The sequence below is a fragment of the Vitis vinifera genome, chromosome 19 (genome assembly GCF_030704535.1).
Source record: "Vitis vinifera cultivar Pinot Noir 40024 chromosome 19, ASM3070453v1".
Taxonomy (NCBI): domain Eukaryota; kingdom Viridiplantae; phylum Streptophyta; class Magnoliopsida; order Vitales; family Vitaceae; genus Vitis; species Vitis vinifera.
In genome coordinates this window covers 2144780-2203505 of record NC_081823.1, presented here as the reverse complement: position 1 = coordinate 2203505, position 58726 = coordinate 2144780, and the positions used below count along the sequence as shown (strand labels likewise).

At 36.7% G+C, this 58726-nt stretch overlaps 6 protein-coding genes and 2 pseudogenes across 6 annotated transcripts; 5 read left to right on the top strand and 3 right to left on the bottom strand.

Annotated features, from left to right (window-relative positions):
* Positions 1-15616: 15616 nt before the first annotated feature.
* Positions 15617-17033, top strand: LOC100267414 (UDP-glycosyltransferase 79B9). The gene has a single exon (XM_002285186.5). It carries the CDS (start codon positions 15660-15662, stop codon positions 17031-17033), a length of 1374 nt encoding a protein of 457 aa, XP_002285222.1. The 5' UTR covers positions 15617-15659.
* A 1631-nt stretch (positions 17034-18664) lies between these two features.
* On the bottom strand, positions 18665-19165 carry LOC104877554 (UDP-glycosyltransferase 79B3-like). Its single transcript, XM_010646067.1, has 2 exons — positions 19054-19165; positions 18665-18948 (listed from the first exon to the last, which is right to left on the bottom strand). Exons 1-2 carry the CDS (start codon positions 19163-19165, stop codon positions 18665-18667), a joined length of 396 nt encoding a protein of 131 aa, XP_010644369.1.
* A 2604-nt stretch (positions 19166-21769) lies between these two features.
* On the top strand, positions 21770-22510 carry LOC109121757 (UDP-glycosyltransferase 79B9-like; annotated as a pseudogene).
* Positions 22511-37571: 15061 nt separating this feature from the next.
* Positions 37572-39022, top strand: LOC100262255 (UDP-glycosyltransferase 79B9). Its single transcript, XM_002285192.5, has one exon. The coding sequence runs from the start codon at positions 37572-37574 to the stop codon at positions 38946-38948; it is 1377 nt and encodes a 458-aa protein (XP_002285228.1). The 3' UTR covers positions 38949-39022.
* Positions 39023-40466: 1444 nt separating this feature from the next.
* On the bottom strand, positions 40467-41914 carry LOC100250250 (UDP-glycosyltransferase 79B6-like; annotated as a pseudogene).
* Positions 41915-42788: 874 nt separating this feature from the next.
* Positions 42789-44412, bottom strand: LOC100245127 (UDP-glycosyltransferase 79B6). Its single transcript, XM_002282789.5, has one exon. It carries the CDS (start codon positions 44355-44357, stop codon positions 42966-42968), a length of 1392 nt encoding a protein of 463 aa, XP_002282825.3. The 5' UTR covers positions 44358-44412; the 3' UTR covers positions 42789-42965.
* Positions 44413-46975: 2563 nt separating this feature from the next.
* On the top strand, positions 46976-48930 carry LOC100257151 (uncharacterized). Its single transcript, XM_002285200.4, has 2 exons — positions 46976-48043; positions 48196-48930. Exons 1-2 carry the CDS (start codon positions 47273-47275, stop codon positions 48622-48624), a joined length of 1200 nt encoding a protein of 399 aa, XP_002285236.1. The 5' UTR covers positions 46976-47272; the 3' UTR covers positions 48625-48930.
* A 4833-nt stretch (positions 48931-53763) lies between these two features.
* LOC100267434 (uncharacterized) lies at positions 53764-58402 on the top strand. Its single transcript, XM_002282798.5, has 4 exons — positions 53764-54349; positions 56001-56216; positions 57773-57798; positions 57885-58402. The coding sequence occupies exons 1-4, from the start codon at positions 53999-54001 to the stop codon at positions 58123-58125; spliced, it is 834 nt and encodes a 277-aa protein (XP_002282834.1). The 5' UTR covers positions 53764-53998; the 3' UTR covers positions 58126-58402.
* The last annotated feature ends 324 nt before the right edge of the window (positions 58403-58726 follow it).

The window sequence follows — 58726 nt, the reverse complement described above, 5'->3', positions numbered from 1 at the left end:
ATTATAGCATATTTTATTAAGTTGAGATAAAATTGTTCTCATGATGTTAATTTTTTTTTATCTCTACTAAATCTAAAATTCAAAATGCCACCCACTTCTCTCATCGGGCATCAAGAAGCCCTTTTCTAAGTTGCCCTCCAGCCGAGAGAATCCGTAAAAGGCCCTATTTTCCTCTGCCACTCTCAATCCTCACAGGTACTAATCTAATCATGTTATTATTATTATTATTTTTTTTGCAACCCCCGTTTGATTCCCAAGAAAATCCATCCCCCATTCGATTTCCGGGAAAATTCATCCTCGTTTGATTTCCGAGAAAATCCAAGCAAAAACCCTGCAACCCCTGTTTGATTCCCAAGAAAATCCATCCCCCATTCGATTTCCGGGAAAATTCATCCTCGTTTGATTTCGGAGAAAATCCAAGCAAAAACCCTGCAACCCCCGTTTGATTCCCAAGAAAACCCATCCCCCATTCGATTTCCGAGAAAATTCATCCTCGTTTGATTTCCGAGAAAATCCAAGCAAAAACCCCAAGGAAAACAAAAAAAATGGATTTTCTTTTGCTCCCTGTGTTTTTTGGATCCGTTTTAGGGGTCTCTTTGCTATTGTGCGATTGGATTTAAATTTCACGAACCTTGAATCAAAACTGAGAAACGGGAAAAATCAAGAAGAGGCGAGCCACTGTGCTGGAGAAGAGATAAAAACGGGAAGAAAAAAAAAAACACGGAAACAGATTGTTTTTTTTTGTTTAATTTTGTTCTGTGAACAGTAAAAAAACGGGGAAAACAAGATTTTGTTGTTCTCTAAACAGTGTCATTTTGAGAACACGGGAAACAACAAAAACAAAAATCACTCTCTCAACCAAACGAGTTTTTGGTGTTTTTTGTTTTCAAGAACAGAGAACAGTTCTTGAAAACACTAAACAAACAGGCCCTTACATTCCCATTCCAATAATAACATTTCTAGATATATCTTCACATTTATTTATATGAAAAATCTCTTTCGTATAAGGACTTCTTGCATCCTACTCTTGTTATCATCTTATTTGCCTTTCCTTTGCTACTTCATTTTCTTGAATCAAAGGGCATTCTCCCCTACAACACCCCTAAAGCCATGTGTTTTGTCCTTATCACTTTGAGTTTTAAGTTGTTAATTTGTATCTTGTATGCTGATATAGTGCTAGTTTTGTTTTAAAAATCACTTATTCAAAAATATTTAGGGTCTATTTGGCAACTGTTTTTAAAAACAGTTTTTAAAAACTATTCTATAAAATAAAAATCTGTTTGAAAATATGAAATGTTTTTAACAAATTTTTAATATTTTAAAATATGTTTAGAAATAATTTTTATGTCTAGTATTTTATTTTTAATCATTCTATATGTTTATATACTTATTTTGTAAAACAATATTCGAAAAATAAGTAAAAATAATTAAAAGATGTTTTCTAAAAATGTTTTATTTTATTTTCTATTCTTAAAAACAAAAAATAGTAAACAATTCTTAGTTGTTAAACACGTTTTCCTTATTTTTTATTTTGAAGAATAGAAAATTGTTCTAAAAAATAGTTGTCAAATAAGTCAATAATTTCTAATAAGAGTTACAAATCTCGAAGATTAAGTTGAAGACTCGAGTAGGTATATTTTATATATGATTATATGATTATAAGCTTGAATTTGGGCCAAAGTAATGGTTTGAAAGTGAATTTTAGTTGCATAAAAGTTGAAAAGGTGAATAGAAGATGCTTAAAAGTAATCATGGGTGATTTAGTCAACTCCCAGTGCAAAACAAAGGAAACCTAATCGGACAGTCTAATATCCAACATGGAATGCTAAAAGCCCCCGTATGAATTTTTTTTCCTCTCAAAAAAATTATAAGACCCTAATTAAAATTTGTAATTTTCTAATAATAGGGTTTTCATACACATGACTAAAGTGTTTGCATACAAAAACAAAAGAAAAATATTTAGAAAAATGCTAAGGTACCATAGTGATACCTATCGATTAAAAGATTTGGGCTATTAAATATATATAATATCATCTAAACCATTGAAAAAAGGTATAAATGAATGTAACCAAGATATTAGGGTACAAATAAATAGAATTAGGGTACAAAAAATGAAATCTATAAATGTTTATATGACATCACTTGATTGGTGATATATTTTTTATAGCTATAAGAAAATTACACTTCTATATTAGCCAAATCCAAATACTTTTGATAGTAAATTCTAAAAAATAATGATAAACTCTTAATATGAAAGTTCTTATAAACCTTTCAAAAAGGCTCTTAAAAAGTCTTTTTAATTAATTAGAAAGGTAAGGATTAGTAATTTAATCAAATAAGTTTCAATATGGTTTTGAGATGATTCATTAAGAAGAATAAGTGAGTGTTGTATCAAAGACAACTATCCCTAAGATGTCAATTTTTGTTTTATATGTATTAAAAATGGGGAAAATGAAAATAAAATTAATTATCTTATTTTTATTTAATTATATATTATGGGATAGAGTAGAATGGGATGAGGTAAGATTCAAAATCATTCCAAACCCAATATGGGTTAAAAAATTCTCAAATATACTTCTTCAAAATTTGTCCTAGGGGTTATAAAATGGGGTGATGGGACGCGTGGGTATCTAAAAATACCATTATCATCCTAATTGTGAATGAAGAACACATAGTCTCATATTATATATTAACATATTGAAAATATTGTCATATTTTATTACAAACATATGTCATCTTTGTAGACAAAATATTGAAATCATATTTTTAATTATTGCCTTTTTGTTCAAGGAATTTAGAATCGCATTAAGCATAATTGTTTTATACCTCTCTTTTATAAATGTGAGTTCTTATCTTGGTTTGAAATGGTATATGAAAACTATAAAATTAACTGCAAAATTTTCAAGCATTCTATGGAAAAATTTTCCATTATCTTGTAGAATGTATGGATTTATAGAAATCAGGTATTTTTTAGGAAGATTCAATCCAACTCCTTTCTCGTCATTGAGAAAGTTACCTCAAACTTTCAAAATCTCTATAATTATATGAATTATATGTCTGTTTATCCCCAGAATCTTATAGGACAACAAGAACGTTGCATGAAGTAATTATGATATATCATATCCAATAGACGAAAAAGTTTTTAGTATTATATATATATATATATATATATATATATATAAGTTTCTCTTAACTATGTGCATATATATCTTTTAAAATCATGAGAACCCCTTAGATTCAAAGCCGGTCATTACCCTTCCCCAAACTAAGAAGAAGATTTTCATTTTAAATCCAAAGTTAGATAAAACACTATTTTGAAATAAATAGTATAACTCTTTTCATGCATGTATATTATAATATTGATTATGAGATTAGATTAATTTTCACTGCATGAAGAATTGATCTGAGCAAGTTGATGAAAGTCATTTAAGGATATGGAAAATGAGTAGGTGTAGAAAAAGATATAAATCAATAAAATAAATTTAATCCAGCCAAAATCAATCAAATTTGTAGGGACCCCTCCCTCTGGGAAACACGTGGCATGCACCTCACAGTGACACGTGGCACACATCATCATCCAAACCACCACCATCCGGATTCCCCTAAAGATATGTGTGAGGCAGTTCTCCCATCCGGACCGCCTCAAGGAAAGGCAAATGACGTTTCAACTTCTCCTATCCAAGGAAGAGCAAACGTCGCTGGCAAAACACAGACATCCGGACAACCTTCATGATGCATCCGCTCCACAATGCATCCGGGCAATTAGTACGTGCCACCCGGACATAATCGTCCGGATCATCAATTAAAGTAAAGCGAGTCTTACACGCTATCACGATAATCAGCGCCATGGCCCACGTCCCATCATCTGCAGAGTGAAAGGACGGGTCGAAGTGACAACTAGTCACTTCCCACGATCATTCTACATGCTCACTTCCTACGATATCTAGACAGCAGCATCACCTACCACGGTTTCTGACAGCCGCCAGTAGGGTGGTGATGGCCATACTGCCTCCGAATGTCATCATGACAAACATAAAATATCTCCTCACCATTAATGAGAGGAACAGTACCCCTGAAGCTGTATATATATATGCCTTCACACGAAGAAAAGAGGCCCCTGGTAACTTCTTGATACCTGAAAAAAGGCAAACTGATTTATACCTCTCTCGGTCCATGGCTAACAAAACCATCGGAGGGTGTGTCCGGACACCCTGTCCGGATGCCTTCTTGCAGGTATAACGACTGGATCAAGAACCTGTATAAGTTGAAATCACGCGTCCATCCATCTGGCGACTACGTGGATCCTCAAAGACGCGAGGTAGCAACATTGGCGCCGTCTGTGGGAAGTTTTCTTTACTTTGATTCAGTCACTAAGAAAGATGGCCACACCTTCCCAAAGTCGGTCATCTGGTAGGGGAGAGAATGATAATTTTGAATGGCGCCTAGCCATCGAAAGGAGACAGTTAGCAAGCGAAAGGCAGCTAAAAGCTCTCCTCCAGGAGACAGAGAGATTGAGAGAAGAAAACGTTGTGTTACGCATCCAGGCTTCAACATCAGGGCCTCCTCGACGTCAATATTCGAGAGGCCAAGTAGCAAACTCAAGGCCTCAGCAAGAACCAGAGTCAATATACCCTGGGACAACAGGAGCAATCCCAGGGGCATGCAACGTGAGGCCTCATGAGCCACGCACGCCTATGCCTCGAGCTCCCTATGAGGAAAGCTCAGACTCTACTCACTTTTCAGCAAAAAGGCAACGTGATAAAAAGTCACAGTTGTCAAATTCGATGCGCGCAAGACTAGGCCCGCAAGAGCCTAGAAGATCAAGGCCACCTATGGTCACAACCTGGGCACCACGCCCTGACCCCATGACAACCCCCATGGCGCAGAACGTTCACCCGCATCGTGACCCCATAGTCACTCTCGTGATGCGGAACGTTCATTTGCACCCAGCGGAACAGCCAACTGGGAGAAGCATCCCAAACGGGCCACCCACTGGCTCCATCAGCAAAAGGCTGGATGACATGCTCTCCACGCCTTTCTGCTCTCATATCATTAACTACGAGCCCCCAAGGGGATTCCTCGTACCAAAATTTTCCACATACGATGGAACCAACGATCCCTTCGATCACATCATGCATTATCGACAGCTCATGACGCTCGATATTGGCAACGATGCGCTGCTATGCAAAGTATTTCCCGCCAGCCTACAGGGACAGGCCCTCTCATGGTTTCATCGCCTACCTCCCAACTCTGTTGGCAATTTCAGGGACCTATCCGAAGCTTTCGTGGGACAATACTTATGCTCCGCCCGACACAAGCAAAATATCAGCACCTTGTAGAACATAAAGATGCAAGATAACGAATCCTTAAGGGAATTTGTGAAGCGGTTTGGCCAAGCCGTACTTCAAGTGGAAGCTTGCAGTATGGATGCTGTTCTACAGATCTTCAAACGAAGCATCTGTCCAGGCACTCCATTTTTCGAATCACTGGCCAAAAAACCTCCTACAACAATGGACGACTTATTCAGACGAGCCAACAAATACTCAATACTGGAAGATGACGTACGTGCAGCCACCCAACAAGTTTTGGTTGCCGGACGACCATCCGGAAGTAATACAGAGAGAAATACCAAACCTCCGGATCGGCCAAAGTCGTCTGACCGAAGGCAGGAAGGGCCAAGTCGCCCGGAAATGCCGCCTCTCACACCTCTTTCTATATCATATGAGAAACTTCTCCCAATGATCCAAGGCTTGACCGACTTCAAGTGGCCTAGACCCATTGCAATGGACCCATCTACAAGGGATCGTAGCAGGAAATGTGCCTTCCACAAAGATCATGGCCATACAACAGAGACGTGCCGATCTTTCCAGTATTTGGTCGAAAGACTCATAAAAGCTGGGCATTTGAAGCAATACCTCCGCACGGATACTGGAGGAAGGGACGTTTCCAAGCACAACAACCCTGGAGTCCCTAGGGTCCCAGTTGCCTCCAAGGCCATTATCAACTATATTACCGGAGGACCATCTGACGAGGAGTATGACTCCAGGCGGAAAAGGCAGAAATTGTTGCGAGCTGCATCAATACGCGAACGCATTAATTCCATCCGGCCGGGTCTAACTGGGGAGGGCCCTCGCCCCATAGATGGAACAATAATTTTTCCACCAGTGAATCCCACCCGGACACTACAACCACATCGCGACGCCCTCATCTTGTCCCTAGAAATTGGGGACTTCGATGTGCGGCGTATCTTGGTTGACCCAGGCAGTTCGGCCGACCTGGTGCAAGCATCAGTCGTTGGCCGCATGGGACATAGTCTCGCGGGCCTTGAAAACCCCGGACGAATCTTATCCGGATTCAACGGATCATCAACCACATCCTTAGGAGATATCATACTATCAGTCCAAGCTGGCCCAGTCACTCTCAACGTTCAGTTTTCAGTAGTACAGGAGTTATCACCCTTCAATGTCATTTTGGGGCGTACATGGCTCCACTACATGAAGGCTATCCCCTCTACATATCATCAAATGGTGAGTTTTCTCACCAACGAGGGCCAAATCGACCTATATGGCAGCCAATTAGCCGCTCGCCAATGCTATCAAATAGCACGTGAAGCAGGGGCTAACCAGGAGGATGCATCTCCCCCTGAACCCAGCATTGCGCGTGACCAATAGCAATTATTGGGTCCGGCGGACAAAGATCCCCCGGCAGTAGATCCCTTACAAACAATCCAAATTTCGGAGGAAAGCGATCACCTCACGAACATCAGTTCCCTCATGACACAAGAAGAAACTCAGGACATGCAAAATATCCTCAGACAGAACCACGACATCTTTGCGTGGGCACATTCTTCCCTCCATTGCATCTCACAGGCTTAACGTCTTTTCAACTGCCAGACCCGTCCGGCAGAGGATTAGGCGCTTTCACCTGGAGAGACAAAAAATCATCCGGAATGAGATTGACAAATTGCTCGAAGCCGGATTCATTAGAGAAGTTTCTTATCCAGATTGGTTGGCAAACGTAGTCGTGGTACCCAAAAAAGAAGGAAAATGGCGAGTTTGTGTAGATTACACCAATCTCAACAATGTGTGTCCAAAAGACAGTTTTCCCTTGCCGCGAATAGATCAGATTGTGGATTCCACTTCCGGGCAGGGGATGCTCTCTTTCTTGGATGCCTTCTCCGGATATCATCAAATCCCCATGTCCCCGGATGACGAGGAAAAAACAGCATTCATAACGCCACACGGCCTATATTGCTATAAAGTCATGCCATTCGGACTCAAAAATGTTGGCGCCACTTATCAAAGATTGATGACTAAAATCTTCAAACCTCTGATAGGCCACTCAATAGAGGTATATATTGACGATATCGTGGTTAAAAGCAAAACTCGAGAACAGCATATCCTTCATTTGCAAGAAGTTTTTCACCTCTTACGAAGGTATGGCATGAAGCTAAATCCTTCTAAATGCGCTTTTGGCGTAAGTGCCGGAAAATTTCTAGGATTTATGGTCAGCCAAAGGGGCATAGAAGTCAGCCCGGATCAAGTCAAGGCAGTTATGGAAACAACTCTTCCCAGGAACAAAAAGGAGATACAACGCCTCACAGGCAAGCTCGTTGCGTTAGGACGTTTCATAGCCCGCTTTACTGATGAGTTGCGACCCTTCTTCTTGGCAATACGAAAGGCTGGAGCGCATGGGTGGACGGACAGTTGTCAAAGCGCTTTGGAAAGGATTAAGCATTGTCTTATGCAACCACCCATTTTAAGCAGCCTCATCCCAAAGGAGAAATTATACATGTATCTGGCAGTGTCAGAATGGGCAATCAGTGCCGTTCTATTCCGCTGCCCATCACCTAAGGAGCAGAAGCCCATCTATTATGTCAGCAGGGCATTGGCAGACGTAGAAACCAGATATTCAAAAATGGAGCTAACAGCCTTAGCCCTTCGAAACACTGCCCAAAAGCTCCGGCCCTATTTTCAAGCCCACCCAGTGATCGTGTTGACTGATCAACCCCTTCGCAATATTCTGCACAAGCCAGATTTAACCGGGAGAATGCTACAATGGGCCATCGAATTAAGCGAGTTTGGAATTGAATTCCAACCAAGGTTGTCCATGAAAGGCCAGGTAATGGCTGACTTCGTGCTAGAATATTCCCGAAAACCTGGCCAGCATGAAGAATCAAGTAAAAAAGAGTGGTGGACTCTACGAGTTGACGGAGCCTCACGTTCATCAGGCTCTGGAGTCGGGCTCTTATTGCAATCCCCAACTGGGGAATATTTGGAACAAGCCATCCAGCTGGGATTCTCTGCCTCTAACAATGAGGCAGAATATGAGGTTATCTTGTCCGGATTGGACCTCGCTCTTGCCCTATCCGTCTCCAAACTCCGGATCTTCAGCGACTCACAACTCGTGGTAAAACATGTCCAGGAGGAATATGAGGCTAAGGACGCACGCATGGCACGATACTTAGCTAAAGTAAGAAACACTTTGCAGCAATTCACTGAATGGACAATCGAAAAAATCAAGCGAGCTGACAACAGGCGCGCTGACGCTTTGGCCGGCATAGCTGCCTCCCTCCCTATCAAGGAAGCCATTCTTCTGCCCATACATGTGCAAACCAACCCCTCCGTCTCGGAAGTTTCAATCTACAATACCATTGAGGCACCCCAAGCGGACGGGCAAGAATGGATGAATGACATCACAGAATATATCCGGACAGAAATTCTACCCGGAAATCCCAAACAGGCACACAAAGCACGGGTGCAGGCTGCCCGTTTTACCTTAATTGGGGGACACCTGTACAAGCGATCTTTCACGGGACCATACCTTCGGTGCCTAGGACACCTAGAGGCCCAATATGTGTTGGCCGAGTTACATGAGGGAGTATGCGGAAATCATTCGGGATGACGATCTCTGGCACATAGAGCCCATTCACAAGGATACTATTGGCCAACAATGAAGAAAGACGCGGCAGCATATGTCAAAAGATGTGATAAATGTCAAAGGCACGCTCCCATTCCACATATGCCATCAACAACGTTAAAATCAATCTCAGGTCCATGGCCCTTCGCACAGTGGGGCATGGACATAGTGGGACCTCTCCTAGCTGCACCTGCCCAAAAGAAATTTTGCTTGTCGCCACAGATTATTTCAGTAAGTGGGTAGAAGCTGAAGCATATGCTAGCATCAAAGACAAGGATGTCACCAAGTTTGTATGGAAAAATATTATCTGCCGTTTTGGAATCCCCCAAACCATCATAGCCGACAATGGTCTACAATTTGATAGCATTGCATTCAGAAATTTCTGTTCGGAGCTGAATATCCGGAACTCATACTCCACACCACGGTATCCTCAAAGCAACGGGCAAGCAGAAGCCACAAACAAAACCCTAATCAATGCCCTAAAGAAAAGGCTTGAGCAAGCTAAAGGGAAGTGGGTGGAAGAGCTACCCGGTGTCCTATGGGCCTACAGAACCACACCCGGACGGCCAACAGGAAATACTCCTTTCGCTCTTGCATATGGAATGGATGCAGTCATTCCTACCGAAATAGGTCTCCCTACTATCCGAACCGACGCAGCAAAACAAAGTGATGCTAACATAGAATTCAGAAGAAATTTGGATTGGACGGATGAAGTGCGGGAAAGCGCGGCCATCCGAATGGCAGATTACCAACAAAGGGCATCAGCACATTACAATCGCAAAGTGAGACCAAGAAGCTTCAAAAATGGTACGCTAGTCCTTAGAAAAGTTTTTGAGAATACTACTGAAGTGGGTGCAGGGAAGTTCCAAGCCAACTGGGAAGGACCTTATATAGTGTCTAAAGCAAATGGCAATGGAGCCTATCATTTACAAAAGTTGGACGGAACTCCGTTACTTAGACCGTGGAATGTGTCGAATTTAAAGCAGTATTATCAATAAGAAAGCCAAGACAAGTTCAGATGAAAAAAGAAATATTTTTATTGATATAGCTAAAAATATGTACAAGGAGGTCTACGGACCACAAAAAAAATACAGAAGGAAGATTACAGAAAAAGTTACAAAAAGAGATAAACTATCAGGGAGCAGGCTTGTCATAAAGTTTCTTTTCTTCACCCGGAGGAATTGAAGGCACGTCCCGCTTGATACCGTTCTTCTTCATGCAGCACCGATACTCAAAGATGAACGTATCATCCACTTGTTTTTGATATTCTGCTTCAATTTCCTCCCTCTCTGCAGCAAACTCCTGTTCTAGCTCCTCTTTTTGTGCAACCAAGCGTAGCTGCAAATCTTCCCTCTGTTTCTTTTCGATAGAAACTTCTGTCCGAAGTTGCCTCACCTCCCCCCTCAGACCAGCCATCTCATCTGCTGCCTCAAGCAGACGGGCATCCATTGATTCCTCCCGGACCTTTGCGTCAGCCAAATCTGCCCGGAGGGACTCATTCTCCCTCCGGGCGGCGGATACGCTGGCTTCAGCCTCCGCCAGTCTCAGGCGCAACTGATCTTCAGCATCTTTGCGCCGAGCGGCGAAGACCCTCATATAATCAGTGGTCCGCAGCAGGTCAGTGAAAAGATCATATTGATTGGCCATGCCACGGAGACCACTCACCAGCTGCAAACAAATAGCCAAGCAAGAAAAGCAAAGTTAGAAATCACACATCAGAATGACAATCAAAAAGCACAAAAACAGTTTTACCGTTTCCACCATCTCGAACATCTGGGCTGAAGACTTGACAAGGGGCAATCCGGGTGGAATCTGTTTTAGCTTCTCTTCCAACTCCGCATAGCTAAAAGGGCTAGCAGAGGTGCAAGATGCGTCATTAACAGGATTCCCCTCCGATGAGGCACGAGAAGATGACTCTTGTTCTGGATTTGGAACCTCAACATTTACGTCCGGATCGTCCTCCCCGGGTGTAACCTCAGTCGGGATCACCTCCGGGACAGCTGCAATCTCAGTTTGCATCCCCACTTCACCCCCCTCCGGATGAGCATCGTGGGCGGTTGAGCAACTGACTTCAATCTCTTGCTTGCGCACCGAGCGAGGCTTCTTTGAGAATGGCCCCGTCACCAGAACAAGAGCCAGCCGGTCATGATCGTCAGAGGGCTGACTCTGACTTTCTGCTCCCGCTTCCTCCATAGGGGTTGCATAAACGGCCTCAGCTGCATCAGCATCCGGGTTGCGGGAGTCCGGATGGTTAACAGACGCAGCTTCCTCTGCCAAATTCGCTAGATGCGCAACCGCTGCCAAGGAGGTGCTTGAGTGGTTCAGCCCCACAAGGTGTCCGGATCCGCTGGAGATGGAATGAGGGGCAGGGTTCACTGGCTCCTCTATCATTACCTCCGCCTCATGAATGATGGGCGGAGGAGCAAATTCCTTGGGAGGAGTGGGCTCCTTCACATCCTTCCCATGCTTCTTCACCAGCTTCCTCCTTTTCGCTGGAGTTTTATTTGAAGGAGAATCTACGTCGCGTTTCTGTCCGAGAGCCTTCCGAAGGGTCCCTTCGTTCTTCTTCTTCTCCCGATCCTCTAGGAGAAGTCGGCGTTTTTCAGCATCAGCCTCTTTTGACGCCTCGTAAATTGGGAGGTCCTTCACAATATAATGCTCCCCAGGCACTACCTCCTTCGGCATCTTCCTGGGGAGAATATTGATGATGTACTCTTGGGGCTCCCGGACGATCGCCGTTAGGTTCTGCGCAATTAGCAGCGTCTTACATCGCCTCTTCTTGGCGTCTACCTCAAAAAGTTTGCTGAGACGGTCAAAAGATGCCTTTTCCACCCAATCCACAAGGTGGCCCCTCAATTCCGGACCTATATTAACAGCAACAAAAAGATGAGAATATCATTCGAAAGAGTCAACAAAAAATCAACAAAGTAAAATCCGGACAATAGTCACAAAGCAAACCTACCTGGAACCACCAAGGAGTAGTTGGGAGAGAAAGGCCTCGCCGGATGCTCCAAAAGCCCCGCCCATGCACCCCGGACCACCACGTGTCCCGTCGCCCCTCCCTTTGTCGAATCTGGCAACTCCGTCACCATTTGGAGGGAGGGCAGGTGTGCGGACATGCTGAAGATGTCATTTTTTACCTTCTTCAAAGAATACACAAAAAACACCTCCAGCAGCGTGAGATCGAGGTTGTACAGCATGTTTATGATGCTGCATCCCATCAGCACCCGGACAATGTTGGGGTGAATGAAGACGGGCGGAATCTTGGTGAAGTGGAGGAACTCCTTGAACAACGCTGGCAAAGGGAACCGAAGCCCCGCATTGAATTGTTCCTTCGAGAAGATGATAGTTTTTTCTTCTGCTTTCTCGGAGGGCACAAGCACCCTCCCATTCAGCAGTTCGATAGCCACGTTATCCGGGATACAGAACCGTTCCCGGAATTCCTGCGCATCCAGCTTATCTATCGCCTTTCCACAAACTTCGCTAGCCCGGGAAGATGAAACAGCCTTTTTTGTAGCCATTTCTTACCACAAACCCAAACCTACACACAAGAAATGCAATGGGTAAAACACAAGTAACCCAGAAAATACACAAACCCTAACCCAAACAAATCAGAAACCAAAACCAAAGAACCAACAAAACGCAACAAAAGGAACAGCAATAGCAAAAGTACACGTACCAAATGAAGCTCTGAAGAAGAAAGATCGTTGTTTCGATATAAGAACACCAGCAGCAAACGAGTATCGCGACACAAAATCACCGGTACAAAAGTGTTTTCGAGTTTCTTTACTCAGAAAAAGCAAAGGACGCAGCAAAAGCAAGAAGAAGAAAGGCTCTCAGGAAAATGCAGTAGAAAAAATGAAAAAGAAGGTACAGTACGCTATTTATAGGGGGACAGGCCCTCGGAAAGCCAAACGTCCAAACAAGTTATCATTGAAACGACATGCTGCCTGGGAATACCCAGAGTCGGCGGCTCGTCATAAAGACCTTTTTTGGCCTCCGCACCCCCACTCGCCACGTGGCCCAGTCAGACGAAGAGACCTCTTCAAATTTCAAAAAGACAGTTATTTTTTTAACCCGCCCATTTTTTGGTAAAATAGGCAAGTTAAAAAGGGGGGCAATGTAGGGACCCCTCCCTCTGGGAAACACGTGGCACGCACCTCACAGTGACACGTGGCACACATCATCATCCAAACCACCACCATCCGGATTCCCCTAAAGATATGTGTGAGGCAATTCTCCCATCCGGACCGCCTCAAGGAAAGGCAAATGACGTTTCAACTTCTCCTATCCAAGGAAGAGCAAACGTCGCTGGCAAAACACAGACATCCGGACAACCTTCATGATGCATCCGCTCCACAATGCATCCGGGCAATTAGTACGTGCCACCCGGACATAATCGTCCGGATCATCAATTAAAGTAAAGCGAGTCTTACACGCTATCACGACAATCAGCCATGGCCCACGTCCCATCATCTGCAGAGTGAAAGGACGGGTCGAAGTGACAACTGGTCACTTCCCACGATCATTCTACATGCTCACTTCCTATGATATCTAGACAGCAGCATCACCTACCACGGTTTCTGACAGCCGCCAGTAGGGTGGTGATGGCCATACTGCCTCCGAATGTCATCATGACAAACATAAAATATCTCCTCGCCATTAATGAGAGGAACAGTACCCCTGAAGCTGTATATATATATGCCTTCACACGAAGAAAAGAGGCCCCTGGTAACTTCTTGATACCTGAAAAAAGGCAAACTGATTTATACCTCTCTCGGTCCATGGCTAACAAAACCATCGGAGGGTGTGTCCGGACACCCTGTCCGGATGCCTTCTTGCAGGTATAACGACTGGATCAAGAACCTGTATAAGTTGAAATCACGCGTCCATCCATCTGGCGACTACGTGGATCCTCAAAGACTCAGGTAGCAACAAAATTGATTTGGTTTTCAACAACAGAACAAATTTGGTTTGACTTTGAGAATTTTAAATTTTGATTTTATCACTTGTTGATTTACTGGTCTCTAATTGATAAAAACTAAATCAAATTAATATTTTAACACTCCCATTTTTTTGCGATTTATAATTCTTCAATGTTTGTTAATTTTTTTTATACTATACAAATGGAGATGAAGATACTTTTGAACAAACTAATTTTCATTGCATGAAGAAATGATTTGGGCAAGTTGATGAAAGTGATTTAGAGATATGGAAAATGAGGAAAGGAAAAGATTTCTATCAAATTATATTAACTTTATGTTATGTTTGATTATCAGGAAGTACAAATGAAAGAAAATAATATTAAAGAAAATGATTTTTTTTTTCATGTTTGATTGTATCATGAAAAATATCAAAGAAAATAAAATATAAATTAAAATTAGTTATAAATTTATTTATTTTTAAATTATTTAATCCTTATTTTAAATAAATAAAATAAGTTAAATGAATTTGAAGTAGTTAATACTTTAAATTTATTTTTTAGTTTCTTTCACTTTTTCTTTTCTTCTTTTCTTTCTCTCATATTTTCCTTCAAATTTTCCAACAATTAAACATAACCTTAAAAGTAATGGAGAGTATCTTTGTACTAATCACTTGATATCTTATCACTTCTCATACGACCACCTATTTGATATATATTTCATAAATCATGCAAATATAAAGCAACCAGCCCATTGACTTGAGCAAGGGTGCAAGTAAAAGAAAAAATAATAATAATCTAATCCAACCAAAATCAATCAAATTAACTTGAGTTTCAACAACTATACAAAGTGTGGATTAGGTTTAAGAATTTTAAAAATTGATTTTATCGATTTGGTTTTTGATTTCCTTATCTCTAATGAAGAGAAAAGCTAAATGAGACCAATATTTAAAGACTTCTACCTTTTGTAATTTATAATTGTTCAATAATTAATAAGTTTATATATATATATATATATATTTATGGCCATATACATTTTTTATATATTTTATTAAAGTCAATCGTTATAATTACATTACGTTTAAATTATTTTTTAAATGTATTTTATTATATTTTGAGTTAAAATATTAAATATATTTTAAATTTTAAATCCACGTTGATTTTGATTACTTTTAAAAATAGAATAAACCAAACGATTAAATTGACTGGCATCCAACCTAGATTAATTTATTTGTTTATACCTATGCTTGCATCATACACTTGTATCCTTGTATTATAACTTCAAATCCGGATTATTCAAGATTTATGCCATCAAATGAGAGTAGAAACAAGTGGATGGAAGTACAATCATACAAATAAATAGCACTATGATAATTAAATATATATATATATATATAGGACTTAAAAAATATATAAGCATCTCGCACCACTTCAAGCACTTCAATAATGGGGGGTGTTCTTTTCAATGCCTACCCAAAATAAAAACATTTTCTTCGCTGTTTGTTTAAACCCCAACCACTTCAAGCACCACATGGAAACACAAAACAAGAAGATGGAAATGCGTTATTTGTTTGATTTTTGGCCCTTTCTCTCACATGACATGGAATGACAGCATCATTCACTATTTTCAATAATGGAAGTGCAGCTACGGTGTCTACCAGTAGATGACTTAACAAATGAGAACTAATTATCTTTCATGCTAAGAGAAGAGATCATTCTTTCCCGTGAACCAAACAACACAATTCTTTCAACCCCATGATGCCATATATATAAGTTGCAACCGAAATCTTCAACCATAAACCAACCAAGAAGAAGGAAAATGGCCATGGCCAGGAGCACAAAATTGCATATAGCCATGTACCCATGGTTTGCTTTTGGTCATCTGACTCCTTACCTCCATCTCTCCAACGAGCTTGCTGAGAGGGGCCACAAGATCACCTTCATTTTGCCCAAAAAAGCTCAATCCCAGCTGCAGCATCTGAATCTTCATCCTACTCTCATCACTTTTCATCCCCTCACCATCCCACATGTTGATGGCCTCCCTCCCGGTGCTGAAACTGCTTCCGATGTGCCCTTCTTCATGCATCACCTTCTCGTCACCGCCATGGACCGCACCGCTGACCAAGTTGAGGCAGCCCTACGCGCCTTGAAGCCAGACTTTTTGCTCTTTGATTTTCCTTACTGGGCTCCCACTTTGGCTTCCAAACTAGGCATCAAGTCCATATACTACAGTGCAGTTTGTGCAGCAGCCCTTGCCCGCCACCCTGTCCCGGGTGGACAAGTTGGCAAAGACAGGCCAATTACAGCTGGGCCACCCCCTGGTTACCCCTCCTCAACTGTGGTGCTCCGCCCCCATGAAGCTTGGATGGTGAAATTCCTGTATGCACCATTTGGGGAAGGAGTCAACTTGTATCAACGCCTCACCACCGGCATGAAATGCTGTGATGCCATCTCTATAAGAACATGTCATGAAATCGAAGGGGCCTTCTGTGACTACCTTGCAAGCCAGTATGGAAAACCAGTGCTCCTAACAGGCCCCGTATTGCCCAAACCTTTACCCACGCCATCAGAGGACCGGTGGGCGCAGTGGCTGAGTGGGTTTAAGCCTGGTTCAGTAATATTCTGTGCATTTGGAAGCCAAAATTTCCCGGAAAAGGACCAGTTCCAAGAACTACTCCTGGGGTTAGAGCTAACAGGCCTGCCATTCCTAGTAGCTCTAAAACCACCGACAGGAGCTGCCACCATTGAAGAGGCCTTACCGGAGGGGTTCCAAGAGAGGGTCGGAGGGAGAGGAGTGGTTCATGGAGGGTGGGTGCCGCAGCCCTCAATACTGAGCCACCCATCAGTGGGGTGTTTTGTGAGCCACTGTGGCTTTGGATCAATGTGGGAGTCCCTGACCAGTGACCCCCAAATAGTGCTGGTACCGGAACTCCCTGACCAAATATTGAACACTAGGCAATTGGCGGAAGTGCTAAAAGTTGCAGTGGAGATTGAGAAGGAAGAAAATGGGTGGTTTTCAAAGAAGAGCTTGTGCAGAGCCGTCAGATCAGTGATGGACGAAGAGAGTGAGGTGGGTGGTTTAGTGAGGAAGAATCATGCTAAGTGGAAGGAGACCTTGACCAGCCAAGGCTTTATGAGCAATTACATTGAGAATTTTGTCCAGCAACTGCAACAACTTTTGGATAAAAAATGATCAATTGCAGGAGATCTTTCTTGATTAAAAAGAAATATTGTTGCAGAAAAGTATGTTTCTGAAGTAGAAATGTAGCAATGGAGACTCTCTAGTATTGTTCAGAAAATATTTCTCCTTCAATTTTCTCACTCCCCAACTAATAAGGAGAGTAGTTTCATGTTTTGAAAATATTCAATTTAGTATTACCTTTTTTGCTTCCATCCTCTTTTTCTTTTTCTTTTTCTTTTTTTAAATCTTATTTGGATAATAGATTTGAGATACTGTAATTAAATATGGTTGAAAAATGCATCAAATTCATTATTTTATTCAAAATCTAATTTTAGAATAATATTTTTGATAGAAAATATGGCATGATAGATTTTCTATATTGTTATTTTTTGAAATTAAATTATAAAATAAAATATTTAAAATATCTTTATAAATATTTTTAGTTATAAAAGGTAAAACAAAGGTGTAAAATGAAAATCCTTCATATATCCCTCATTTATAAGGAATAATTAAAAGACACCTTATGCAACAAAAAACAAAAATTATTTTGAGGTTTGTGATACATCAACGTGTAGACATTAGTAAGAAAGAAATTTGTGATTGAACAAAGATACGACCATCTCATCATCTCTCCCTTATTTTATATCAAAAAAATATTTAAACATTAACAATAACTCTTTCTTTCTAAATAATCAATTATTAAAATTTAAAAAAATATATGTCAAACTTGTTAATTTAAAATTGTGTTATATCATATTAAATAAAAGACAATAGAGAGTATCTTTTTATTGATTACAAGATAGGAAAATAAGCAAGTAGGTGAGGAAAAGATTTCTTTCAAGTGATATTAACTTTAAATAATCTAATGAAACCTGAAGTGATTGCAAAAGACAATAGAGAGTATCTTTTTATTGATTACAAGATAGGTAATATGATATAAAATATCACGTCACTTCTCCCAATACCTATTTGATATATTTTTTATAAATCATGTGACAATAAATATATATATATAACAAAATATAAAGTAACCAGCTCAACGATAGGTGCAAGAAAAAATAAAAAATAAACAAATAAATCACATCCATCCAAAATCAATTAAATAGATTAGGTTTTAAAAATATTATAAACTTGCTTTCTGATCTACTAGTCTCCAAATGATAAAAGCTAAATCAAATATTTTAAGACTCCTATCTTTAATGATTTATAATTGTTCAATGTTTGATATGTTTTTTAATATTTATGATCATATACATTTTCATATATTTTATTGAAGCAATTTATTATTGTTATACTATGATTAAATTATTTTTTAAATGCATTTTTTTATATTTTGAGTTAGAAATTTTAGATTTTAAACTCAAGTTGATTTTAATTACTTTTAAAAATAATGTCATCAGTCATTTGAACTAAATTAAACTAAATTAATCGTAAACAAACCTGATTTGATTTGGTTTTTCTTCATTATTGAAATATGTCAATTCAATTTTAATTCAAGAAATAAACTTAATATATCAGTTCCATTATTTTTTTTCTCTAAAAATTGATTGAATTGAATCACATCTTTTTTATACTAAGAAATTTGAAAACAATTTTACTTTATTTAATATAAATATAAATTGAATAGAAATAGTGAATAAATTTCATAAAGTCATAGCATTCAAATATTGTAAAATGTAGGGCACAATATTCTCAACCACCACTGCAACCTTAAGCTCTTCAGCCAATAGCCTAGCTCTGAACATTTGGTCAGAAAGCTCTGGTACCAGCACTATCTGGGGGTCACTCATCAAGGACTCCCAGTGGCTCAGGATTGAGGGCTGCGGCACCCACCCTCCTTGAACCACTCCTCTCCCTCCAACCCTCCCTTGGAACCCCTCCGGCAAGGCCTCTTCAATGGTTGCAGCTCCTAATGGTGGTTTTAGGGCTGCTAGGAAGGACAGGCTTGTTAGCTCAAACCCCAGGAGTAGTTCTTGGAACTAGTCCTTTTCGGGGAAATTATGGCTTCCAAGTGCACAGGATATTACTGAACCAGGCTTGAATCCGCCTAGCCACTGCGCCCACCGGTCCTCCAACTCCATCGGTGAAAGTTCAGGCAAAACGGGGCCCGTTAGGAGCACTGGTTTTCCTAACTGTCTTTCCATGTAGTCACAAAAGGGTACTGCGATTTCTTGACATGTTCTTACAGAGATTATCTCATCTCTTGATCACTTGACAGGTAATGTAATTTAAAATATCTGATCACTTCTCCAACGACCACCTATTTGATATATATTTCGTGAATCATGCAAATATAAAGCAACCAGCCCATTGACTTGAGCAAGGATACAAGTAAAAAATAATAATAATAATAATAATAATAAAATAAAATCAATAAAATTAATCCAATCCAACCAAAATCAATCAAATTGACTAAAGCTTCAACAACCATACAAAGTGGATTAGGTTTGAGAATTTTAAATTTTGATTTTTGGTTTTTGGTTTACTTATCTCTAATGGATAAAAGCTAAATCAAATCAATATTTAAAGAATTCTATCTTTTGTAATTTATAATGTTTTAATGATTAATAAGTTTTTTTATATTTATGGTCATATACATTTTTATATATTTTATTAAAGTCATTAATTATGTTCAAATTATTTTTTAAATGCATTTATTATATTTTGAGTTAGAAATATTAAATATAATTTAAATTTTAAATCTAGGTTGATTTTGATTACTTTTAAAATAATTTGATTAAATTATTTTAAATTAACCCAATTGATCATTTGATAAATAAGTTATTTTTAAGAACAAATTTGAGATATTTTCCATTGTTTTTGGTAGGGTGTTCTAATTAATTGAAAATATATAAAATATTTTGAAAACTTTTATATTATACATAAATGTACAACACATTTGTAGAGAATAAGCATAAGAAACTACTCATCATATTTGAGTTCTTAAATAAAGTTTCGTTCTTGAAAACAATTGATAACTCTTCTTAAGAACCATTTTCAAATAATTATATCTTTAAAATATTTTTCAAAAACATTTTCAAATGTATCAATGATCTTCTAATTTTCCACAAAATATAATCAAAGAGTTTGTTTTTTCAAAATCTTATTCAAATTTTCCAAATATCTCTCTTACCTTTTGACTCAATTTCATTATTATAATGACTTTTTACATTAAGGGTTCTTATCCCATCAATACCTCTTATAACATATTATGTATATAATTTGGTTTCGTTACTTTATACCCTACTTACATCTCATAATTCATTTATTTATACTTTGATATTATATGTTTGTATCCTTATATAATAACCTATAATTTGTTTGTCTATACTCTCATATCATATACTTGTATCCTTGTATAATAACTTTAGATCGGGATTATTGAATAATATGATAAGATTTATGCCATCAAATGAGAGTACAATTTGATGGCCTAAATTTGTCTAGCCCATTAGTCTATGTATTAGACTATTTTATATTTGGGTGTTCCTTAAGCCCAAATGTAAATAGCCTTAGGACTTTGGTATAAGGGGAGGAGGGGTGATTTAGGAAATGAAAGAAAATTAAGGTCGTTTTGTGGGGGGATATTGTTGGACTAAGTTTGTCTGGCCCATGAGCCCATGTTTTAGACTATTTTGTATTTGGGTATTCTTTAAACCCAAATGTAAATAGCATTAGGGCTTTTATATGAAGGGAGAATGGGTAATTGAGAAAAAGAAAAAAAATTAGGGTTGTTTTTGAAGCACTATTTTAGAGCTCAAGGGTGAAGTTACAAGTTCTTTCATCAATCTTTTGGGAAAGTCTCTGTGATATGACTTCTTCCTAATATCTTTCTGTTCATTGTTTTTGGGGGCAATGAATTCTCACCTCAAGTATAGAAATATATTTATATAAGTTTTCGAAGTAGAGAAACTAGTGAAGACTTGATTATTTGTATCCCTATTTTATTGAAATATTGGAAGATTTTGTCGATGATATTTTACCTCAATTTGGAAGGTTTTTCCACGTTATATTTGATGCCTCTTTTCGGTTGAATGTTCTTGAATTATTATTGTTCATTTTTTAAAATTGTTATTATTATTAAGAGGTTTTTATCATCATGGAAGAATCTTTTAAACTTAGTACTCTAAAACTCCCCCATTAACTTCTCAACACAAACAACTAATGAAAGTACAATCATACAAATAAAGTACTATGATAATAATAAAAAAATTAATACACTTCAAGCACCATAGGGAAACACACGTCCATTTTTCTCACATGACATGGAATCACAACATCATTCAGTGTTTTCAATAATGGAAGCGCAACTACCAGTCTACTACTAGATGAATTCACAAATGAGAACTACCATTCTTTTATTTCTGTAGCACTGTAGGGCATAAAATTAAGCATCTATTATGCGCATTAAAAGCTTAAAATAACAAAAAGATATTCTCAATTAATTATCTTAATTACCTACTAAGATAAGAGATCTTTCTTTCCCATGAACCAAACAACAACACAATTCTTTCAACCCCATGACTGCATATATATAATACGTACATATATGAATATTGCACACCCTGAATGAAGCAATGCTTTTAGAACTCCCATAAAACACCCCATGTGATTCATGTGCTTCATGTGCTCCCCATTATTGGATGTCATCTACTTATCTCTACCCTCTTGATCAGGAAGGGGAAATGAGTACCTCTTTATAAGTTGCAACCAAAATCTTTAAACATAAACAACCAAGAAGAAGGAAAATGGCCATGGTCAAAAACACAAAATTTCATATAGCCATGTACCCATGGTTTGCTTTTCGTCATCTGACTCTTTACCTCCATCTCTCCAACAAGCTTGCTGAGAGGGGCCACAAGATCACCTTCATTTTGCCCGAAAAGACCCAATCCCAGCTACAGTACCTGAATCTTCATCCTACTCTCATCACTTTCCATCCTCTCACCATCCCCCATGTTGATGGTCTTCATCCTGGAGCTGAAACTGCTTCTGACATGCCTTTTTCTCTTATCACCTTCTCGCCACTGCCATGGACCACACCACTGACCAAGTTGAAGCAGTCCTACGTGCCTTGAAGCCAGACTTTTTGTTCTTTGATTTTCCTTATTAGGCTTCGACTTTTGCTTTCAAGCTAGGCATCAAGTCCATATACTACATCACAATTTGTGCATCGATCGCTGCCCACCACTCTCCCCCAGGTCAACAAGTTAGCAAAGATAGTACTCTTGACTACAGATGAGTCATCGCTTGATTACCCCTCCTCAACGGTGGTGCTCTGCTCCCATGAGACTTGGATGGTGTAATTCCTGTTTGCACCATTTGGGAAAGGCATCAACTTGTACCAACGCCTCACTACCGGCCTGAAAGACTGTGATGCCATCTCTATAAGAACATGTTAAGAAATCGAAGGGCCCTTCTGTGACTACATTGTAAGCCAGTATGGAAAACTAGTACTCTTAATAGGCGTCATATTGCCTAAACTGTGAGGCGCTTCCCTCCATGTGGCCTTTCCAAACTCAAGACCCTTTGGCTATCCAAGGCAAGTAGATAACCCATCTAGGATCAATCCGTTTGGACCAAGATAAACTCCGTCTAGCATAAGAAGTTAGAAATTTCCTTCTTCCGCAATGTCAGATGAAACAGACATACCAAGCCAGTTAGGACTTTCAGACAAGCAAACCAACCCAACCGAAGTTCTCAGACATTGAACAGATGATTAATCATACTTGATGTCTGAGCGACCGACTAAACAACATTTACACCCAAAAATCAGTGTCAATTAGTCGTTACACACAATTAGCAACGTTGACGAACGTAACTGCACATTCAACTATATGGTATGAGATTCTTGCACGACAACCAACAAATGACACCAATCAGCAACCCTTGCTTAGTAGATTACCATATCCATACTAAAATGATGGCATTGAATGTCTTAATAAGGCAAGAATGGCATGAATGCACAATGGTGCCATTTGCTCTATAAAACCCCCTTAAAAAACATGAAAAAGGTACGCACGTACATAGCCATTAAAAAAACTATTGGATTCATCCTTATTGATTTATGACTTAAGCTTTGGAGAAGCGTGCCCGAACCACCTATCCGAACACCCTTTTGTGCAAGAAAGAAGTCCATCCAACTCCGGTGAAGCTAAACAGACCTATATCTAGTTTGTACAATACCAACAATGCCCTTCTTGTGGTGATGTTTGTCATCAGGGAGGATAATAAGCCTTATTGAGACAGTCAACGCCATCATTTCAATACGGGTCGGGCAATCATATCAAGCAAGGATTGCTTATTGGTGTCATTTGTTGGTTGTCATGCAAGAATCTCGGACCATATAGTTGACTATGCATTTACGTTTGTTAAGGTCACTAATTGTGTGTAATAACTAATTGACATTGATTTTTGTGTGTAAATGTTGTCTAGTTCATCGCTCAGACATCAAGTATGATTAATCATCTGTTCAATACCTAAGAACTTTGGTTGGGTTGGTTTGCATGTTTGAAAGCCCCAATCGGCTTGGTCTGTCCATTTCATCTGGCATCGCCAAAAAAAAAATCTTTCACTTCTTGCACCAGACGGAGTTTATCTTGGTCTAGATGGATTGATCCCAGATAGGTTATCTGCTTGACTTGGACAGCCAAAGGGTCTTAAGTTTGGGAATGCCACGTGGAGGGAAGCTCATCATAATGCCCCATAATCCTTTTGTCTTTGTTCAATAAGGTAGCTTACGGGTTAAGGCAGGACAAATTATCTATTTTTTCAAGTTTTTGGGCTCCAAAGGACGTGTGTCATTTGGGGCTTTAATGATGGGTCATATCAATCGAGGTTGGCTATTAGGTAACGTGTCTCTTTATTTGGCCTTGAAAAGCATTTCCAAGCGGAGTGTCCCTTGGGATGCCTAGGTTTTTTATCCTTATAAATAGCGAGGCTCTACACTTTTGGGTCACCTTTTGGTTTTCTCCCGCTTAGAGTTATCTTGCCCGCATTTCTCTTTCGTCGTCACTACGTTTTCCATCGATTGCTCCTTTTTTCTTTCACCGTCATTGATTACTACTCAAAAAGTACATATTTTATATAATAATTCTCATGAGTTTCATACCTTTTGAGTAGTAATTATGCCTAATATGCTCAAGTAATACATTGCTACCCTTACAAGAGATACTAATGGTTTTTGTGAAGTTTTGGAGATATTTCAAGGTGATTTTTGAAGTATTGAGCGACAAAAGCAAAATGGAATCGATAAAGGTAAACAATGTGGATGATGAGGAAAAAGCAATGCACTTGGACCAAGTTTTGGAGTTGAATTGAAGGTGGTTGAGGTGGATTCAAAAGAAAGAAATGGGAGAAATGGCAAAAAGGAGTTGAAAAACTATGTTTTTCCATTTCGCATGAACATGCGGAAAATTCGCACAGTCGTGCGAAATGGACCAGAAATGAATTTGGCTACAACTTAAAGGGAAAAATGAAAATTGATTTCGCATGGCCATGCGAAAATTTTGCACAGTCTTACGAAATGCTCCAGGAAGGCGAAATTGGTTCTGATGCATTTTCCACTGTGCGAAGTTGTTAGAGCTCATGCGAAATTGTATTTTTCCATATTTTTTTGGTGAAAAAGCCTCCGGAAGACCTCTTAGATGATGCCAAGTGTCCACTTGACCTTGGCCTATAAATAGAAACTTGATTTACTCATTTTGGGAGAGATACATACACTTTCTAATTGTAGAATTTTCCAGATTTCCTCTCTCCATAGAATATTCTACTTTCCTTCATTTTCTCGCTAGTCAAACATGTCTTGTGAGACCGAATCTCCAAGCATGAGTGGCTAAATCTCGTTTTTCTTGGAGAATGGAGGATCTAGAGGCAAGATTTATAGTGAATTAGAGAAATGAGCTTGAATTGCAAAGGTAATTTGATCCAATTGATTGATTAATTGAAATTTGGGGATTTTTCTCTTCAAATTGTCTTGGATGATTACTACCATGCAAGCTAGGGAGATTCATCAAATTCTTAATGCTAGATTTGATGAGATTGAATAGTTGCATTGTGTGAATCATTGGAAGATAATTTAAGATGAATTGAATATATGATTTGAATTAATCTTTTGGATTAGATGACCTAATTTGAAGATAAATTAGATCTAGACCTAAAGCTAAATCAAAAATTGGTTTAAATGAAAATTTAGGTTTTCAATATAACTTGATGAAAATTATATCTCAACTTCTATTCACCATGGAAATTGTTTTCTAGAAAATCCTAACTCTGAGAATTTCATTTTCTATTAATTTTCTTCTATTTTACATTTCATTTTCCTCTCAATTTGAAATTATTGTTATTTTGAACTTTAATCATGAATTGTCAAATCATTTTCATTTGATCTCAATCATTTATTCTCCTCTCATTCAAGCCTTGATTACCAAGAATAATCCATCCTTGTGGACGATACCAAAAAATCATTATACTATAGTAGTTTGTACTAAAACCACTTTTTGATCGGGTACAAACTGCTATAGAATAGTGAATTAGGTTATAAATTTTGTTTTGATCCAATATACAATAAAAATCCAAGCGATCAGTCACTGATGACCAGTTTGCCATCAAAGGATCTTTTCTTCGCTAGGGAGCGTTTCAGCCTTGGCTTCAGTAAGTTTTCTATCTCCCGTTCATTTTTCCGTTATGCTTGTCATTGCTTCATAGATTACGTAGTTCTTGTTTGTTTGGAGCGAAAATGGACATACCAATGTCCAGATTCTAGATTTTTTATTTCCTTGACCGTTCCTATTGCTTGTTTGGGGGAGAAAATGGGTGTATTGATGTCCAGATCTAGGGTTTTTCTGTCTCCCTACTTGCTTTTGTGTCGTCATTGTGTTTATGTTGTTGATTCACATTTTTTATTGTCACCGCAATGGGGCGATGGACGTTACTTTTCCCCTATTATCGATCAAAAAGTTTGTTATGCAAGTTTCTATAGCCAAATCCATCTAGGCTTGGATTATAGTCCATCTAAGTTCTACCATTTTTTTATATTGTTAAGGCAATGCTGAACGACGGATAGGTCGAGTGATTGGTTCTGATAATTGCGTTGATCCGTGCAGGTTTCCACATGGACCAAATCCACTTAGTCTAATGGAAAGAGAAAGAGTTACTTTTACCAGCGAAATACCTCAACGAAGTGGACGAAAAAATACTAGAGTCAGGTGCCTCAGATCGGAGCATCCAATTGGTGTTTTGTCCAAGTGGGAATTTCGGGCTCGTTTTCGTATTTCCGACATCATCCCAATTCAACTAACAGACGACGAGGTTCTATCATCCGCTGATCTTTCCATTCTTTCCCTCTTTAAACAATATCTTCATTTCACTCAAATCCCTCTGGCCTTTCTTCATCTGAACATCGTCTGGATACCTATGGGATGCAGTGTGTTAGACATGCTTTTCCAACTAGATCTTTCCCTGTTGGAATTCTTGTTCATTTATACTATCAAGATGAATCAAAAGGAGAGGTTCAGCTTGTTCGCTCATATACCTTCCCTCCAATTGGTGACTAGTCTTCCGGATTTGTGCAAAGGTTGGGTCAAGGGGCATGTTTTAGTGTCCAGTCCTTGGAATGGTTCATCTAAGGGTCCAAACGGAGTTTTTTCTCCGCAATGTTCGCTAGAGATTCTGAGTAGGTTGTATTTCTTTTACTTTTTTTCTGTCTTGTTGTTATTTCCTCCTTGTTGCGAATCCACTCACAATCTTTATGTTCGTCTAATACAGGTAAGAAAAGGCTAGGACGCCTTATAGAGTGGGTGGAAAAGACTTCATTCGCCTGACTCAACAAGTTGTTCGAAATAGACGTTGCTAACCAAGTTTACAATGTTCTCCTATCAAATAAGAACCTGTTGGCGCTGATTGAAAATCCCAAGCTGTTTATCATCCCTGTGTTTTCCCGGTTAGCTCATTCGTCTCTGGTACTTGATGAACACTTTATGTTGAAGGATTTGTCTTCCTGCAAGGTTTTTTGTTTGGCAAATTTTGAGGCACACCAAGCTTGTCTAGAAGAACGGGAAAAAAACCGCCAGGAGGGGACATTGAGGCAAGCTCCAGCTACTGGTCATCTGTCTTCCAGCTCCGCTGTCCATTCTTTTGCTCAAAAGAAGAAAAAAATTACAGCTTGTCCTGTTTAAAGAGCGAGGACTCCACCTCCTGTCTTCCCTTCTTCATCGTGGGCTTCATCTTCTTCATCATCTTCGTCATATTCGTCCTCCACCAAAGAACCAAAAGCAGGGGTTAGCCGGTTAATGTCCCCTATTATTTGTGAGAATGAGAAATAAGAGGAGGAGATGACTTCCAACTAGAGGGTTAGATTGCACGAGAAGCAGCGTAAGCACCTGTCCGAATCCATGGCTATTAATCCTTCTCATTCTAAAAAAACCTGCCTAAAACCTGTCCCCAATCCTCCATCTAAGTCAGCACCGTCGACTATTGTTGCACCTATCACTTCGAGGCCGAATGAGAAACCTTCATCAACTAACGACATTTCCTATCACAAGACAAGGAAACCTGTCACTGTCCTGGAGAACATCAGTGAAGAATCATTCGAGTGTCTGAACTCTTCTCCTCCCCGTCCAAAGCTAACTTATGTCCTCAGTTGGGAGAAGATATCTAAGCTTTTGAGTTGTATCCCTTTCTTCATCGAAAGAGAGCCTCTAGTGTGGAACATGGGGGTGCTCTTTCCGGTTACTCAGCGAATCCCAGTCGAGGTGGACGAAAACCCTAGCCGATCTTTCATGGCACGACTTCTGTACGATACTCCAAACACTAATATTGTTTGTATCCTTTATATGCAGGACTACACAACTTTTGAGACAACGGAAATGGTAGGTCGTCTAATTCTTTTTCGTTTGTGACTTTTCTCGTCTTTCCTGTAGTCTCTCATCTCATAATGATTTTTATTGCCCCCAAATGGTAGCCAGAGTTCATATTCTCATGCAGTAGCAAGCACATATTGTCCAGTAACTAGAAGCAACCAAAACCATGACGGCATACATTGCCCATAACATGAATGAAAATGAAGATCTCCTTACTAGCTTGGAGACGACGAAAAGCGAGGCTACTGCTACCCGAAAGTTAGTTGAAGTAGGTGTTGGTCTGCTGAAGAAAGTCAAGGATGAGAAGGAAGCATCTCAAGCTGAGGCTTACCAATTGGTTGAGGAGAAGACGATTATAGCGGCGGAAAATGAGAAGGATAAATAAGAAGTTGTCCAGCTAAGATGGGAGCTACAAAATCTCCGGGCAGGGTTTGCCACTCAAAAAGAAGACTTGGAGGCAGACTACCAAAAGTAGGTGGATGACATATTCTTCTATGGCTATCGATGTTGTATGAAGAAGCATGACATTGCCCATTATACTCCCAACTTCCTTTCTGATGATGAAGATGAGTTTTTGGGTTGTCCTGCCCAAGGAGACGAAACTTTTGTTGAGGGTGGTTCCCCTGGCGAGTGGGCTTAATTTTTATTTATTTTTTCTTTAGCCAATTGTGGCCTTGACTTTTAGACGTGTAAATATAATGACTGCTCTTTTAAGTTTTTTTTTTCAATGTCACTACATTTTTTTTTCTAAGTGTTTTTGCCTTAACTATTTGTTCTTGCTACATTATTTTCATAAGCAACTTTTATTGATAGTGTTGCTTCAAGTTGGTTACATTCAATGGGTGGAGCAAAGGCACATCGTCTAATGTTTAGAAATGGTATGTCCCCGAGTCTCCTGCCTTAATTATAACGTAAGGTCCTTCCCAATCAGCTTGTACCTTTCTAGCTCTTATTTCAATTGTGTTTTCGAAGACTCTTCTAAGAACCAAAGATCATGCCTAAAAAAAATCTTGGTCGTACCCTTGTGTTGTACTGAATGATTGTCCTTTGACGGTAAGAAGCTATCCGGATAAACTGCATCTCCTCGCTTTTTGTCTTCCTAATCCAATTATCTTATGAGTATTGTCCCTTTGATTTTGCACGATTGTTTTAGCAGTAGGCATGCCAATTTCGATTGGAATGATGACTTCCATCCCATAAGCAAGGGCGAATGGAGTGGTTCCCGTTGGCTATTTGGATGTTGTCCGATAGGCCCATAATACTCTGGGCAACTCGTTCACCCATTTCCCTTTTGCTCATTCTAACATTTTCTTTAGTACATTCAATTGGGTTTTATTTGTCACCTCCGTTTGTTCGTTGCTTTGTGAATAGCAGGGTGTTGAGTATAAATTCTTGATATTTAACTTTGAGCAAAAAGTTCGAAAGACGGCGTTGTCAAACTGGGGCCCATTATTTGTAATAATTGCTTGTAGAATTCTAAATCGGCATACGATATTTTTCCAGACGAACTTGAAGACATCTTTGTCTTTGAAGCTAGCATAGACTTTTGTCTCTACCCACTTGTTGAAGTAGTCGGTTGCAACAAACAAAAACTTCTTTTGTGCTGCTCCAATGGGCAAAGGGTCGACTATGTCCATTCCCTACTGTGCAAAGGGCCAAGGACTTGTGACCGGGTTGAGGAGCTTCCGAAGGTACATAGGAAATGGGTTTTAAGAAATTAATATAAAAGGTTAAATACAATTTTTTATGAAAAATATATTTTATTTTAATTAAAAATTAAAGATTTTAACCAAAGAAAAGTTAGATCCACAATCAAATTAAAATCATAAGAAAAATAATAAAAGCACTATCACTTATTGTGATTTTGATATAATAAATTTAAAATGAAAATTAAAAGAAAAATAATGCAAATAATAAAATAGTATTACAAAGATATTTTACTTTTACATGTGATAGAATTTAGAAAATAAATAAATATTTTGTTTAGTATTAATATAAAAAAATCTTATATCATAAACTTCTAAATAATAAAATAGAATTTTTAAATTTAAACCTTAATTTATAAAATATATTATTAGAATTAATATTTAAAATCATCAAGTATATTATTTGTGGGAATATTTTTATTTTTATATTTTTGTTTTTATTTAATTTTTTATATTAACTATTTATTATGTATTATCATTTTAAGTTTAATATGTCAAAAAATAATTAAAATCAATAAATATGGAGAAATTAGAGAGTCAAAAAAAATTAAAATTAAAGAAGTTTTATGAGAAAATACATGAGCTTATTAAAAAAAATATAAAGGGAAAAGGGAAAAATAATAATAATAACTATAATAAGTGACAATGGATTATAGTGGTAGGAAAGGAAAATAAAAGGAAAAAAAAAAAAAAGAGTGGGAATGTAACGAGCGGTAAGGGAGATATATTAATGTGTGAGAAATAATAAAAATAAATGACATGTATTTGTCAATAGATGATATTAAAGTAGCGTGTAATTTGTCCTTTACTTTTGAGAGTAATTATGAAACAAATTTGAAAATACTATTGGAGTGCATAAAAAGACAATACTTTCCTATTTTACACTAAAATTAAAAAGAAAAAAATAATGTTTTAAAATGTCATATTTTTTATAATTGGTGTATGATTACATGATTTCCCAAAAGGTTTTTTTCAAGACATATAGTTATTGCAATGGAGTGTCTTTTTATTGATCTATATACAGGTAATATAATATAATATAATATGAACTATCTAATCACTTCTCTCAAGACCACCTATTTTATATATATTTGGTAAATAAATATATATAACAAAATGTAAAGTAACCCGCTCAAATATTTTGAAAAGGTGCAAGTAAAAATTAAAAATAAAATTAATCTAATCCATCCAAAATCAATCAAATAGATTTGATTAAATAGATTTGATTTTCAACTACTATAGATAGGTGATTTAGGTTTCAAAAATCTTGGAGCAGATTGGCTTTTTGATCTCTCTAATCAATAAAAGCTAAATCAAACCAATATTTTAAAACAAAGTTGATTTTGATTAATTTTAAAAATAAAATAAACGTAATGTTTAAATTAACTTGCATCCACTATGATCATTTAAATTAAACTAAATCAATCTTAAATAAAATTGATTTGATTTTATTTTTCTTCAACATTAGAAGGTCGATTCGGGTTTTTATTTAAGTATGAATTAAACATGTCAGTTGGAATAATTTTTTCTCTAAAAATTAATTGATTCACACCTTTTTACACTAATAAATTTGATAATGTGTAGTTTTATTTTATTTAATATAAATATAAATTGATTAGAACAGTGAAGGAAAGAAATGGAAGAGGGGGACATGTGGCAATGTGCTTTTTCAATGGGTGTGGTCGTGGAGAGTTTGTGAGGAGGAAGGAAGGAGAGAAATGGAGGAAGAGAGAAAAAAATGGGGTCGTGAGGGTGGGAGTGGTGAGTCTGCTGGAAGTTGGGTGGAGGGTGTGGGTGAGGTGGTAAAGCTGGAAGTGTAGGAGTCGTGGAGGGAGGAAGCAGAGAAGGAGCAAATGGGGGACAAATTGGAAGAAAAAAAAAGTAGCAGAAGAAAGGAAAAAAATAAAAAAGAAAAGAGAGGAAACCAATGAGAAAGGGGAAGCATGGGTCCTTTTGACGTGGGAGGTATGGGTAGGAGGAGATTGGGGTAGGTATGGGAAAGTGAGAAAAAGGAAAAAATAAAAGAAAAGAAAAAATGAAGGAAAGAAATGGAAAAGAAAAAGAAAGAAAAGTAAAATAAAATAATTAAACTTAAATATAATATAATATAAAATACAAAATACAAAGAAAATAATAATCACAAAAATTAATATTTAAAGGGTATGAATGGGTAAAAAAATTAAGTGTAATGGGATTTAAAATTTAAAGATAAAATTTAGCTTAAAATCAACGTAAAAATAAAATTTAGATAAATTTTGAGGTCTACACGTATGTTTGTAACCTTATATAACAACTTATAATTTATTTGTCTATATTCTCATATTATATACTTGTATTCTTGTATAATAACTTCAAATTCGCATTATTGAATAATATGATAAGATTTATCCCATCAAATGAGATTAAAAACTAATGGCCTAAGTTTGTCCTGCCCATATTTGGGTTTTCCTTTAAGCCCAAATATAAATGGCATCAAGACTTTGGTGTGAAGGGAGGAGGGGTGATTTAGGAAAGGAAAGAAAATTAGGGTTGTTTGTTGGGAAACTTGTGTTTGGGGCGGGTAATATCAAAATATTATGAGTTTGGAAACCCAACTTTTGATTATTTTTTTTTTTTTTTTTTAATATAACTATTCTAATCCCAAAAATAATATGGGTTTCATGCACTTTGAGTTGAGCTATTTTTTAATGTCCAATATACCCTCCTCTTTCTGCTAGGTCAACCTCCACACATGGAAAAAAAAATGGTTTTCTTCCATCTCCAGCATCACCTCACTAGATGACCATAACTCCTCCCAAACTTCTTCACCTCTATTCGCAGACTCTCCACTGTCGAGTCATCTCAGTCACCTCTGCGACTCATCACCAGCGACGACCGAGGGAACCTTGACTCTATGTACTGCATCAACGTCTCCCCTGATCCCGAAACGGTGTCGAAGCCATACTGTAGAACTAGCATATTGGGTATGAGAATCGGCGTCTCGACCCACACCATTCAGACAGATATGCATTTGTGGTGCAGGGCGAACCGAATGTAGGAGGTGAGAGGAACTGTTGGAGACAAACGACACCAAAATTCCTTTCCTATCTTCCACTCCCTGGTTGCAGGCCTCGTCATAAGAAGCAAATGGCTGAGACTTAGTAAATTGGGAGAGGAAGCATGCTAGTTGTAAGTGTGAGAAGTTGCGGGAGAGACATGGATGAAGGTAGGGAGGAGAGAGAGACTCGAAGAGGTTAGGTTTTTTTGGAATTTGGGTTTCGAAATGGAGCAGAGTAGATGGAAAATTTTAGGCAAAATGTTTTATGTTTTTTCATTTTTTTTTTTTTTTTTTAATATGTGAAGGTTGACTTGACAGGGAAGAAAGGGCATATTAGGTATTCAAAACTAGCTCAACCCAAAGTGCATGAAACCCAAAATATTTTGGGTTCAATATTGAAAAATTAAAAATGGTAAAAATGGGTTTTTGGTTTTCATAAATATTTAGATATTAACAGCCCAAAACCTAAGTTTCCTTTGTTTGTTAGGGGAAGATTGTTGGGCTAAGTTTGTCTAGCCCATGAGCCCATGTTTTAGACTATTTTATATTTGGGTATTCCTTAAGCCCAAATATAAATAGTATTAGGGCTTTGATATGAACGGAGAATGGGTTACTTGAGAAAATGAAAGAAAATTAAGATTTTTTTTTAAGCAATGTTTTAAGGCTCATGGGTGAAGTTACAAGTTCTTTTATCAATCTTTTGGGGAAATCTATATGGTATGATTTCTTCCTAATCTCTTTCTATTCATTGTTTCATGGAGTAATGGATTTTCACATCAAGTATGAAGATATATTTATATAAGTTTTCAAAGTGAAGAAACTAGTGAAGACTTGATTATTTGTATCCTTATTTTATTGAAATTGAATAAATTTTGTTCGTGATATTTTACCACAATTTGAAGGGTTTTTCTATGTTATATTTTATCTTTTAAAATTATTATTATTATTATTAAGAGGTGGTTATTATCGTGGAAGGCCCCACAAACAACTAATGAAAGTACAATCATACAAATAAAGCACTATGATAATAAAAATAAGCATCTCACACCACCTAATCAGGGGTCTCTTTTCTATACCTACCCTAAATAAAAACATTTTCTTTGCTGTGTTTATTTAAACACAAAATGTCCCTTTCTCTCACATGACATGGAATCACAACATCATTCAGTATTTTCAATAATGGAAGTGCAGCTACCAGCCTACCACTAGATGAATTCACAAATGAGAACTACCATTCTTCTATTTCTGTAGCACTGTAGGGCACAAAATTAAGCATCTGTTATGCACATTAAAAGCTAAAAATAACAAGAAGATATTCTCAATTACTTGCTAAGAGAAGAGATCTTTCTTTCTCGTGAACCAAACAACAACACAATTCTTTCAACCCCATGACGGCATATATATATATATAATACGCACATATATGAACATTGTGTTGAGATATTAGGAATGTTTTCCTTATATCATTCTTTCCTTATGTCATTCAATGTTGGGATATTAGGAATGTTTAGATATTAGGAATATTGAGATATTAAGAATATTGAGATATTAGGAAAGTTGAGATATTATGATATTAGTTATTATTTCCTTATATTATTCTTTCTTTGTATCATCCTTTCCCATTCTTAGAATGGTGATTACCCTCTATATATACTCTGTACATGAATGAATGAAAGTATGAATGAAAAACTACCATTCATCAATTTGAAGATGGTATCAGAGCCATGGAACTGAAATCCTGGATATTTTGTTGGTAAGGCTAACCATTGTCCCTCCTTTGCGAGAGAAAAAAAAAATGAGTGAAAAAAATACTATTGTTTTTCAATCTAAAGGTACTTTCAATCCAAGAATTATTTTGACTAAATCAAACTATGATGTTTGGTCACAACTTGTGGAGATGCATATTGTCGAACGGGAAAAACTTTCCTACATTCGAGGTAAGACAAATCTACCAAAAGAGTCAAAAGATGGATATGAAAAATGGTATGCTGAGAATCAAAAGGTGAAGAAATGGTTGTTAATGTCCATGAGTCCAGAAATTATGAAGCGTTACTTACGCTTACCCACCGCTCAAGAAATTTGGAGTGCATTATCAAAGGCCTTCTATGATGGAAGTGATGAATTACAAGTTTTCACTTTGAATCAAAAAGCCTTCACTACCAAACAAAACAGCAGGTCTCTTTTTGAATATTATGGAGAGTTAACTGAAATTTTTTGCAAATTGGATCATCGGGATAAGGTAGTCATGAAAGACCCTGAGGACATTGCAGCATATCGGAAATCCATTGAACGACAACGGGTGCACATCTTTCTTGCTGGATTGGGTGGTGATTTTGAGCAAGTTCGAGGAGAGATTCTACGCAAAGATCCTCTTCCCGATTTGGAAGAATGTTATGCACTGATTCGACGAGAGGCAGTACGTCATGCTAGTATGAAAGCAGAATCTGACAACCCTGACACCTCAGCTATGGTAGTCCGACAACAATCAACTCGAAATTGGCAGGACCAATCCAAGACCAACCATCCTCCAACTCGGCGAATGTTTATTACAATGGATGTGGTGTTTCATGAAGATTCGATGTATTTTTCATCTGAGTCTGAACTTCAGGGGGAGTACCATAAGGAAATTCAGAGTCTCGATTATGATTATCATATCTCTGAGAATGAGGAATCTGGACAATCTAAACTAGTGAACCAGGAAGCGGGTGAGTTGAATATGAGTGGTCAACAATTTGGGTTTGAAGATGTCTTCACTGAAATACCAAACCAATCGTCGTCTGTTGAGGGTGATCTTAATTTGGAACCTGATCCATTCATGAAACGGTTACCACACCGTCATAATAAAGGTATTTCTAAACCCACATATGAACCTGAATTGTCTACCAAAGTCAAATATCCCATGAGCAACTATGTGTCTAACCATCATTTGTCTGAATCAAATAAGTCATTTGTAAATCAATTATCTACTGTAGCTATTCCTAACAGTGTGCAGGAAGCCTTAGCTGATCCAAGGTGGAAAGCAGCCATGAATGAAGAGATGAAATCATTGTAGAAGAATGAAACATGGGAACTCGTAGAATGTCCACCAGGAAAGAAGCTAGTTGGGTGTCGTTGGATTTATACTGTGAAGTACAAGGCAGATGGTAGTATTGAACGATTTAAAGCAAAAGGGTACACTCAAACTTATGGAATTGACTACACAGAGACATTTGCACATGTAGCTAAGATCAACAAAGTTCGAGTATTACTGTCTTTAGCTGCAAACCTAGATTGGTCATTACAACAGTTCGATGTGAAAAATGTCTTTCTGCATGGCAAGTTATCTGAAGAAGTATATATGGATCTTCCACTAGGATGCATGGTGTCAGAAGGTGTGCAAATTGAAGAAGTCATTGTATGGGTTGAAGCAATCCCCGAGAGCATGGTTTGGAAGGTTCACAAAGTCAATGAGAGCTTTTGGCTATCGTCAAAGTAATTCAGATCACACTTTGTTCTTGAAAAAGCAACATGGTAAGATTACGACACTCATCGTATATGTGGATGACATGGTAGTTACAGGAAATAATCCTGAAGAAAGAAAAGCTCTGCAAAATTATCTATCAAGAGAATTCAAAATGAAAGATCTAGGTCCTCTAAAATACTTTCTTGGGATTGAAGTTTCTCGATCAAGTGAAGAAATTTTTTGTCTCAAATAAAGTATGCCTTAGATCTTTTATAGGAGACTGGAATGTCGAGATGTTAACCTGTTAATACATCAATAGAAGAAGGTCTGAAATTGTATGTTGAGTCTAATCAAGTATCAACCGATAAGGGAAGATACTAGAGACTTGTGGGGAGATTAATGTACTTAGCCCATACAAGACCAGATCTTGCTTATGCATTAAGTGTAGTGAGTCAATACATGCATAATCCTGGAGAGCAACATATGAATGCAGTTATGCGTATTTTGAGGTATTTGAAGAATGCTCCTGGGAAGGGAATTTTGTTCGCTAAAAATGTTGATCATCAGAGTATAGAAGTATATACTGATGCTGATTGGGCTGGTGCTGTGGACGATAGGCGATCTACATCTGGTTACTTTACCTTTGTAGGTGGTAATCTTGTGACATGGAAAAGTAAGAAACAGAATGTCGTCGCTCGTTCAAGTGCAGAAGCGGAATTTAGAGGTATGGCTCTAGGACTTTGTGAGACATTATGGTTAAGACTCCTCTTACAGGATTTAGGTTACCTATCTAGGCAACCAATCCGATTGTTTTGTAACAATAAAGCCACATGTGACATTGCTCATAATCCAGTACAACATGTCGAGGTGGATAGATTCTTCATTAAAGAAAAGTTGGATGATAAGATTGTGGAATTGCCTAAGATTCGATCAGAAGATCAATTGGCCGATATCCTCACCAAATCTGTCTCAAGTCAAGTATTCTCAAAATTTTTAGACAAGTTGGGCATGTGTGACATCTATGCACCAACTTGAGGGGGAGTGTTGAGATATTAGGAATGATTTCCTTATATCATTCTTTCCTTATGTCATTCAATGTTGGGATATTAGGAATGTTTAGATATTAGGAATATTGAGGTATTAAGAATATTGAGATATTAGAAAAGTTGAGATATTAGGATATTAGTTATTATTTCCTTATATTATTCTTTCCTTGTATCATCCTTTCCCATTCTTAGAATGGTGATTACCCTCTATATATACTCTGTACATGAACGAATGAAAGTATAAATGAAAAACTACCATTCATCAATTTGAAGACATTGCACACCCTGAATGAAGCAGCGCTTTTAGAACAACCCCATGTGATTTATCTGCTTCACATGCTCCCCATTATTGGATTTGTCATCTACTTATCTCCACCCTCCTGATCAGGAAGGGGAAACGAGCACCTCTTTATAAGTTGCAACCAAAATCTTCAAACATAAACAACCAAGAAGAAGGAAAATGGCCATGGCCAGGAACACAAAATTTCAGATAGCCATGTACCCATGGTTTGCTTTTGGTCATCTGACTCCTTACCTCCATCTCTCCAACGAGCTTGCTGAGAGGGGCCACAAGATCACCTTCATTTTGCCCGAAAAGACTCAATCCCAGCTACAGCACCTGAATCTTCATCCTACTCTCATCACTTTCCATCCCCTCACCATCCCCCATGTTGATGGCCTCCCTCCCGGAGCTGAAACTGCTTCCGACGTGCCCTTTTTCTCTCATCACCTTCTCGCCACCGCCATGGACCGCACCTCTGACCAAGTTGAAGCAGCCCTACGTGCCTTGAAGCCAGACTTTTTTTTCTTTGATTTTCCCTATTGGGCTCCGGCTTTGGCTTCCAAGCTAGGCATCAAGTCGATATACTACAGCGCAGTTTGTGCATCGGCCGTTGCCCACCACCCTCCCCCTGGTCGACAAGTTAGCAAAGACAGTACTCTGACTACAGATGTGCCCCCGCCTGGTTACCCCTCCCCAACGGTGGTGCTCCGCTCCCATGAAGCTTGGATGGTGCAATTCCTGTTTGCACCATTCGGGGAAGGCGTCAACTTGTACCAACGCCTCACAACCGGCATGAAAGGCTGCGATGCCATCTCTATAAGAACATGTCAAGAAATCGAAGGACCCTTCTGTGACTACCTTGCAAGCCAGTATGGAAAACCAGTGCTCCTAACAGGCCCCGTATTGCCCAAACCTTTACCCACGCCATTAGAGGACCGGTGGGCTCAGTGGCTGGGTGGGTTCAAGCCTGGTTCAGTAATATTCTGTGCATTTGGAAGCCAAAATTTCCCGGGAAAGGACCAGTTCCAAGAACTGCTCCTGGGGTTAGAGCTAACAGGCCTGCCATTCCTAGTGGCTCTAAAACCACCGACAGGAGCTGCAACCATTGAAGAGGCCTTACCGGAGGGGTTCCAAGAGAGGGTTGGAGGGAGAGGAGTGGTTCATGGAGGGTGGGTGCCGCAGCCGTCAATATTGAGCCACCCATCAGTGGGGTGTTTTGTGAGCCACTGTGGCTTTGGATCAATGTGGGAGTCCTTGACCAGTGACCCCCAAATAGTGCTGGTACCGGAACTCCCTGACCAAATATTGAACACTAGGCTATTGGCGGAAGTGCTAAAAGTTGCAGTGGAGATTGATAAGGAACAAAATGGGTGGTTTTCAAAGGAGAGCTTGTGCAGAGCCATCAGATCAGTGATGGATGAAGAGAGTGAGGTGGGTGGTTTAGTGAGGAAGAATCATGCTAAGTGGAAGAAGACCTTGACAGGCCAGGGCTTTATGAGCAATTACATAGATAATTTTGTCCAGCAACTGCAACAACTTTTGGATAAAAAATGATCAATCGCCGGAGATCTTTCTTGATTTAAAAGAAATATTGTTGCAGAAAAGTATGTTTCTGAAGTAGAAATATAGCAATGGAGACTCTAGTATTGTTCAGAAAATATTTCTCCTTTTAACTCCCCAACTAATAAGGAGAGTAGTTTCATGTTTTGAAAATGTTCAATTTAGTATTACTTTTTTTTTTTGCTTCCATCCTCTGTTTTTTTTCAAAAAGAAAAAAATCATTCATAAATGAGACTTATTGGATTATAGATTAGAGATATGGTAAATATGGTTGGAAAATGCATCAAATTCTTAATTATATTCAAAATCTAATTTTTAAAATAATATTTTTTTGATAGAAAATATGGCATGATAGATTTTCTGTATTAGTTAGTTTTTGAAATTGAATAAAATAAAATTTTAAAAATACCTTTATAAATAATTTACACTATAAAATGAAAAAAAAAATGTATAAAATTAAAATAACATATATAAGAAATAAATGAAAGGCACCCTATGAAACATATATAAGAAATATATATATATATAATGTATAAGATTTAGAGTTATGATGATTATGTCTATGCAGTAGCCTCTTACACATCTCCCCTTTTGTATCAAATTTTAACATGATGAATTTCCTTCTCCTCTATTCATAGTTTTTCAATTTTTCACGTAAATCTGTGTTCTAATCATATTTTATTTCTTATTGTCTCGTTATTTTGTAACAATATATATATAGCCATTTGTATGCATATTCAAGTCCCAAAGAACTCTTCTTCCCCGACTAAGAAGGATATATTGTAAGATTGGTGATAAATTTTTAATAGACTATTTTGTGCAAGTTGATGAAAATGATTTAATGACGTGGAAAATGAGTTGGTGAGGAAAAGACTTTTGCCAAAACCTAAAGTTATTGCAAAAGACATCGGAGAGTATCTTTTTATTGATCACTTGATAGGTAATATAATATAAAGACCACTTATTTGATATGTATTTGGTATACATAACAAAATATAAAAAGTAACCAGCTCAAAATTTGAAAAAGGAGCAAGTAAAAATTAAAAAAAAAAAAATCAATAAAATTAATCTAATCCATCCAAAATCAATCAAGTAGATTTGATTTTCAACAACTATAGAAAGGTGGATTAGGTTTGAAAAATCTTGGAGATTCGAACTTTTTTATCTCTCTAATCAATAAAAGTTAAATCAAATCAATATTTTAAAACCAAGTTGATTTTAATTAATTTTTAAAATAAAATAAACTTAACTTTGAAATTAACCTCCATCCACTCTGATTGTTTAAATTAAACTAAATTGATCTTAAATAAAATTGGTTTAATTTGATTTTTCTTCTTCACTAGAAGATCGATTCGGGTTTTTATTTAAGTATAAATTAAATATGCCAATTCAACTAATTTTTTTTCTCTAAACATTAATTGATTCACACCTTTTTACACTAATAAATTTGACAATATGTAGTTTTATTTTATTTAATATGAATATAAATTGATTAGAATAATGAATCAACCCTAGCAAAAAAAATTCACAAAGTCATAGCATTCAAATATTACAAAGTGTAGGGCACAATTTTAAGGATTCTTTCCCTATACTGCTTACTCTAGTTTTCTTTAGAGATTGAAATGGCTCTGCACAATAAAGATGCTAAAACATTTTTCAATAAACACTGCAGTTTCCATCTCTAGAAATCACTTGAGATCTAAAAGTTGGCGAACAAAATTATCAATGTAATTGCTCATAAAGCCTTGGCTCATCAGGGTCTCTTTCCACTTTGCATGATTCTTCTTCACCAAACAACCCACCTCACTCTCCTCATCTAGTACTGACTTAATGGCTTTGCACAAACTCTCCTTTGAAACCCACCCATTTTCTTCCCTCTCAATCTCCACTGCAACCTTAAGCTCTTCTGCCAATAGCCTAGCGTTGAAGGTTTGGTCAGAAAGCTCTGGTACCAGCACTAACTGGGGGTCACTCATCAAGGACTCCCACATTGATCCAAACCCACAGTGGCTCACAAAACACCCCACTGATGGGTGGCTCAGGATTGAGGGCTGAGGCACCCACCCTTCATGAACCACTCCTCTCCCTCCAACCCTCTCTTGGAACCCCTCCGGCAAGGCCTCTTCAATGGTTGCAGCTCCTAGTGGTGGTTTTAGAGCTGCTAGGAAGGGCAGGCCTGTTTGCTCAAACCCCAAGAGTAGTTCTTGGAACTGGTCCTTTTCGGGGAAATTTTGGCTCCCAAATGCACAGAATATTACTGAACCAGGCTTGAACCCGCCTAGCCACCGCGCCCACCGCTCCTCCAACGCCATCGGTGAAGGTTCAGATAAAACGGGGCCCGTTAGGAGCACTGGTTTTCCCAACTGTCTTTCCATATAGAGACTACATCACAGCGTTTCATGGCGGCGGTGAAGCGCTCGTGGAAGGTGAGGCCTTCCCCAACTGGAAATGACAAGAAGTGAAGCAAGCGAGCTTCATGGGGCCGGAGCACCACCGCTGAGGAGGGGTAACCAGGGGGAGGCCCAGCTGCAATTTGCCTGTCTTTTCTGATTTGTTGAAGGTTGTAGGCAAGGGCTGCTGCACATACTGGACTGTAGATTATTGACTTGATGCCTAGTTTGGATGCCAAAGGGGGAGCCCAATAGGCCATATATCATAAAACAAAAAGTCGGGCTTCAAGGCACGTAGGGCTGCTTCAACCTGGTGTTTTTCCTCATTTTAAACAGATCAAGGGGGAGCCCACTTGATCACTTGAAGCATGTATAGGGGCATACCCATACCCCACTAGCCTCATTTTAAACAATCTTCTAGAAAAATGTGGGAAATAGGACACTTGATGAAACCCACAATTCAACGTTCAAAAGATCAGTTCTTACTAATCACTATTATTTCTGTATCCAAAATGGAATGGGAGGTACACTTGATATTACTTGTGTCTCATCCAAAAACTTTATTGTCATTCGTCACACCCAAATATAAAGATCAAATCAATAGGAGGTTTCAACCCTACTCCACCATCAAAATATTAATTATTATTATTTATAACGACAAGATATGAAAAAATCAAAAATTATATAATAATAATCATAATAATATTATTATAATGATTATTATTATTATTATTATTATTATATATCAAGAAGCTATATATTATTACCATTATTCACAACCTGAAAATATAAAAATATTGATGATATTCATATTAGTAAGAGATTTTAAGAAGGGAGAGAGTTTATTGCTTGTTAGGTTCCATCTTATTTAACTATTCAAATAAATTTATTCCTATAAAAAGAGAGATTTTAGCCAGAGATTTTTTTTAAAAAAAAAAAAAACTTATTGCTATAAACTCTACAATTTCTTTTATAAGATGTAAGAATTTATTTTGTATGAATTAAAAATGGGGAAAATGGAAAAAAATTATATATATTATTTTTATTTAATTATATATTGTGACATGGATAGAGTGGAATGATATAAGGTAATACTAAGGATATGATAATACTTGTCCATTATAAGATGTAAATTTTTATTTTATATGCATCAAACAAGGGAAAATGAAACAAAAAATTATATTGTTTTTATTTAATTTATATACCATGGGAGAGAGTGGAATGAAATAAGGTAATACTCGGACTCACTCCAAACCTAATGTAGGTTTAAAAAGAATTCTCAAATTCACCCCTAATTATTTATACTTCTTTGAAATCCACCACTACATATATAGTACAATAAAAAGAAAAATAAACAAATTCATAAGCATAAAAACAAATATATATGGATAAAAACCAAAAAAAATAGAAAGTATATCCAAACATACCCTTAGTAAACAAAAGATTTAAGAGAAGTAAAGGGAGGGATTTTCCATCGGTATTAAACTATTAATGACCCTAATTGGGTCAAATAAAATTACAAAGTACATCTTTCTTAAATGAAAACTGCCACTGTATGTGTGCTGAATACTGAAACATGTCCAATATTAATTCTGATTCTAAACTATTTCACTATTAATTTTCAATTATGGTCCAAAAGTCCTTGCAATTGGCCAACAAATTTATCAACATAATTGCTCATAAAGCCTGGCCTCGCGAAGGTCTCCTTCCACTTAGCATGATTCTTCCTCACCAAACCACCCACCTCACTCTCTTCATCCATCACTGATTTAATGGCTTTGCACAAGCTCTCCTTTGAAAACCACCCATTCTCTTCCCTCTCAACTTCCACTGCAACCTGAAGCTCTCCAGCCAAAACCCTAGTGTTCAATATTTGGTCACCAAGATGGGGTACCAGCACTATTTGGCAGTCATTCATGAGGGACTCCCACATTGATCCAAACCCGCAGTGGCTCACAAAACACCCCACTGATGGGTGGCTCAGGATTGATGGCTGTTGCACCCACCCTCCATGAACCGCTGCTCTCCCTCCAACCCTTTCTTTGAACCCTTCTGGTAAGGCCTCTTCAATGGTTGCAGCTCCGGTTGGTGGCTTTAGAGCTACTAGGAATGGCAGGCCTGTTAGCTCTAACCCTAGAACCAGTTCCTGGAACTGGTCCTTTTCAAGGATGTATTGGCTTCCAAATGCGCAGAATATTATCGAGCCGGGCTTGAACCCACCTAGCCACTGAGCCCACCTGTCCTCCAGTGGGGTCGGTGAAGGCTCAGGCAGTACCGGGCCGGTTAGGAAGATTGGTTTTCCATACTGGGTTCCAATGTAGTCACACAAGTTTCCTTCAATTTCTCTACAGGTTCTTATAGAAATTGCATCGGATTCTTTCATGGCAGTGGTGGTGCGTTCGTAGAAGCTTATGCCGTCCCCAAACGGTGCAGATATGAACTGCAAAGCCCGACCTTCATGGCGGCGGAACACCGCCGTCGAAGAAGGGTACCCAGATGGCGGCACAGCCAGTTCAGCCTCTGTAACTGGCCTGTCCTTGCTAACTCCACGAGCTGGGACAAGGGCAATGGCAATGGAAGCTGCGCAAACCACATTGTAGCATATGGCCTTGATGCCTAATCTCGATGCCAAAACCGGAGCCAAATGGCTACAATCATAGAACAAAAAGTCAGGATTCGATGCCCGGAGAGCTGCTTCAAGTTGGTCGGTGGCGCGGTCCATGGCAGTGGCCAGAAGGTGGGTCAAGAAGATGGGGATATCAGAGGCGGTTTCAGCCCCGGGAGGAAGGCCATCAACATGGGGGATGGAGAGGGGATGGAAAGAGATGAGAGTAGGATGAAAATTCAAGGTTTGTAGCTGGGATTGAGCCTTTTTGGGCAGCATGAATGTGATTTTATGGCCTCTCTCAGCAAGCTTGTTGGAGAGATGGAGGAATGCAGTCATATGGCCGAAGGCAAACCATGGGAACATGGCTACATGAAATTTTGGGCTTTTGGGCATGGCCATGGCCATTTTTCTTTTTCTTTTTCTTTTTCTTTTTTTTTTCGTTTTTTTCTCTGGTCTGGTTTGGGGATAGGGTTTATTGGAAGGTACTAATTTTATTGTGCAAGGGAAGAGGAAGATGAGAAGACATGGATGGCATGGGGGAAGAGAGGAAGCCCATAGAGTGTGGGGTACCCTAGGAGGAAGATAGTTTTGAATTCACAGAATTTTTGGTGGGGTTTTGACCCAGTCCCTCAACTGAATTACACCTCAAATTAAATTTTTATTAAAAACAAATTCTATTATACCTAAAGAAAAAACTATTCCGAAAATTTTTAGTTTTATTTGGTTAGTTGAAGAAATTAATAAAAATTCTATAGAACTATATTATGCAATACTAAAATTTTGCAACTTGATCGAATTGTTGGCATCTGATTACTTTTTTATGTTCAATGACATTATTAGCATCTTAGGACACAATCGGGTTTTCATATGTTAATCACATTCTTGATATATATATATATATACTTTTTCATTTTTTAGAAAATATATGAATTTATTTTTATTTTCTTGTTACTAGAACTTTTATCTTATTTATTACTTAAATTTTTATATAAATACATTAAAAAAAATTAAAATATCATAAATGGATTTATAATAATGTAATCAATCAACTAGACCAACTCGAATTTAACATGAATTTAGAGGAATGAAGTTAGGTTAGCTCAAATTGCAACCTTATATTTATATTTTATTAGAGAGTAGAAGATATTTTTCAATACCTATTACCAATGTTTTAAAAAGATTTAAAAAGTAAAGTCAAATAACATAAAATCTCCTTACCATTTGGGTTTTTTTATAACCCAAATTTTCCTTTTTTTCTCCCTCAAATTAAGGAAATTATCACAGCCATAAATAAAAATACTCATCAAATTTATATAGATTAAATGCCACTTCCATTTTCAATTATTATGTGATGTCTTACCTAAAAAAAATCTTGAAGGATAATAGAATGAGATTTTTCAAAAAAAAAAATACCCCTTTTACATTGTTGCTTTCAAGTCCATACCAAGTACATTTCATGAGCTTTTTTTATAACAATTTTTTATTGGATTTAATAGAGGAACAAATAGGATTCTTAAATTGGACCTTTAGAATTATTTATCAATTGGGTGCATCAAAATTGGACCATGATGATGAACTAAAATCTTATTTAGAAGGCAGGTAAATAAAATTATTATTTTTTTACCAATATCCCCTTAACAAAAAGCTGAATAAATGCTTATGGCCAAAAAAAGAAAATGAATAAGAGAAAGTATGACAATATTTTAGATTTTATGGTAGATGGGTCCAATTAGAAAATTTAGTATTCATAGATATGTGTGCAAAAATCAATAAAAATAAACTTTAGAATAAAAAATTGCATCAAGAAAGAAAAAAATCTTGAATATTCATAATAAATAAAAAGTGGTGTATTATTTAATTGATTTTACCATCATTTTTATTTTTTTATCAAAATTATTTTTTAAAAATATAAGCATACCCTCCTTTTTCTATAATCCTTTAATAAAAAAATAAGTCTTATAAATTAATTAAGTAAAATCAATTGAAATAGAACTTGATTCACTATAGTTTCCAACTAAAAGAGAGTTTTTTATTAAATATTTTATTTTATTTTATTATATAAAAAATTAATAATAAATATTTTTAATTTTAAAAAAAATAAAATGTTCATTTATTTTATAAACAAGATAAGTATAGAATAAAAAGTGATGTTACTAGAAAACAAGATAAGTATAGAATAAAAAGTGATGTAAGTAGAAACCAGTTGGCTCAGTCTTTCCTTCAATGATTCATCCATATCCTCATTAAGGCCCCACTAGCGAGAATGCCAAAAATGGTGCTTGGTGACAAATGGAAATTAGAATATGACATGAATGACTTGTCCCCATTGTTTCAATCTCACTCATTTCTCTGTAATTTATTCTTGATCAATCCCATCATCTAAATCATACCAGGGTCAATAGATTCGTCACAAGTGTCATATAAGACGCATCGTTAAAATTTGATATCCTACGAGTCTTTTCAAATATGAAAACGATTCATATAATACTTATAGATAAACTTACTTTAAAATTATGAAAATTAGTGGACTTAAAACAATCAATATCTAATACCCTAATGAAAAACCTATAAAATTTGACTAACCTATGAAAAATCTATGAAATTTGACTAACCTCATGAATCATGATTAAAAAATAACGGTTTATAATGTTTGAAAAAGTACGGGGATCAACAAGATCGCCCCGACATGAATAAATTCAAATATCTATTAATTACTTTTTGAAGTTGATTGAAATTGCATTTTATACCAAGAAGACCTTAGACCAATAAAGAAAGAGATTTTTTTACTTAATTAAAATTTTTAAAAAGACAGAATTACCCTTCTCCCAAACATAAAATTCAATTGTAATTTAGTAGCAATTACTTCCATTTGTGCTTCTACTGTTTTTGGCAAAGTTAAATGCTATTTGGCTTAAATCCCAATCCCTAAAGGACATGACTCTGCAATTAAGCGCAAGTTTGAGGCCTATTTTCAGCCTACAAGTATGGTAACACATCTAACCTTAGCTGTCACATGGTGAGGATGACAAACAACACATAAGACCCTTTTTTTTTTTGCTTCATAAGCAAAGAGGATATCACATGGGCAGTGCGCTGGCATGGCCCTGTAATCCCTAATCTGCCTCAACCCATACTAGGATATTAAGAATCCTCATATTTCTTAGTTGTTAGAATTAAATGCAGCACCACTCCCCCACCTTTCCCACGTTTTAGCCCATTTTTTTCTCAGAGGATTTTCATCAAACACCTTCACAAAGCCCCATCTCCACCTAAATTTTATTGTGTTTTTAGCTCACAGCACATGGTGCCTTATCTCACATATGGATGCCCCAGTTAGGCCATGTTCAGATATTGATAATATAACAGATGAAAAGGCCAGAACACAAGATCTCGGTAGCTTTGTGGCTATGGCGGTGATGGGAGATGACCCTTTTGGCTCTTTTTCTATCAGGGATGAGAAGGTGGAGGCTGTGGATCTTTTGGAAGTGTGCTGGTTCTTTGAGAACTTGCTTGAGAGGAGAAAAATGATGTCTAGATGTTACTCAGATCCTTGCACTTCTTCCAACTTTTGTCAAGAGATGATGGTAAGGAACTCATATGCCAATGATCGCAGCCCTCCAGAGAAACTCCCCGAAGGAGATGATTGTGTTGGTCATACTTCACCTTCACTGCCTTGTTTAGGGAGGAGAGAGGCAACCCAAGAGGAAGGACCCGGTTCAGGACCGAGCAAGTCGACTCAGAATCATTTGCTCGGGTCGCCGTCACTGCCGCCTAGTGTAGAGAGAAGGGAAGGAGAAATACAAGTGAAGGATGTTGATTTGGTGCAGCCTAATTTGCTTAGGGCACCATCACTGGCACCTTGTGTAGGGAGGAAGGAAGGAGCAGTCCAAGAAGGGGAAATCGGATTGGAAACAGGCAAATTGACTCAAAAATCGTCGCAGCGAGGTTTGCTTAGAGCCCCATCAATGCCACCTTGTGTGGGGAGGGAAGGACTGATTCAATACAAAGAAAGGGATCCTAGAAGCAGCAAATTGACTAGGACAACATCCCTTAGCCCTCCTGATATCTTGCCTCGACAGCACACTTCTAAGGTATGTATATTTATAAATGCCTTCACCTTTAGCTCCTTCAAGGATAATACCATAGATTCAATTTTCACAAACACTTGAAAATCACATAGAAAAAAAAAGTATGTGTCAATGAAACTTTTCAGTTTGATTTGTTGCTTATCATCGGATTGCAGGGTTTGGCCCAAAACTATGGCACACCAAGGCATCGACTGCTCAGAAAACAAGAAGAGGGGACTATGTCCATGAACGTAGCCAAGGAGATGAGGCGTCGATACCTCAATCAAACCAATGTGATAAGGAAGAGTCTAAGCGATCTTGAGTATGAAGAAGTACAAGGATTCAAGGACTTGGGGTTCACATTTGAGAAAGAAGATTTAAGCCCAAGTGTGGTGAACATACTGCCTGGTCTACAAGTCAAGGACAGAGGAGGCCCAGTGGAGGAAGACAGTGTGAGGAGGCCTTACCTTTCTGAGGCATGGATTGAGCAGTGCTCAGCTCCTCCAATCCCAAATTGGGTTGGCAAAAGTTCAGCACAAGACATGAAGGCACAAATCAAGTTTTGGGCAAGAGCTGTGGCCTCCAATGTGCACCAAGAGTGCTGACCAACCATGAAATTCTCTAAGTGCTTGGGAAATACCTTAGTCCGTTACTATAATCTGTCTATTAATCAAGCTTTAGCATTAGAATAAGGTTATGAATGGCACCCAAATTACCATTCAAGGATTAATCACACCCAAGTCTGTGACTATAATCTGTCTATTGATCAAGTTTTAGCCTTAGGCCCTTGTCTATTAATCAACCTATTCTTTCTCTCTTCTGGGATTAATCACATTTTTTGCTCAAATTCTGAACCTATGTATATGGTCCTTTTTTTTTTGAATGAGAATATCTTTGTGGGGTTCCAGATATTTTTGTGGGGTTCTATGTAAGAGTGTAAAATGTCCCTATGCATCAATGGCAACGGAAGCACTTCTCTCAAGTTGAGGCAAAAGTGCTCACATTATGAGGGGAAGGAAGGAAGGAAGATTCATCTTCATCTGCTCAGGTGGGAAATGAGAGAGAGCTGCTGCCAACTTTGTCTTATCCTGTTTAGTTCTTATCCCCTTCTCAATGCTTTTAGGAAATGTATCATGCTTCAGCCCGGAATTGTTTTCTTTCAAAAAATTGAGGGTTTGTTTGGCAGAACAGGTTTTCGTTCTTTATAACAAAAAAGCAAGAAAATTGTTTTTTTATTTTCTATTTTCTATTTTAAAAACCAAAAAAAGAAAAGTGTCTTCAGATCATATTTTTAAATTATTTTCGATTATTTGCACTTATTTTTTAAAGACTTTCTTTAAAAAATAATTATATAAATATGTAAAATGATTAAAAATAAACCGTAGACATACAAATTATTTTTAAAATATCAAACAGGGCATAAAAGCGTTTTCTTTTAACTCAATAAAAATTTTGATTGATTTGATTCAAAGAGTTTAATATTGTGCTCAATAAATATTACTTCTAAGTAAAAGCTATATTTTTATTTATGTAAAAAGTTATATCATATTTAATCTAACTCTTATAATAACAATACTATCCTTTTAAAGAAATGTGATTTTAAATTCAATCAGACAATGATTTTAGGAAACATATCTAGTATTTTTAATATTTGAAAGATAAAAATTTTATAAATATTATAAATATTAAAAATATTTTCTAATATTACTATCAAAAGTGCTCTAAAAGTGTATTTGATGATAATTTTAGGAAACGTTTTTAACTTTTTTTAAGAGTCCGTTTGATAATAATTTTAGAAAGTATTTCTAACATTTTTAACACTTAAAATTTTGTATCATTCAAATGTTTGAAAAAGTAAAAACGTTTTTTAAAATCACTACTAAACACACTCTAATACTTGAATGTTAAAATTTTTTTAATTTTAAAAATATTAAAAATGCTTCTTAGAATCATTACAAAAAAGTTGAGATATAACCATAAAAATGTTCCGATATAACTAGTTGATAAGTTTAACCTTATCGAGTACATAATATGGCTCAAGAATTTGGATTTTATCTACTAAAATTAAGACATGTCATTATCTAAATATGGGTAAACCTGTTTTAGGTAGATGACAACATTACACTAATGGAATGTTCTTGTCACAAAATTTCTTACCATAAAAAACCAACAAATTGTCACGTGGCACCATTTTATTGGCTCATAATTGATAACTTTCATTTGAAAAATCTTATTAGTAAGTTCAATCGTCTTCGATATTGAAAAATAATTTTTTTAATCACACGTAATATATTCTAACCTGATTTGACATAACACGTATGGAATAAAATATAATCATATTATGATTGGTGACTTTGAAACTATCTGAAGAATTTTTCAAAGGGATGATTATGTTTAGAAGATGTAAAATTGAGGTAAAGAATATGATTTTCTCGTAGTACCAAAAATATCTCAAAAGATCTAAAAATTATATAAAATGAATTTATATTATGTGACTATTTTATATCATCTACAATACACCCTACTTACTATTTTTAGGCTTTTAAATTTTTAGTGAATATTTTTTAAAATATTTTTTGAAAATGATAAAAATAAATAGATTAAATCCAAGTACAAAGTAAAATCTTAATTTGAAAATTTTATTTCAATTATATGACTTTAAATTATTTTTCAAAATAAAAATATTAAAATTATTTTTCAAAAGAAAAATATTAAAATTATTTTTTAAAACAACGATTTCAACATGATTTTTTTATTTCATATAATAATAATATATATGGTATGAAAATTCTAAAATATAAGCAAAATTAAATTAAAAAAATGGGAGGAATTATATAAACATATATTATTTAAAACTATATGAATGAAAAGAGAACCCAAAAAAAGTTATTTTTATTGAGAGTGTGTGGACCCCACACTTCGCTCGATCCGTTCTCATTCGAAAGTGAAACTCGTTTTTTATTTTATTTGATGAAAATTTGATTTTTAGAAAAAGATTTGGAGTCGTCACTTATTTTTATTTTATTTTTTTAAGGGAAAAACCAAATAAGAAAGAAAACTCTAAGTGTGACTCATGAAGGAAAAAACGGGTCTGTGAAAAACCAAGTTTAGGTCTAGGGGTCAGGTTATTTATTGGGAAGCTACGGTGGTGAGCCGTAGCACCCCTTTAAGCCCGCATACATACGACCTCTACTAAACAAATTGAGGAAATTGTGGTAATTAATTAATTAATTATGGATACCAAGAAAAATAATCAATATACAAGTCATGGTGAGAATTAATATGAACAATGATGAAATCTGATTACAAAAATATACAAAATAAATAATAAAAGAATTATGCAAAATGATTTATTGAATTAAATAAATAAAAGATATTAAAAAAAGTTTTAAAGAAATTTAAAAGGATTTTATTAAAAATGATTTTGAATTAATGATTTTCACTTATTTACTTATAAAAAGAAACAATTTATTTTCTCAATTTTAGTTGTATTCAATTTTTTTTTTAAAAAAAAAAAAACTATTTACACTTATTGTATCCAAAGAATTTATTACAAAATTTCAATTTGGGTACAAAAATTATTTTTTATTTGCTGTTACTAGAAAATAATGAATTTTTACAATTTTATTTATAAAAATATTTAAATTCATTTTCATTAAAAAGAGTGATTTTTATAAATTATTTAAAATGACATAAATTTATTTACAAAAGAATTTTTAATTAAAAGGAAAAAATAAAAATAAAAATAAAAATAAAATAAATAAATAAATAAATCATCTATTTCTAAAAATGACTTTTAATCCAATTTTAATTAAGTAAAAATAATTTATTTAAAAAAAACATTTTTTTTGGACGATTTTATTAAAAAAAAAAATTTTGGGACAACTTTATTTACAAAACAATATTTGGAAAATTTTTGTTAAACAAAGAAATTTTTTGACAAATTTTATTAAAAACAAATTTTCGAATTCTATTAAAAACAATTTTTTTTTCTAAATACATTTTTCTGAATTTTTATAAATAATAAAAAAAACTTTATTTTATTAAAAATAATATTTTAAAATTAGTATTTTATTAGAACATATTTACTGAATTCTTCCTCTTATTTAAACAAATTTTCTAATTTATTCGATGTTCAATTCTGTACATAATAAGTAAATATACACAGATAAATATTTACAAAAACAAACCAAATAAGAGTAGGAAATAAAATATGTACCCAAATAAACTTACAATAAGCTCCACGTGTCATCAATTCGTATTCAGCCAACAAGATTGTAGAATGGGTTCATGCAAAAACAAAAATAGTACAAATGAAAATATACAGAGATGTATAAAATTCCAAACAAATATTCAAACCCAAATTCCAATTTCAAATTAGTCCCATAAATTTCACCAATTAAAAACAGGTTCAAATTAACAAATATAACTCAACAAAAATATCTACATGCCAATAATCATATTGCCAAATTTCCAATTAGGCCTAAATTTAATATCTCATAATTTAAACCTAATTTCACAATCAAAATTAAGTCCAATCTATGTTAACCCAATTCACAATCAAAACCAAACTCAATTTAATAAACGAAAAATTAAATAAATTAAACCTAAAATCACAAACTGTACAAATCAATAATAATAATAATAATAAAAAGTAAAAAAACATCAATGGCAAATCATTAGTGCTAAGTTGAAAAGCTATTACAAATTGTCATCACAATGTAAAACAAAATACAAGGAAAAGTCCTTTTTTTTTTTCTGCATCTGGTGGCAAAATTCGAAAAGGAAAGCATCTAAAACATGGCCACTTGTGCTCCATGGTTCCAAAACAAATTATCTACAGAATTTTTCTGAAGCAAAAGTGAAAATTAAAAAATAAAGTGACATTTTCTCCTAAAGCAAACAGGAAAAGACACCACAAAAATTCCCCTAGCTCCATGATGCTCAGTATAATAAAAAATGAAGCCTTAATTTATGAATCTTATTCTCTGTTTTTTTTTTTTTTCAGAAAATATGTCCACAAAGTATTTTCTGTTGAAACAAACATTCTCATAGAAGAAGAAAAAAAAATAATTCTCAAGAAACCCATCTAACACACAATCTAAAAAAGAGAAGGCATGATTCTTTAAATACGGAGGTGTAAATGTTGAGCCAAATCAATAAAAGAAAATCATGGAAAGCATGCATAGAAGGAAACAAATAGGACAATAATCTGAAAGAAGCCAACATATCAAGATCCATGAAGCAGGGGATTAAAAGGGTAAAAAGGATTTGCAACCTTTAGGCCATTGTGTAAGTATATCCCGCAAATAGTTGAATTATACTTTAAAATTTAAAGGCAAAATTGAGATCAAAATCAATGTAAAATAAAAATGAGATAAATTTTAGGTCTATCGAATGTATTTTGAAAAAAATAAAAAAATTATTTTATTGAAAGTTTTGTTACTTTCAAAAAGAGAAAAATAAATAATAAATTTAAATTATAAAAAATGATCGGTTTTTACTTAAAATTTAACTTATTTAATTATAAAATGTAAAAATTAAATTAAATTAGAAAAATAAAAAAATTTAAAATATAACTAAAAGTCTATTAATATGTTTATTCCCCCTTAAATTTCCATTTCTATTCCTAGTCACCGAACCAAGTGTTCTTAGCATAAACCCTTCAAATTAAAAAGTTGTTTACCGAAGAAACTAGAGTAATTCTGCAATTCAGACTATTCCAAAGTCAATTTCAGAAGATTTTTGGGGAAACCCTCAGAATTCTCCCATAAAAATCTGTGAACTATGACCCAATTTCCACACATCCAATGGCTCACATCAGAAACTTGGTAGGACCACAGAGATCCATCTCATGCTCCCATATCCACTCCAACGAAGAAGAAGAAGAAGGAGAAGAAGCAGCAGATGGTGGAGTAACCTAGGACTTGAGCCACACTCAAGATAATTGTATCTCCCTGAAACCCCAACAAAAACCCAATGTTGCAGTCCTCTCAACGCCTTTTCTCCTCCTTCTCCTTGCCTCTCTCTCCTTCACACAACCCATGTCTGTCTCCTCCATTCTGCTCTCTCTCCAGACCCACCTCTCTCCACCTTGTCTCAGCCCACCTTCGGACCAGGGCGGAACCGTTGCTGGCCCAGGTTCCAGACACCACCACCACTGCCCCAGAGGAGGGACCCATTGAACTCCCGCCGTCCTCGTCCTCCATTTTCGCCACCAATGATGACCCTACACCTCTGCAAGTGGCTACCAGCGTTCTCCTCACTGGGGCCATCTCTGTGTTCCTCTTTCGCTCCATACGACGTCGTGTAAAGCGAGCTAAAGAACTGGTATGGCCATTCTTCCTGCTTGATGGGTTCTCCTTGATGGGTTCTCCGTTGTGGATTTATTTTGGGGCTCTGTCGGGAATTTTGATTTTGTGGGAGTGGGCTTGGTGGGTTTAGAGGTTCAGGGGATTTGCTAGAGATGCTCAATTGTATGTTTGGATGCATTTGTGTGATTCATTTCTGGTTTTGAGGAAGTGAATGTTGGTCAGTTTAGAAATTTTGCTCCTCTGCAATTCCCATTACTCTGCTATACACTCCCTGTCTTGCATCTCCATGTGCTGTTATGATTTGATTCTGAGGAACTGGGTTTTGGTGGGTTTAGGGGTTTTGAACCCTTTTATAGACACTTTTTGCGCGTTTGTGTGTTTCCATGGTTCAATTCTGATAATGAGGAAGTGGATGATGGTGAGTTAAGAAACTCCATTATGGTACATTCCCCAATACTCTGATATACATTCTCAATGCTTAATTTTTCTGTGCTGTTATGGTTCAACTTGGCTTTTGAAGAATTGAGTTTAAAGGTGTATATGTGATATAAGCTTCATCCCTCTTCCATATACTCTCCACTGTACATTGTTATGCATTTTTACAGCTCAAGGATCATTTGAAGGAAGTGAGGTTTTTAGTGAGTAGTGGTTTAAGTCTGGTATAACCCCCATTCCACTTCTACGCACTCTCGATCTTACTAACCGTTTGCTCTGGTGTTCGTGTGTTATTATGTTTATATTTTTTGTTTTAAAGAAGTGGGCTTTGGTGATTTTAGGGGTTTGGGCCTGGTTTAACCCCTATCCATATTCCATACACACTGAATTGTCGATTGATATCCTTTTTATGATTGTGTTTTGATTTCAAGAAGTGGATTTGGTGTTCAGAGATTTAAGTCTGGTAATGCAGTTTCAATTGTCCAACTGTATGCTATCATGGTTGAATTCTGATTTTGAGGAAGTGAATTTTTGTGAAGTCAAAGGACTAAGTCTGAGATAAGCTTTATCATTCTCCTATTGATTCTCAATTGTACTTTCGTTAGTTTATGTGTTTGTATGATTCAGGTTTTATTTTTTGAGGAAGTGGTTCTTTGTGGGTTTAGAAATTATGGTCTGCTACAATCCGAGAGCTCTGATGGACTCTCTCAGTCTTGTGCTTTTAGTGTGCTGTTATGATTAATTTTGTTTTTGAGGAAGTGGATTTAGAGGTTTAGGCCTGTTCTACGCTCCAATACTACTCCCTGCAATCTCCATCATACTATTTTTATTCATTTTGATGATTAAATGGTCATTCTGTAGATTTATGTCTAGTAGAATCCCAATTACTCTTGTAGACACTATTAACCTTATGAATTTTTCATGTGCTGTTTGTGGAATTGGGTTTTGGAGGGTTTAGAGGTTTACTAATGTATTTATTCTCTCTTTATGATACATCTCCATTATGTTATTTGGTTCAATTTGACTTTGAGGAGATTTAGTTCTTGTATAACACATATACACTCGTTCTTCCCTATTATGTGTAATTTTACTTCAAAATTGACTCTGAGAAAGTGAGGCTTTGATGGGATACACAATATATGTGTGAGATTATGTTTCCGTGACATTCAGTCTTGCATCTTTTGTACTTCTGTGTCAAATTTGATTTTGAGGAAGTTATTTTGGTGGTTTAGAGATTTAGGTCCTCAGGAGTGAAGAAGACATTGAAGGAGGAGGCATTGGATAGTTTGAAGGCAATGGGGTCAGGTTCTGTCAAAGCTGCACCACCTTCACCTGTTCAGGCATTATTGGGTGGAATAACAGCAGGGGTGATCGCCCTTATCTTATATAAATTTACTATTACCATCGAGGCATCTCTTAATCGGCAGACAGTGTCAGACAATTTCTCGGTTTGTCCCTAGGCACCCAACTTTTTATTTGTGTTTATGCTGTTTATCCATTTTCTGTTAAATCACGCAACTTAACAAATTGTAAGGATAAAACTATAATTCTCCTCATTTTGTATTCATGAAAACCATGACACTTGCAGTTTTTGTTTCTTTCTTGTCCCACAACAGGGACAATAAAGTCAAAATGCTGTCTCTTAATGAAGTGAAATTTGTGGGGATGATATCTTGGCAGTGTAACAATGTTGTTTAAAATATGTTTGGACTTCCCTTTGTTTCAAGCTCTCCTCTGTTGTTGGGGTACCAATTTGATGATTGATGGACCATGCAGTATTATTTGGGGCTACTGCTTGGGATCTTATTCAATTCTTTGGTATGATGAAAGGTTAAGAGACAGGCCCCTCAGATTTCAGTTTCACATACCTACACAATTGCAATACCAAGATCTCTAGGAAATTGATCAAACCATTTCTTCTGACCCTGGAATTTGTGTCCAAAATAAGCCAAACAATCTGCTCTTATTTGCCTAACATTAGTCATGCACATGCTTACTCCCGTGCTGGCGTGCTCTCATGATTTATGAATTGCAGAGTGCTTTAAGTAATGTTCAAATTCTAGTGAACAGTCTTGGGATACTGAACACCGTTTATCACTTGGCACTGTGCTCAGCTCTCATTCTTCATGAACATATGTGTGTGTGTGTGTGTGTGTGTATGTATCCTAAGGAGCAGAGAAGAGTTTGGATGAGGTTCACCTCCAATGATGCTTATGGTGTTCATTGCAACCATTTTAAGATTCTTGTGGGTTATTTGGGACCGTTATGCTTGTTTTGGGTTATTTGGAAGGCTAGGAATTCTATTGCTTTTGAGGATGGGGTGTTGTCCCTCCAAAAGCTGAAAATTTCTTTTGTGTATTTACTATGGTCGGAAACCAAATTGTGGATAAAAGATGGTCCTTCAACCTTAATAGATTTTATAGAATGGGTGTGTATGCGTTAAGGGAGAGGGTTTTTTGTGCTTTCATAGTGGCTTGGGTTCTTTTGTAAGGGGGTGAGTTGTTCTATACTGTAGCTATTTGAGTCGCTTCTTTAGCACCTCTTTTGAATATACATATTACTTACTGATCAAAAAAGAAAAAAAAAGATTCTTGTGGGAATTGAAGTTTTTAGTTGCTTCACTCTTGCTTTCCATGGGGGCTTTACTGCTATAGATAATAAGTTCATCTCCGACTTCACCACCAGAAGTTATTTGTAGAGATCCAGGGGCATTCGGTTTTGGAATGTTAGTTCCAAATTTTATTTTCTGTTGCCCCCTTTTCATATCCAAATATATGAGAGAAACATAAGCTTTTAAAATTTAGGAAAATTTAAATTTTCAACTTCCGAAAACTGTGATGCACCATTTTTATCATAAAACATGGTGTTTTAACATAAAACTTGGTGTCCTTGCTTGTCTGAAGGTTGCTTGAAGATGGTTGATGTATTTCACATATCGAAGGTGGTTGATGTGTTTTATTTGTCTAGTACTCATTTTTCCCTTTTTTTTTTTCTTGCTTTTCAGGTGCGCCAAATAACAATAACCATAAGGTAGCCCCTTGGTTACTTCTTTCCTTCACACATTGATGTCAATTTGCATAAAAGATTCATGGTTCAATCTGATCTACCATCTGCAGGACTATTATCAACGGGTTGTGCTACCTTGCTACATTTGTTTTTGGCATCAACTCTGTCGGTTTATTCCTTTATTCTGGTCAGCTAGCCCTCAACTCCTTCATGGAAGGTTCTACAAGTGAAGAAACTCAAATTAAAGGTGAAGAGCAGTTAAGCACACCCAATACATTGACTGACAGTCCCCCTGATGGCACCCAATTGAATAGCAGTGAGGGGGACCAAAGAGCACAGGATGAGCAATAACGGAAGAGAACCAAAATCAAACTGGAGGAATAGGTTTCAGCCACATCTCTCATTGATTCTACACATGCAACTCATGGTCGTGGTGTTTTTCCTTGATCACTGTGCAATTCATCCTTTATTACTAGCCTATTATTGTATAATACGGAATGGTTTATAGCAGCAGATGTAGATTTTTTTACTACAAGTTCTTTGTCTATTATTTTTTCTGAAGCTTATCAAGAAGGGATGATATAGTAAAAGTTTAAACTACTAAAAAAGGCCGCCATTTTTCTGGAAAGTTCAGAACTTTTGCCCACACTTTTACCTAGAATGCTGCCCACCTAGCCTTTTATCTATCCAGATGAAACATTATTTTGTTTGTTCTTTTCTTCATTCAAGCAGGATGATAGAACCTCAACGATGGCAGCACCCTTCGGCAAAAATTTGGTTGTTAGCTGTGGGTGAAGTTTGGCTGGAAGGATTATTCAACATTGTTATATTGATAGCCAAAAAAATCATCATCTTGACTCTTGACTGGTTCTTCCAGAGCACCCCCCTCCCTAGCCACCCTTTTTTGTTCTCTTCTTTTTGTCATTTGATTCTCCCATTCGTACATGTTACA

Bases quoted from the DNA above. Each gene is read 5' to 3' on its own strand.
- LOC100267414 (XM_002285186.5), top strand. From the start codon at position 15,660: ATGGCCATGGCCAGGAGCACAAAATTGCATATAGCCATGTACCCATGG.
- LOC104877554 (XM_010646067.1), bottom strand. From the start codon at position 19,165: ATGGAAAGACAGTTAGGAAAACCAGTGCTCCTAACGGGCCCCGTTTTG. The intron at 18,949-19,053 runs GTTCAGTAATAT...CCTTCCTAGCAG, and splicing joins GCTAGGCGGATTCAAGCCTG to CCCTAAAACCACCATTAGGA.
- LOC100262255 (XM_002285192.5), top strand. From the start codon at position 37,572: ATGGCCATGGCCAGGAACACAAAATTTCAGATAGCCATGTACCCATGG.
- LOC100245127 (XM_002282789.5), bottom strand. From the start codon at position 44,357: ATGGCCATGGCCATGCCCAAAAGCCCAAAATTTCATGTAGCCATGTTC.
- LOC100257151 (XM_002285200.4), top strand. From the start codon at position 47,273: ATGGATGCCCCAGTTAGGCCATGTTCAGATATTGATAATATAACAGAT. The intron at 48,044-48,195 runs GTATGTATATTT...ATCGGATTGCAG, and splicing joins CTCGACAGCACACTTCTAAG to GGTTTGGCCCAAAACTATGG.
- LOC100267434 (XM_002282798.5), top strand. From the start codon at position 53,999: ATGTTGCAGTCCTCTCAACGCCTTTTCTCCTCCTTCTCCTTGCCTCTC. The intron at 56,217-57,772 runs GTTTGTCCCTAG...CTTGCTTTTCAG, and splicing joins CAGTGTCAGACAATTTCTCG to GTGCGCCAAATAACAATAAC. The intron at 57,799-57,884 runs GTAGCCCCTTGG...TACCATCTGCAG, and splicing joins CAAATAACAATAACCATAAG to GACTATTATCAACGGGTTGT.